This window comes from Mytilus trossulus, chromosome 10 (assembly GCF_036588685.1).
Source record: "Mytilus trossulus isolate FHL-02 chromosome 10, PNRI_Mtr1.1.1.hap1, whole genome shotgun sequence".
In the NCBI taxonomy this organism is placed as follows: domain Eukaryota; kingdom Metazoa; phylum Mollusca; class Bivalvia; order Mytilida; family Mytilidae; genus Mytilus; species Mytilus trossulus.
Window position 1 is genome coordinate 23,639,563 of NC_086382.1, and position 72,089 is coordinate 23,711,651.

General features: G+C 32.8%; 3 protein-coding genes and 2 long non-coding RNA genes across 5 annotated transcripts; 2 read left to right on the forward strand and 3 right to left on the reverse strand.

Moving 5' to 3' along the window:
• Positions 1–5,025: 5,025 nt before the first annotated feature.
• On the reverse strand, positions 5,026–8,806 carry LOC134687080 (uncharacterized). Its single transcript, XM_063547056.1, has 2 exons — positions 8,433–8,806; positions 5,026–7,181 (listed from the first exon to the last, which is right to left on the reverse strand). The coding sequence occupies exons 1-2, from the start codon at positions 8,694–8,696 to the stop codon at positions 6,582–6,584; spliced, it is 864 nt and encodes a 287-aa protein (XP_063403126.1). The 5' UTR covers positions 8,697–8,806; the 3' UTR covers positions 5,026–6,581.
• On the reverse strand, positions 8,702–57,269 carry LOC134687772 (uncharacterized). Its single transcript, XM_063548228.1, has 7 exons — positions 56,941–57,269; positions 14,511–14,692; positions 13,603–13,679; positions 12,549–12,623; positions 10,101–11,262; positions 9,255–9,259; positions 8,702–8,770 (listed from the first exon to the last, which is right to left on the reverse strand). The coding sequence occupies exons 1-7, from the start codon at positions 57,177–57,179 to the stop codon at positions 8,702–8,704; spliced, it is 1,809 nt and encodes a 602-aa protein (XP_063404298.1). The 5' UTR covers positions 57,180–57,269.
• On the reverse strand, positions 16,777–24,738 carry LOC134686092 (uncharacterized). Its single transcript, XR_010101538.1, has 4 exons — positions 24,564–24,738; positions 19,676–19,726; positions 18,100–18,187; positions 16,777–17,382 (listed from the first exon to the last, which is right to left on the reverse strand). It is a non-coding gene; the product is annotated as an uncharacterized LOC134686092 (long non-coding RNA).
• On the forward strand, positions 37,032–52,233 carry LOC134686093 (uncharacterized). Its single transcript, XR_010101539.1, has 4 exons — positions 37,032–37,289; positions 50,084–50,175; positions 50,641–50,681; positions 52,148–52,233. It is a non-coding gene; the product is annotated as an uncharacterized LOC134686093 (long non-coding RNA).
• On the forward strand, positions 52,887–54,665 carry LOC134686094 (uncharacterized). Its single transcript, XM_063545774.1, has 3 exons — positions 52,887–53,515; positions 53,698–53,785; positions 54,234–54,665. The coding sequence occupies exons 1-3, from the start codon at positions 53,345–53,347 to the stop codon at positions 54,440–54,442; spliced, it is 468 nt and encodes a 155-aa protein (XP_063401844.1). The 5' UTR covers positions 52,887–53,344; the 3' UTR covers positions 54,443–54,665.
• Positions 57,270–72,089: the final 14,820 nt, after the last annotated feature.

The window sequence follows — 72,089 nt, forward strand, 5'->3', positions numbered from 1 at the left end:
GATGACAAAAAAAAAATCATTTTTTTGTTGTTATAAACCATAAATCGATCCGTTCATTCAGATATTTGTCAATTTGCCTTGGCTCTTAAGTCCAACACTTGGGACAGGAGGAACAAATGCGTCCTGTATGAATTGTAAATAAATGCATCTTTTAAAAATAGTCGAAACAAAATTGTCTGTCCGATGGAAAGGTCGAGGCCAAAAACAGATGAACGGTGCATTATAGAAACATAGAAGCTGGTAGCAAAAGTTGACGACAAGATCTATTTTCAACTTGAGTATGGCCTTATACTATTAACCTGAAATAGATATTTTTATAACAATTCCCTTGATACGAATACATGTTGTCTTGGGCTTGTTTTGCTCTTTGGTTGGGTTGTTGTCTCTATGACAATTCAATTCTCATTCTTATCATAGATATAACTGCATGTACAAAAAAGAATGTGTGGTGTGATAGACAATCATACAAATTCTTTCCAGTGACCAACAGGCGCTAGCAAACTATAGGCCCCCGTATGGCCTACAACCATTAGCAAAATACACACTTTATAGAATGAAAGCTCCAAGAGGTCTTAGCATGTAAAAACAAACACGAAAGTTGAGCGAGAGAAAAACAATAAGGATACCGCATACAAATTAGAAAATGGTCCGCAATATTACTTAAGTAAACTCACTAAGTTGAAATGAAAGACCTGGCGAATTTTTAGCCTTTTCAATGGATGTGATGTATGTTTAAAAAATCATGGTTTGTTTAGACATTTAATTCAAGTCTTGGTTTTAAATTATTTGCAAGTAAGTTTAAAGTATTTAAAACAAATAATCACTCACAGAAAGACGTCCAATCCATCTTCAAAAGAAAGAAAAAAATGAATAGACGACCTATAACGCACAGAATATCATGTATGTGTTTGGGCCGTATGAGTATTTGGACCATACGCGTATGGTCCGGAAAATATTTTATTTGCGATCACAAAATGCACGAAGTCGTCCATTTCTATGTAAATTGGGTCGATTTGAATATTAATAAGATGAATGCGTTTCTGTTGCCAAGTGTTTTTCACAAAGTAGTAGCAGTATAGCAGAACAGTTTTACCAATACAATACCGTAAATGCAAGCAAATTTTACAAGGTTTAATCCAAATAGCTTTCTTACTATCCAATAACTTTCAAGTACGAAAAAGACAGGACAGAAGTATATTTTGTCTATATGATATGTATTTGCACAACTTTTGAAAGTGGATTATGCATTCGTTCTAAAATAAATTTTTTGACCAGATAAAAAAGTTAAAAGATGACATTATTCGACAATCGCAATTGTTAAATATCGTTGACGTCCGAAAAAGATAATTAATCAAAATATGCACTGCAATTTTTAAAGTCATTCTTTTTTCAAAACACAAATTCCTGATTAGTATTTCGAATTATTTTTGTTTAGGCGTTGAGAACCTTTGGTGACCCCACAGTTTAAATGTCTATACTAAGGACGTCATGATCTATGGGCGTTATAGACGAACGTCCACCTAATCTGTCCCAGTCAATGGGAAATTAAAGTGCACCAATCAATGTCCACAGCCACATTGTTACGAATACGATTCTATTTTCTTTTGTTTACTCTGTACGTGCATGTTTACTTTACAGTCATATTATAACGTTGATCTGTTAAATACACATCGTGGTATCAATTGTAACCGTGAGTAAAAAAAGAAAACGTATGAAAAGAAAGAGAGAGACGAAGACGGCATGGATGCAAAACCTTGTTTTCTGTGTGAGCGTGTGTGTGAGCGGCATCGGTCGAATTTCAATTATTTAGTTTTATTCTAAAGATGTACATGATGTAAGGCAAATAACCTGAATTTGTTTCACTTACAAAGTCGGAAAGTTTTAAGACCTACCCAGTGGTTGATTTAAGGGAGGGTGGTAGGGACATTCTTTTTAAGGGAACAATTTGGTTGATTATTTAGGAAATCATTTGAGCTCTTATGGCAGTCAGTGCCCCCCCCCCCCCCCCCACCCCTTTATAATTTTTTTTGGATCTGCCAATGATAACCCATGCAGGGTCGGATCACGCCATTTTCAAAAGTGGGATTCCCAACCAAGGATAAAGGGGGGATTGAAAAAAAGGAGGTTCCAACCAAAGAACACCCATCCCATCCTGGATCCGCCACTGCCATACAATTCGAACTTTTATTATATAACGTATTCATGATACCTTGACCGTATTTTTTCATGTTTCCTTATATATACAGTAATATGTTGCTGTTAACGAAAATGTTGATAACCGCACTAAGATGTTGATAACGCCTTCCGTGAATATATCAATCTTATCATGTCGAGATAAGATAAGAGATCAGATAATTTTATTAACCAATCATGGTTCCCAAAATTTCCACGAAGGATGCATTAAAGATTAGGTAGTGTAAAGTTTTGAAAACATCAAAACGTCAACCTTTTCTCTTATGCATTATTTTTTTTATCCGCGTTTAGTTATTGAATTGTTTAACATACCGACATCAATTAAATCCAGATCATAATAAAAGTATGTATTGAATTTTCAAATCGCTCGCTCGCCCCAATTGATTAAGTCAAAATCTGTAGAACAAGAAATTTAATTAGTGTAGCCGAATCAATATATAACATATGTACTTCCTTGATCTACTTGTCATACATCTAAATATACAAGATAATTGCTACCCAATTTAATTATCAACTACAATTTTGGATCATATCTTTAATAAACATTTTATTACGTAGTTGTATATACTCATGAAATAATCATATAGTTACATGTATCTTATCATTATGCCTTTTTACATATATCATAAAGTCTGGAAAATTACAGCGGCTCTTTCCTATCACTCATTACATAGAGGAAGTAGTTCAACCGAGCATTAACATATCATCAATTGATTCACCAACGATGATAATCAATACATGATATATATTACTTCCTTGATCTACTGGTCATAAATCCAAATATACAAGATATTTGACACCCATATCAATTCAAGATGATTAAATTAAATTTTTATATTTCCTTAATGCGGGGTTCACACATTGCCGATTATTGCTCCCGTTTGAGATCAGACAGCGATACGAAACGAAAAGTGAAAAAGTCGGATTACGGTCCTCAATTATCTGGAATGTCCTATCATTGTCCGATCGCAGTCGTTTAAGTTCGGAACAGATTCCTACGGGTCGGGAAGGATCCGAATAGTTCGGCGAAGCACCCCGACAGTGCGTCCCGTAACATTCGGGGAAACTCAGCAGATTTAGTATAGTCGGATTACAATCGTGCCTATGTCGTGACAGATTCTGCTGTATCGGATCACAATCCTTACAATGTTCTGTGTATTCTGGACGGTGTCCGGTTGAACGGGAATGATCTGGAGAAATTTTTCATTGCTGTTTTTCTGCCGTTTGAGTCCAGATTGCATCCAGATCTTGTCGATTGCGAACCGTTTTTGCCGAAACCGTTCTGAAACAGTCCCGTTATTAATACGAAATTCGTCAATAATACCCACGTCAGAGTCCCGACAATTACAGAATACAATACGACTGAGACCAGACAAAGCCGTTTGCAATGCGATAGAGCGGACCGTGATAGGATTAGGTTCCGACAGTACCTGCTGATCCCGATTATGCCGACAGATTTCGAACGGATAACTTCCGTCAGCGTCGGTTCACTGTCTGATCTCTGTCGGATTAAATTCGGTAGAATCGGGACGCAGTCGTAACAGGCACGGTCGAAATTTACCTGGCAAAAGATACAAATTGGATTAGAAGCGGATTGAGAACGGGATTATCGGGATAAATTCGCTTGGAAACGGTTGAATATCGACGCTTCCTGAACAATATCTGATTGTTGTCGTGATTAAATTATTTGTTTTACAAATTTTAATTAAAGTTTGAATTTCCAACCACGATTCACAGGATCTTGATCAGACTTTTGACAAATTTTAATCGGGAATGGTCCCGTCAATGACGGCAGTAAAAATCGTGAATGTGTGACCCCAGTTTAACATATAATCACCAAACCTTACATCGTTACTGACAATACTGGTGTCGGATATCTAAAGACTAAGTAAGTGCATGATGAGTGCGTCCCCTTAAAATACCAAAACAGGAAGTAAATAAAAAGCTTAGTTACAATTACAAAATTCGAAACGAAACGAAACAAATCTAATTTGATTAACATAGCATTCAGTGTTTTAATGACACCTTCCGAATTTACTTCTCTAGGCAAACCGGTCTTCTTATCTATTACCGTCAATTCCCGTCCGCCCGTCTGTTCAGGTAAAATTGTACACATGTTTACCTCTGGAAGCTTTTCGAGGGAAGCTTGGACCAAACATGCCAAAATCACAAAAATATTTGATGGTTCATAGTATGACATTGAAGGTCATCAGCAAGCAAATTAAGATCGACTTGAAAACATGGCTAAGTAGACGGATGCATTTTTTGTTTCAAATTGACCAAACTCCATTTAAACATTTTAAAAGCGTATGTGAACTTAATTTTAAAGAATTTCATAAAACACTTTAAATACACGACATGGCCTAATTCTTTATCTTGATAAGAGAGCACAAAAGAAAATACACTTATATAATATTATTGTTATTGTACATATCTCTTTTATTAAATGAATGTTGCATATGCATGAAATATTTGTCACTGAAAATTAAACATTTATCATCTATTTCTTTTTGTACTTTATAGTCGCTCTCTAAAATCTTTTCTGAAAATAATAACATTCATGTAGATAAAAATATTATTTGTTATATTAAAATTTTGTCTTTGGCAATTCACAATTTAACTATAACAACTTATTACAAAATTATTAGAAGTTTATAAGAACCTAAACTACAGCGTCTCAAACATATTACTCTTATACTTCTAGAAATCAACAACACAAAACTTTAGTCAAGTTTGATCTTTTATAATATGAAATTCTATTAACATATACATATGCATGTACACTGTATCTCTAAATCAGGTTTTATAAATGACACCAAGACAAGACTCCAGATATATTCAATACAAATATCAAGTTTACTTTAAAAGAATCAAAGCACTATACGTTTGTAAATGTATTTGGGCATGTGCACAAATTTAAAAAAAAAGTGGTAGCTAGAATATAATTATTGACCCAAAAAATGTTAACTTAATTTATACTAGCATTTCATACAGTACCTGAATTTCATTTTATTTTGTAGTTGTACCCCAGAAGGATGTTTTTTTCACAACAAATGAAATAAATGTTAATGCAAATTTGCACCCACACCCCAATTATCAAAACTTTCTATTTCTGACAGTAATTAATTTGATATCTCGTTTTTGCAATAACACCATAGCACAAAAATAGTTCCTTAAATAATGATTATTTATTTTAAACAAAACTTACTTACAGGCTTGTAGCAACACATACGCCAAAACCCAGTTAAGTACACATCCGAAATTTGACAAAAATAAAAGTATGGTAAATCAAGTAAGAATAAAGCTACTTATACATGTTAAAGTAATAAAGTAATGATTTACAGAATCAGCATGATGGTTACGTTGCTGATGCAAGCAATTAAGATGTTCGAGTCCTCAATTCGTCAGACCACAATTAAAACATATATGCAATGCCTCTTTACAACGTTTCTGAAGTTTTCAAAATAGTTGATGAAATAAAATATGACATTTAAAAGAAACCAATGCTCGACGATTCATACGCTTTGAGATTTCCCTTGTTTCCCTTGCTTGGTAAAAATTTAAAAAATAAGACTCGTTCTGAAAGTTAGTATCAAGCAAAACCCACTACTCATTAGAAATTATTTTTCTCTAAATTACTTTTTTTTTCAAATTCAATCATTTTCAAAACTTTGACTGGTTACTATGGAAATAAAGATTTCTGTGAGGTACTTTTAAGCCCAAGAAAATTGTTACAATGCAGGATTTAGCACCATTTACTCCAAACTTCTGGCTAAATGACTTCTTCCCCTGTGTTGAGTACACACCATCTTGGTATAGCTACGCCCCTGACTTATTTAAAAAAAATACATTGCCCCAAACAAATATGCAACACTGCTGCAGCATCCCCTATATTCTAATGGATTTTTCTTTTACAAAAAGTGTTTAAAAAGAACCCTGATTTTATCTAAAATTAATTAACAAATTTCATTGAAATGTTATACATTTATCTGTATGCACATCAACCTTATGTAAATAATTGTGTGACATTTCACAAACATCCTACCCATACTTTCAGTAATAGATATTGGTGATTAGACAGATAGATGAAAAATAAAGTGGAGATTAAGATGCAGAACCATAAGCATCATAAGAGAAATACATGAATAAACCACATTTTCAAAAATATTGTCTATAAATAATACTTCATCATACATTTGTTTAAAATTTAACATTCAATCAGACATAGTAATGTTTCTTATCTCTTGATTTTCAATTTCAGCTAAAACAGCTTCTAAATCCTCATCATCTACCACGTCTACAACAACTTTAGCTGCTCTTGTTTCTGTTCTTTTTCCTGCTACAGTTAGTCTTGAGAAAAATGATGTTATTTGAGATGAATCAAGGTATTAATTCACCTGAAATCTTTTTGTACCATCTGGCAACCTAGCCTGCCGAATTTTCACAGCAGCATCACTTGCTGTTACTTTTTCACCTGTTTTTTCTCCATTTTCATACATTTCTGAAAGAAAACTATTTAAGTCAGAGGAAAATCTAACAGCTTTCTTGTCCTTCTTTAAGGCCCATCCCTTTGACAAAATAGTTAGCGGACTGGACTGAATTCTAGAAGATGCTCCCTCAGAGGTTGTTCTCACATCTGTGGATACATCATTACATAATTGTATCCAACGAATCTTAATTTCATCGTATGTGGATTTCCTTTCTAACTTGAATTCATGCCTACCAAGTAACAAATGAATTTCTAGTGAATGGTGCTTCATATACATTTTAGTGCATCCTGTTATTGGGCACTTAAACATGTACGAAGATTCATTTGTTACCTCTGGATTTCCTTCACATAGAGAATCACTTGAAGCTAGATCTGCAGGTTGATTGTCATTTTGGATAGTGTTGCTGCTAGTTTTGATGTTACCACTTTTCTCTGAACCAGAAAAATCCTCCTCAATGATGATTCCTGTACTCTTTTGCTCACAGGAATATGTCTGCAACTAAAACAAATATAAATGTAATTTAATATGTAAATGAAGTTTAAATACATAAAGATTGTGTCATGGGAAACAGATTTCTTTCAGTCCAGTCAAACTAAGTTTGAACCTCAAACTAATTGCAACAGAAAATGTTTTAGTTCTAATCTACTAATATAGCATTACGTCCCAAATAAACACAAAACAAGAATGCGTCCATGGTACTCGGATGCCCCACTTGCACTATCATTTTATATGTTCAGTGGACCGTGAAATTGGGGTCAATACCTTAATTTGGCATTAAAATTAGAAGGATCATATCATAGGGAACAAGTGTACTAAGTTTCAAGTTGATTGAACTTCAACTTCACCAAAAACTACCGTGACCCAAAACTTTAACCTGAAGCCGCAAAAATAGACGAACAGACTAACGAACAAATGGACAGACGGATGCACTCACCAGAAAACATAATGCCCGCTACTATCATTGGTTGGGCATAAAAAAGTCCCATAAAACCTAACTTGAGGAAAACTCAAATTTGAATTTTAATTTCTTGGAAATTGGAAATTAACATTGAAAAGGGTGATAGCTCTGCACAAATGAGTCTTTTGTTGTAAGTTTTTGGTTGATTTTGTAAATAATGCTGAAGATTACAACTTAAAAATCTTCTGTTGCATATACTTCAAGGTTAGGGTCAAATTTAAGCTAGATTGACTGGACTCTTTGTTTGTAAATATACAGCGACAGCAAAAGTGACATCCAATCTTGAATTTAATCTGTGTTTGGTATTCTTAAAATATAAGTAAAATTATATAAGATTCATAACATATGGTAATGATGGTTGAGTCAAATTAAAGTTGAATCAGTTCATTTTTGGATATTCTTGTATGTACAGAATGGTAAGGTTAAAACCTATATATGAAGTATGAATATGTTGATACTTCACATTTGTACAATAACATGTACATGGTAACTATCAACAATTAATATTATAAATAAACTGTTGAGGTCATGATCGTTAAGACTTTTACATATTTTATATATATATATATATATATATATCAATACTATGCGGTATGGGCTTTGCTCATGGTTGAAGGCTGTACAGTAATCTATAGTTGTTAACTTCTGTGTCATTTACCACGTCTTCTTTTTTATATGGCCATGATCTGGTTTGGGTTCACTTATCTTAGACAACTGATAAATGATGATATAAACAGGTATATGAATATATGTGTCTACTTATTTTGGACATATACAAATATTAACATTACCTCTTCTTTTGATATTTTTTTTCCTGTTCCAATGTCATAGGCTTTCCAGACAGTTATGCTTCCATCTTCGTGCAGCTTCAAGTTACTAATTTGGCTGACACCCTTCCATTTATGGCTCTTTAACTCATGGTTTGACGTGTCTATTTTTGCAACAGCTAACTGACATCCTGTGACAGCCTTCCCACTGCAAATTGCAGCTCTCATGTCGTTTGCAGTTTGAATGTTGCCACCACTAGCTACATACGTCCTCATCTTGCACCTCATGTGAGCTATCTTACTATCACAATATGACTTTCCTGACTGTCTTTCACTATAATTATAACTGCTGATCCTAACACCTGAAAAATAAAAGGGTTTATATATTTTATGTCTCATATTCTTGCAGTTAAATATGAGCTTAGCATGGAATGGCATTTAGTTATTTATCAGGTGTATAAATAATTATGTGCCATGAACATCTAAATAATATCATTTCACTCAAAAATTATAACATACAAAAAATGCAATAACATTTACAATCTCCTTTTTTACTTATTTTCTTTTGAAAGTATTTACAAAAAAAGAATGTTTGCATTATTTTCTCATTTTTCCCAAAATATACTGAATAAAAATTACTTAGTTTTTGAGGTTATATAATCTTCAGCTCAACAAAGTTCAACCTTATAATCAATGAACCATGAAATAAAGATCATGTGACAGTCCTATTTTAACAATAGTTATTTAGTACAAAATGTACATTATAATATCTTTAACGCAACTACATGCACATTTATAAAATTGAAGCCAAGTAGTTCGAGATCTTATAGCTGAAGTCGTCTTTACAGAAACTGAAATGAAAATAAAGTTACGTCATTCATTCAATCCAGTAGCATTTTTATACACTGTCATATGTCCAACAAATTTATATTCATTTTGCTTTTATGCTTTTATAACTTATAATAATATATATAATATTTCAGCTTATCTCATTGTTATCTTAAAAAAAAACATATATACATCATACATGTATGTCATTGAATGTATATAAATACAAATTTGTATTGCTTGGTCATATCTTTTTTGGTACATAAACATGATAAATTAAATCAGACTGACATTTGTTTTCTCAATTGAACTGTTTTTACAAATTTATGAGAATAAATTAGTTAAATTTACCAGTATCTATGGTATCAAAAAGTCTCTTGTTTAGGTTTAGCTAGTATAACTTCTTTAGAGTCATGACAGTCAAATTGGATAAGGCTGTTTAGTTTTTGCTGATTGATGTTTACTTCATTTTGATTGTCAAGAAGATGACATGATAATCTAACTTATCAGCACAGACCACTGGAAATCACCATAATTCACAGTAAATCACTCCACACCAGTGATAGTGACCTTTTCCCCCTTGTGTGTAAATGTACTATCGATGTTACTGTAAATTCAGGAATTATTGAGTACATTTATCTTTTAGATTTTGTAATTTAAGATTAAAATTCTATTTTAATTTTTGTGATATTGAAAAAAAATCCTGTTTAATTTAAAAAAAAAATAAAAAAATCAGACTGTGATTTTAAATTATTTCAATTATAACCTGGTCACATTTTTGCAATGTAGTAAACACATTTCAGAATTACAGTAATTCATTGTAAGTCATGTGTACTTGAAACTCTTTTTTAACTTTTCACTTACCTGAAGTATTATTCACTCTGTCGATCAACATTTGCAAGACATCAGGTAGCAGGTTACATCTGTCACACACTAGATCATGAAGGTGGTCACACTCTACAGCATACTCTTTCTCCTTTGTATCACTTAATGCCCAGTTAATGCAGTGATCAGCACATCTATCATTCTTTTGTACATGGAGCTTATAGTCTGTTTTCAGGTAGATTTTACTTTTTTTTAGCTTTGACAATATTTCATCTGAATCATCTCTGTCTAATACCTCCATGTTTACCAATTCTTTTGTTAAATTAATCAAAAGGTCAAAAGCTGTGTTTCCATCTGCAGCAATATTATCAAGTCCACGTAAGTTTGTCTTTTTGGCAGCTGAACATGAAGACAATATTTTGAAAAGTGTTGAAGAAGACAGTGGAGAGAAGTCTTGCTCCTTGCAAATGGTTATATACATATTGACTAACTCAGAGTTACATGAGGTTCTTATGACTTGCGGAATAGATACAGTCTCTTGTTCTAGTTTCACTGTTCTCATTCCAAATGATGACACCTGTATAAACTGATGATCAAAAAAAAAATCCAAAGCATGTTCCAGTTTAACGGGATCCATTCTCAATCTGTGCAGTTTTTCTTTTGCATCTACACTGAAACTGCCCGGCCCATTACTATAAAACTGAAAATGCCTTCTGGCTTGATCTATACGCCATACTGTAAGTCCAGGTATCAAATTCTGCAGTTGTGTTTTTGAGTATTTATTTGCAATCATTGAGAGTAGCTGTAACTTTTCATTATTTTTATCGGAACTGTTATAAAGCTTTACAATCATTTGAGTCAGCTGACTATCTGTATCTTCATTGTTACTGACTTGTGAAGTTATATGCTTGAAAAGTTTACTGCTTTGGCCTGGTGCTATACATTCAATCAATGCATCAATACCTTGAACTGCTTTTCTTTTATACAGCCTTACTGTCCTGCTGCTTGCATCCTCTATTGGAGTTTTAAGCTGGCTTTTCAAAGGGCTGATTGATCCTTTTCCAAGTATTTGTAAAGCCTCATTTAAACTTTCAATTGATGGCTTGCTTAAGGCATCACTCCAGTTTGACACTTGAGAATCAAAATCTTCTATTGTTGATTGAGATTGATCCATATCAAATAACTCAGAATGATGATCACCCTGAAATGTAGAAAAAAAAACATGTGAACGTATGATCTACTGGAAGTTGTTGAGTGACAGTAATAGATGACTTATAATAATAATTAAGCTTAAAACTGAATCCTCGTGTTGTTGTTCATGAGAAGATGTGATGAAATTTTTTTACTTTGCTATATAGCTATCATGTGCATGAAATTATACAAGTTTTTATCATGTGCAAGAAATTATACAAGTTTTTCTTACTTTGACCCCTTTTGAGCCCCTTGTTCTTAAACTGTTTGAACTTTAAACCCAAAACCTTGTGTTGTTTCAAACCTTGATTTCAATTTCATAGAGATCCATTAACTTAAACTAAAGTTATTGTCAGGAATTTTAGTTTCTTCCGATGATGCTGATGTTGATGACGACAACGTGATACCAATATACAGCCTTAAAATTATTGACGGTGGTATAAAAACTTTCGATAATAAAGATAGTATTTCTTTATTATCTAATCTTATATGATCTGATTTAATTTCATATATTATAATTTATGGACTCTGAAATATAGCTCATTTTTTCTTAATTTAAATCAAAATTAAATGGTGCTTCTACAGACATAATAATAATGGTTATTTGGCCAAATTGTGATATTTTACAGCAGTGTTGTGATTGACAAAGAACTGTACTAGATCAAGAAATTGACAGTAATACAGCCTCTTTATGGTTTACTTTTACAAATTTGACTTGGATAGAGAATTATCTCATTGGCACTCATACCACATCTTCTTTAATATATATGTAGTTGATTTTATTTAGATTGTAGGTTGCAAATTATTTTTTTCACCTCTGATACATGTACATGCATGTACATGTAACAATTAAAAGTAATTTTTTTCTCTCATTTTTATATTTGCAAAATGATTACTTTTTTGAGAGCCTTTACTTTAGAACCTTTATGGCTAAGAAAATGTACAGCTTAAATAATTTGTGACAAATGATGATAAAGAGCACAATAAAATGGGAACCAAGAAGTTTATATTTTGACCATATATGGTTATATGTCTAAAACTATTTTGACCTCGCAAAGACCAGGAACAGACGTATTGAATATGTCAAAGGCCAAGAGTGTATTTGTTTATTTGTTTCTTTGTATTTTTTTTTTAAATTCCTTTTTATTTTGATATTTCAGGAATTGATTATATAAGCTGTTTTATTTTTTTTTATATTTTTGTCCATACTTTCAGGAGCTTGCTATTGTGTTATATGAATTGATCCTTCTTAATGGCATATATGTCATTTCTGACAGCTATTGTTCTTATGTTTACCTTCTGTGTCCTTGGTCTTAGTGAATATGAAGCTTCCTGGTCTAAACTTTCTACATCTTCTTTATCAATACAGTCCTGTAAAATAAAATTTCAAGTATTATTATGTGTATACATATTGTTTAAAGTCAAAGAGTAGAAATAAGTACGCCACCACTTATTCCAGTCTTATGTTACCCCCCCCCCCCCCCTTTTTTATTTCATAGACTGCTTGCATTTAAAGAATTCTCAATTCAGAATCAGACTTTTCTAGAAAATTGCAATCATTCATGACTATCTCAGGCTGTTACAAGAGATTTATTTAAAGACCAGGTTTAAAAAAAAACCAGATTGTATACTAGTATTGACCAGGCTTGCAAGCAGCACTTATTGGTCACATAGAGAGGAAATTAGTGTTACAAAAGGTGTTACACACTTAAATGTCTTGTTTACTTTACTAACCAAGCCAAGAAGTCTATACACAAATATTTACCAACTTCATGTACTACATTATATAGCCAAAAGACCAATAATGGCTATATTCTGACATTTTTTTGGGTGTCTAACTAAAAATTTTCATATATGTAGTACAGTACCATTCCAAATTAACTTCAGTATGGGCTTTGCTCGTTGTTGAAGGCCATACAGTTACCTGCAATTGTTAATTTCTGTGTCAGTTTGGTACCTTGTGGAGAGTTGTCTCAGTGGCAATCATGCCACATATTCTTTTTTTAATTTTTTACTATTCCATGTATTCTAGTGGCTAATGGTGTAGACTGATCATGATATGGTTGTTTGTTAAAATGTTATTCTACCAAAATCAAATAAACATAATCAATGATCAAGGTAAAGGAGGTAATGGTCAGATGATCTGTACCAGACAAAAATGCACATTTTGCAATTCCATACAAAAAATTTAATTCAACCAGTATTTTTAAATTACTATCAGACCATGAAATAAGGTTATAGTCCTCTATGCCACAACAAACAGACAAAATGAATATATTTCATTTGTATTTTGATCATATTGCAATTTAAAAAAATTGTTCAATGGTAAGACAAATGTTTATAAACTTACTGGACTGACATTTTCTAGTTCTATCTGCTCCTCATTGTACTTTCCATTTAAGATTATAAAGCATGAACTACATAAGCCTGAAATATACATGAAGGCAAACAAATTCATTAATGCATCTACATTTATATAATATGATATAGACAACTGTTGTACATGTATAACAAATTCTGCAGTTGTTTAAATTACAATTCATTTGTCCTTTGGAAACTTTTTGTAACAGTAATGCTAAACATCAACATTATACATGTGTTGTATACAATAACAACTTCTAAGAGACCCAGAAATATTCTATTTCAGCATATTGAAATTGTTATGGAATAAAATGGGAAAACTTGAACATATATTTAACCAAATCAAATAAAACGGTTTTGTTGTGTGACCTTTAAACTGCTTATCTTTGAGTCATTTGAACTCTGGTTGATACTGTGTAATGATACATGTAGTTGTCTGAATGTTAGTTATACTACACCTCCTTATATTTATTTTATAGTCAAACAGGAATGTTCTCCTGTGTTTGGGGGTTGCTTCCTAGACTCTTAGAATGTTAAAAATCCATTTCAAAATGTCATGCTTGTCAATTTAGTACAAACTAACATGATTATTACTGTAAACATGTTCTTGTCCTTATATACATGTCATATTTGCTACTGGACATCAAACCTCAAACCTCATTAACCAATTCTTTCTCATATTTATCAAAAAGACAGTAAAGTAAAGTTACATGTACAATGTACATGTATGATAAGAAGAAATCATGTATTCCAATTCAGACAAAGTACAAAGACCATGCTTAGACTAAATCACTTTAAATGTACATGCATCACCCATTTTTGCAGTCAACCATTCATAACTGGTTTGATTTATAATCAGTTTAATTTATCCAGCAATATAACTTGGATATAATTTACCTGCTCCAACAGGAATAAAGATGCCTTCTCTGATGAATAAATATCTGCTCAATTTGGTTATCACCACTTTAGTCACTTTCTTACTTCCTTTATGCTCTGGATTGGCACAAGATCTTGCAGGTTTCCATAACAACCCTAAATTGTACCTATGTACAGGGCACACCTTCAAGTCTGGTTGAAAGCTACAATATTAGATAATTTTTTTTAAAGAAAAATCAAACTTGGCTTAAACATTGAAAAACAACAACTTTACATCATTTTTTTGTACATTATGTACTGCTGTAATGACTGTTGAGGACAATTTTCATGTTCACAAAAAAATAACAACACCTAACGCATTCTATTTGAAAAAGAGAATTTCTATTTTATTCTCTTTTTTGGGTGGTTTCAAATTCGGTTAACGATGTGAATTGAAATAAACACTTGTTGTCAACAATTCTATAAGGTAATGAAAATGCTCTTACATGATTTTATCAAATTTGGGGAAATCTCCCCACTCAATGAAGAAACATAGTCTTCTTGAATTGAAAAAACGTACCAGTGGGGAAAATCCCAACATACACTACACATATAAAACCAATAACATTAGAATGGGGAAATATCCCCACATTCACATCTACAATCAAAAAAATCAGAATGCGGATATCCCCACGATAAGATTAATTATAAATTATTAAATAAGATAATTGGAAAATACAAGCTTTCATATTGCTGACCATCAAATGGGGAAATTTCCCCATAATCTCATTTTGTTCAAATCATAAAAAAATTGTTGACTATCAATTGGGGAAATTTCCCCATAATCTCATCATGTTCATATTAGATATTTTTGACTACAAGTTGGGGTAATTTCCCCATAATCTTTTCATGTTCAAATAAGTTATTGTTGAATTCAAATTGGGGAAATTTCCCCATTATTTCATAAGATTCAAATTATAAAAAAAATATGTAAAAAACTGTCATCCCAAGTCGTGAAATTTAGACAGTCTTTAGACAGTTGACTACTTTTGAAACAAATGTGTACCAATGAGAAAACTCTCCATCCAAGGCCCAATTTGTAAAAAAAAAACATTATAGGTATAAAAAAGGTCTTCAACACGGAGCCCTGGCTCCTACCGAAAAGCAATCTATAAAGGGCCCAAAATGACTAGCGTAAAACCATTAAAACAGGATGACCTAAGGTCTAATCTATATCAAAAACGAGAAACGAGAAAAGCTTATGAACCACATCAACAAACGACATCTACTGAACATCAGATTCCTGACAAAATGTTTGAATATTTTGTGGTTATCCGTATAAAGAAGGCAGAATGTTTTGAATACAGATTGCTTTTAAACTCGAGGAGCTTACTTAAAATCGTCATCATTAGGAACAAACCTCCTTAAAAGAGAGGCAAATGATACCAGAAGAAAATTCAAACTCATAAGTCGAAAATAATCGGACTACGCCATGGTTTAAAAAGAAGACTAACAGACAAACAATAGTACACAAAACACAACATAGAAAACCAAAGACTAAGCAACAAGAACCCACAAAAACATAAGGGATTGTTATATTCTTACAAAACCACAAAACCCACACAAACAAGGAATTTAAATCTATGGTTGTTTAATCAGCAGACACTACCGACCGCACTACTAAAAATCAATTCCAATCAATTTGTTATATCAAATATCGATATTTTCAAATTTCAAATAGTTTTCCTGAAGCTGTTGATGTTCAGAGTTGGTTGACCGTTATGGAATAACCGTTTCACAAATGAAATCGGATATGTTCCTAACGTCGTAACTACAATCCCCTTCCCTTTCATGACTTTGACCTACCGAATTAGACTGTTTACCGGATTTGTCATCACATAAGCAACACGACGGGTGTCGCGTGTGGAGCAGGATCTGCTTACCCTTCCGGAGCACCTGAGATCACCCCTACTTTTTGGTGGGGTTCGTGTTGTTTGTTCTTTGGTTTTCTATTTTGTGTCATGTTTACTATTGTTTTTCTGGTTTTTTTTTCATTTTTAGCCATGACGTTGTCAGTTTGTTTTGGATTTATGAGTTTGACTGTCTCTTTGGTATCTTTCGTCCCTCTTTCAGAAAATATCTATCCTGTATGTAAACGGTGGTGATGTTTTAGTGAATTTATAAAAGTAATTCTGTTAATGATGATACTCAATATTTGCCCAAAGATAAAAATGTTTGTAAGTACATCTTCATCAATTTTAATATGCTAAGATTGTGTGTACTAATGATTATAAAAAGTAATCTATAACACATTGTTACATGTTTCAATATTGCAACTATATTGAACAGCTTTATGTGCATAATATTGTAACACACTTGGAGTTTATAACTTACTCTATGCACATCTATCTGTTGTTGATGATTTTTTCATTTACATGTAGATGTTTTTTTCATCTATTTATTTTAGTCATTGATGTTGTTTCGTTGATGGTGTGATAATTACTTCTTTTTCTACATACAGTTTGTCATATTAAATTACAAGAAAAATCCGACCAAACAAGCTAATTTTGTGAATGTTTTTTTTTATCATTAAAAATCATGATAATGTCCCAATATAAATTAAATAACAAATATATAACCTTGTTCAATCTTGTATACATGTATAAATATATAGGATCATTTGACTGATGCTAAATGTCTTTTGTTCAAGGACAAGGAAATACAGCTTCGTTTTGTTGTTGATATTGTTTATCATATCCTGTTTTGAGAATATTATCAGATGAGTTGTGAGTTTCTTGTAAGTTCATATATAAACAAAACACCTTTAGCTGAATTCATCTCGATGTCTTTTTTCGTAGATTTTGTAGACTTAACACTCGTACTAAGTTGTCGTCTGCAAATACGACTTTGTAACCTGTAAAATAGAGACTATCCAATCATAGGGACAGAAAAGCAAATTAAGCATTATAAAATTAAATCAAATATATCTACATCTTTCCTTTCATACAATGTTTACGGTCTGAAAAAGAAAGTTCATGAAAAATTACACTGGAACTCCCAAAATTCGAATAAACAGAAACTGCTTTTCAGCGCTACTTTTCTTTGATTAATTTTTAAATAAGTATGACTTGTACTCCCTATATACAGAGTTATAAAGTTTATTTTTACCCTGACTTTATATGGAAATGTTGACTCCTTAGTGAGTCTTTTACTTCGAATGATATGTACATTGTTTCTGTTAGTTCGACATGTAATGTTCTGTGTTCTCTCCAGATACGCCAATGTTATCAGCCAATAAATACAAACGGTATATAAGTTAGACCGCTATTCGTTTTTCTGATTGATTTGTTTTACACTAGTAATTTTTGGTCTTGTTATAGCTTTTTGCTCAGTATGATCCAAAGCCGCAGGACCTAGCGTGACCATTAATGGTTTACTTTTATAAATTGTTACATTGATGGAGACTTGTCTCATTGGCACACATACGACATAATCCTATATCTATGAGCATGATGATATAGCCTAGGGTGCACAATGTGGCATTAAACAAAACAAAAAACTACCTGACTATCAATCAATTTATTAATTATCGTTCTTTTGTAATCTCTCTTTGATTTATATCATGGTTTACCTGATTTAGTTTTTTCTAAGACTGTTGCATTATACCATTTCTTCTCCGGTTTCCAGAAGCCCATTACTTTTTCGTTCACTGCGAAATCCTCAGAAAAAAATCAGAACATTATAATCATCTTTAGAATTTCACCTCTGTGTGAATGCTGCTTTTAATTTTATTAAAACGATATGTTTTAAACTAGATAGGATTACAAAGATGTGGTATGATTTCTAGTGATACTATCACATAGACGTAACTTTTTTTTGATGTAAGCAGCTATATTTTACTGTACAATATTCAACAACAAGCAATCATATGCCGTAGTGTAAGCTTAAAAATACGATTTAACATAATGTCAAAAAGTTAAACGTGAATATCAACGGCCGATACATAGAAATGAAATCATAGATCACAAACAGCAGTCAAAATGACCACTAAATTACTGATTTCGGACAGACATACAACATGTACAAATGTGGCACAACTTAACGTCAGGTAAAACGCAAACAAATCTTTTAATTAGGTGTGAAATCATTCCAGCAATGAAACATGGCTTGAAATACTTTTTAGGTTTTTTTTTAAGTTCACAAAAATGCAAATGTATCATGATGTTCCGGGTTTACACACCCTCCCCACAAACTGGATCCCAACCAATTTTCAAAAAAACTGAATAGTTACACAACGTACAAATCTGAACGTAAAAATAATATACACTAGAACACACCCGTGATATCGCGGGTCCGTGACTGAATTAAAGTATATAACTATGCGCAAGCCTTATTTTAGTATTAGTATTGTCATATGATAAAGTGATGCCGATTATATGATACAGTTTTCTCTGCTTTCAAATCTTTCGTTTTGAACCCGTCGAACTGGAACTCATCAATTATTGGTAATATTAATTATTTGGAAAACAAAAGGTCCTGGAATGAAGTATTTTTTAATCAACAGCATTGTCCTATATTAGTTATAAATAAAATTGAATTCTTTGATTCGCTGTTTTACGTCATGCACGCTAACAAATTAAAAACTGTACCTATACACCTTATTTTTTAGTCCAGATTTTTAGTATTCTTATTGTTATCTTAGAAAGTCTTACTGATTAAAATACTATAATAGACCTGTAACAATTTGACAATTTAGTAGTGTCAACCCTGTGATTATGACCCGTGTATATAGCATATCAATCCTGAATAAGCATATTAATCCTGAATACACGGTTTGCCGGTGCGCCTGTCAGATGCGGAACGTACAGATAAGGTAACAGGTGAATATACTATTGGTATCGGTATCGGACTTGACCCGGAACTTCTTTATTATTGAGAAAAATATTAATTACGTGGAAAACAAAAGGGCCTGGAGTGGTGTAATTTTTAATCTACACCTTTGTACTATATTAGTTATGTATAAAGTTGAATCCTTTGATTCGTTGTTTTTACGCGATGACGGCTGACAAATTAGACAACTAGAAATATGCAATTGTCGCTATGTTCTATATGTTAATAGAAAATGAAAGAAGAACTTTGTTTCTTATTAAAACTGTTCCCTGAATAGATTCATAGTTGTATAAAAATAAACAAATCACTTAACTCACCTTGTTTTCATGTGACTTTCTGTTTTTTGCCTTGCTAGGCTTGTCTTTTCCCTATAAAAGAAGATTCAAATTGTAAATAAAGGTTTTACATTTGTACACAGAATATTGTATTTGCGGTTTTAATTATATAATGAAAAACGACAAGAAACAAGAATGTGTCCAAAGTACACGGATGCCCCACTCGCACTATCCTTTACCATGTTCCATGGACCGTGAAATTGGGTAATAATCTAATTTGGCATTAAAATTAGAAAGATTATACTATAGGGAACATATGTACTAAGTTTCAAGTTAATTGGACTTCAATTTTATCAAAAACTACCTTGACCAAAAATTTTAACCTCAAACGCTGACTTTCATTTTCTATGTTTAGTGGACCCTGAAATTGGGGTCAAAAGTCTAATTTGGCTTTAAAATAAGAAAGATCATATCATAAGAAACATGTGTACTAAGTTTCAAGTTGATTGGACTTCAACTTCATCAAAAACTACCTTGACCAAAAACTTTAACCTGAAACTCCCACTTTCATTTTCTATGTTTAGTGGACGGTATAATTGGGGTCAAAAGTCTAATTTGGCTTAAAATTAAAAAGACCATATCATAAAAAACAAGTTTACTAAGTTTCAAGTTGATTAAACTTCAGCTTCATCAAAAACTACCTTGACCAAAAACTTTAACCTGACACTCCCACTTTCATTTTCTATGTTTAGTGGACCCTGAAATTGGGGTCAAAAGTCTAATTTGGTTTTAAAATTGGAAAGATCATATCATAAGCAACAAGTGTACTAAGTTTCAAGTTGATTAAACTTCAGCTTCATTAAAAACAACCTTGACCAAAAACTTTAACCTGAAACTCCAACTTTCATTTTCTATGTTCAGTGGACCGTGAAATTGGGGTCAAAAGTCTAATTTGGCTTTCAATTTAAAAGATCATATCATAAGCAACAAGTGTACTAAGTTTCAAGTTGATTGGACTCCAGCTTCATCGAAAACTACCTTGACCAAAAACTTTAACCTGAACGGACGCACAGACGGACGGACGGGAACACAGACCAGAAAACATAATGCCCCTCTACTATCGTAGGTGGGGCATAAAAATAAACATCAATGAGTATAATCAGATATAACACATTCTGTTTCAATTTGTCGATATTCTGATTTGTCAAATATGGAGAGTATGCAAGAATCTGCTCAATAAAATATAATAATAATAATTCAGTATAATAATCTAAAGCTGAATATACTATTTTTTCAAATAGGACCAGTAACATAATTATGCTATAGCCTGTGATCCTGGGCCACTGTTTAACCATAGATCGAGTTTAAACTAACGCTTCCGAAATAGAAGGCTGGATTAGGATGTCAGTGTTGCCGGAAGAAATCTCAGGCCGTGTTCACACCAAACGCCGAGTACAGTAAACATGTTTACATTTGGTTTAATGTAATGAACACTAGTTTCACATTAAATTTGTTCACATCTATACACCTTGTTTAGCTACCTGTACATAAGATTTGTTCACACTTGTACACTATATGTCATTTAAATGTAACAGTTCATTACGTAGAACCAAATTTTCGAACAACTTTTCAAGCAGGTAGGGAACGACCATTTGACTTTAAAAGGGGGGGGGGAGGATTTTCCACAGTTTGATTAAAAAAGAATCGGGTCATACAGATGATTAAAATGAACAAATATTCGGAAATCACAGTTTCCCAATACGTTATAGTGTTAAATATTAAAAAAAACTAAATATAAACTTTCGCGGGAGAAAAAATTATGACACATCCCCCCTTTTTTTAGTTAAGTGGTTGGTCCTTTAAGAAAGTCATTTTGGATGATTTGCAGTAGTTTAATGATGTCTCGATTACGCACTAAAAAGTAGGGTGCATCAGCTTGCTTACATCTACGAAGAAGAAGAATTGCGATGTTAAGGACCACTATATTTATATCTTTTCTGTGTGTTTCACATGGTATTTTTTCACCACGGAGTATTTGGAAGCGGTAGGGATTATATATATATTTTTTTTTAAATGTATTTTAACGGATCTGAGATACTACACAAACAAACAATTAACCTCACCCTTTTTCAGTAATGCTTTTATGAGTGAATCGTTGTTTGAGTAAAGACCATGCAGTGGCAAATATTTCTGTCAGTGTGTACGTCTAGTCGATTCGGGAGGACCTTTTCAAATGTATTATGTGTTCGGCAATGATGATGGGTGAGTCTTGATAAGGGTTTTATAAGCCTATGTAGAGTGTTTTTATAACAAATAAATATATTAAGTTTAGACAAATATTTCTATAAATCACTTTATTAATAAGTGTTATAAGTATCAAATTTATATGAAAATCGTTTCTTTTTTAAATATTCATGGGAAAATTAAAGTTGTGAATGTCTAGTTTAGTGTACACTTAACCTACACAAGGCCTACATCGACTATCGACTGCATGTAGCTATCGACTGCATGTAGACAAAACATGATTTAAACTACTTTTAGGTTAGACAATACTTGGTCATGTTTTATGAAGATTTAAGCCCAAGGCGAAGCCGAGGGCTTAAATCTTCATAAAACATGACCAAGTATTGTCTGACCAATTTAGAACATATTCACACTTTCGAGTGACCTTACAAAATTATCCTTTCCCATTGTTATATTCAAACCTAAATAAAAGTTCACTTTTTAGATAATGATCATTTCAATGGATGAAAGGAAATAGCACTGACATATATTGTGTAGGATAAATTGTTTTTCTTCTGCTTCAGGTAAAATTTAATACTTATATATCTTTAGATTTTTTAATTTTAAAAAGCAACACAATATAATATAATTCCACTTTTTGATATATATAAAACTCTCTGTATGAATATTTGAATTCAGACCATTCAACATTAAATTCTTACTTTTTATTGATAAATTCAAATGTATTGTGTGTCTCAGAAAACTATCCTTTGCTTTATATATCAGTAGTCTGGCATTGTGGTTTTTTGAAAGAAAAAGAAAATAATTCACTGAAATGTAAGTTATATAAATTAAATAAATACCATTTTATTTATCCTAATCAAATTTTATTTGTGTATTCGATATGAGCAAATGCATGATTTTTTGCAAAATTCAAATGTTTTTATTTTCATCTTTGCTCTTTCATCTTTAATCAGTAGGCTATTTTCCCAAGGAAAATGCCTTAGGGGATTCTACACTTCGTTAGTGCAGTTATTAAGAGTTCACTGTCACAATTAACTGACAATGAAAAATCATTCATGTATAGCATTTCATAGTGCATGGAAAACCATGTACTATGAAAATTAGAGGGCAAAAAACTGACTTTTCATTGGACGAGAAGGGGTGGGTATGTTCTAAATGTAAACATTGAGTTTTATCAATGGGAGCGTAATTATGAGTAGTTTATATGGAGTTACACTAACACAACACCGAGTTCAGGTCAATGTGAACACGGCCTCAGTACGACATACATCTTGTATATAAAAAATAATCGATTAAGGATTTTACCTAAGAAAAGGGCCAAACTTGGGCAAAATACTTTATATCGATCGAAAAAACAAGGAAATCGAGCATTGATAAAAATTCCATAATTGTTATTTGATAATTTGAATAACAGTTAACAGCACACATATTTTCAAAATACCCGTTAACAAAAGTATGAAAATACCTAATCAAGCTTGGCAAAAGAGACCCCCCCCCCCCATTTTTAATAAATAATTATCCATATTTTTACATATAGTTTGACAAGTCCTGTCTGTAATTTTGATATAATTTGGGTCCAGCCATTTTTAAAAGGGGTTCAAACCCAGGATAAAGGGTGGGTTCCAACTTTATGTTTACCTATTCAGACACATTCACCGTCAAAAAGGGGGATTCCACCACCTTAGATACGCCTTTTGTTCCAAAAGTAGTATTTTACCGTGCGCTGTAAAAACTTTTTTTAAGCTAGAAAAGAACTAGTGTGATTTTTTAATCTGAATTTATCGTCTAAAATTCAAAGAAATGCAGAGAAAAATGTTAACCAGAGTTTATAATATATTAATAAGTTCACTGACTTGGACTTTCCCGTACTATTTATAGGATATCTGATGAGGAGTTGTTTTTATTATTAATCACATATTCTTCATGTTCTTGCTGATTTGGGATTCTGAAAAAGGAAAGAATTAATTTTCTTCGATGCGACTATCCTGTCCGATAAAGGTCTATTTCTCAACTTTGGGAAAGCGTTCGAAATTTCATCCTTCCTCCGTCAAAGTTTTAACTTTGATTATATCTTATATCATCATAAATCTGTCTGCGCATATCATTACAGAAGAACCACAGTATCCGTGAAAGGCTTATAATTTAATGAATTCGATACATACGTACAATAGCATTTTCAAAAGTTCAGATTTCATTCCCTAAATTTGTTTCTTCGAGTTTTGATTTGATATTCAAAATTCCTTTTCAGTTTTTGAGAGAGTTCTTTGATTTTCTTGCCTTGTATTTTGAAAGCTTAATACTGATTGGAGTGTATCATCTGGTTTATAAATAAAGCGCGCTTTTCAAGTAGCGTAAACACATGGCAACACTGAGATTTTTAAAACTGAAATATCCTAAACTATTTTTGTGTACATATGAACAGTTTAATTATATTTTGTAACCAAAAGAAATACAGGGGCCCTGAAATATAATATGTAACAAATAGTCTTTATAGGTTTTTAAAGAACCTCTTTGATCTCCAACACGTCGGTTGTCTCGTAATATTCTTTTCGTGTGCGTGCTAAATCACACCTTAAAAAGTCTACATGACTGTGTATTATAAATCTAACGTCTCAGAAATTAAAGAAACTTAGTGTCCTTGAAAATTTTTTATGATATAAAAGAAGGTTTATTGAATTCTTACCTATTTCAGAGAACTAGCGCAAGGACAGGTGTGGTATGTCCCCAACGACGAATACAAATCTAACTTTGCTCATTTTGTGAAGAAAAGGAAACTGCCAAATGAAGATCAATGTCTGTATTTAATTTTTAACTGGACGTCTTCCTGTCAAAATTTTAAGCGCGGAATCTTGTTTACAAATAGGTTACATTAACCTTAACCTATGATGTATTACAGCTGCGAACATTGGGATGGGTGTTACGGAATTTCAACGAATGACTAAACCTTAATGAGGTCAAGAGCAACTCTACAAGATCCAAGTAAAGATAATAACAAGGTCACTTAAAAATTTCTGATTCAGCTCTTAATATTGTAAAATAAAAATGAACGGAGACTGAGTTATTATTACTAAACTAAGTTATTTGTGATGTTAATGTATCTTTAGCAATATTAACAAAACTATGTCTTATGATTAGTTATATCAAATTATGTGATAAATATCGTTGGTTTTAATGTTAACTAAATACAAGTTTTCCCATTTTTATTTTGAAACTCTTGAGATTTGTACACAGAACGTTAACTCATAATTTATATAGCACGATTTTGAAGAGGATTCCAGTTTCTAAGCTGGCTTATTCTGCAATTTTTTAATTAAAAATTCACAGCATTTCAACGCCACCTCTCTCTCCCCCCCCCCCCCCCCCCCCCCCCCCCCCCTTACAAAAAAAATCAAAGCATCTCAGGTCGTTTCCTTGGATAGGACAAAAACATAAATGTCGCTTCAGAAATTGTTCAGAAAATGTAAAATTAAGGACATTTATATATGTAACGAAATTGATCTATCATCTGAGAAAAAACTGAGTGACAGATACAATAAACATATTCACAACTTTCTTTTCACTTTAAGTGAATTAAACTTGCGCTTATTGTGTATTGTCATTATTGGGACTCTGTTCCTTGTGTTGTTTGTTGAAAATCATATCCATATCAACATCGCTAGCGATGTTTCTTTGTTTTGTGCTGTTGGGTCTGCTCAATTACTTTCACTCTCATGTACTTTGATTCACAACAACAATTCTTCTGAAGATCTGCGTTAACCTCAGAATTTACGTTGGACCTGTGTTTTTTGTTACTCTTTTTTGTCATTTCCTGAATATTTCATTTGACGGTTGGACTATATTTTGTTCAAATGACGTAAACATTTATCTTCTACATTCAAAATATTATTTGTTTTAAAGTATAGTCTATACATACCTACCTACCTTTTGTCTCTTTATCTTCTATGTCTCTGTCTGACTTTGTAGTCTGTATACAATCGTTTTTTCTTGAAATCGTATGCAAATCTTTCAGTTTTCGAAAGCTCCCTCGAATCGAGAAAAATTACGATCAGCTATCTATTCGTTTTTATACGCCCTTCTTTTAGACGGGAAGTATTATGGTATACCGTTGTCCGTCTGACTGTCCGTCTGTCCGTCCGTCGTCCACACTTCGGACAATAACTCAAAAACACTTTCACCAATTTCCATGAAACTTTAAACGTGAATTGTTCATATCTATTGACGTAAGCTCCCTTTCGTTTTTCTTTTAATTTCAGATTTTAAGTTTTGGATTAACGGGGCTTTATTCATAAAAAAGGGGGTATTTTCAAAACTTCGGACAATAACTCAAAAGGCTTTTACCAATGTCCATGAAACTTTGGTGAATTGTTTATATCTATTGATGTAAGCTCCCTTTCAATTTTTATAAATTTCAGATTTTACATTTCCGTGTTATGAATTTTTATGCTTAAAAAGGGATAATTTTCCAATTTTGGGACAATAACTAACACTTTCACAAAATTTTATGCAACTTTGATAAATTGTTTATATCTATTGACATAAGCTCCCTTTCCATTTTGATAAATTTTAGATTTTACGTTTTTTAAGTAATGATTTTTTATACTAAAAAAACGGGGATTTTATGCAACTTTGGTGAAACTTTGGTGAATATATTAATGTAACCATCCTTTTGATTTGTATTAATATCTGAATTTACATCAACTATACCAATTTCGTCAGATTTTACATGTTATGCCGTCTTATTAAAAAAAATCGAAACAACCGGACATTTAATCGGTATCCAAACAGATCCTTTGTATGATGGCTCACAGGCTCTCACTTTTCTAGTTGATCATATGAATTCATTTAAAGCATAAAAGACAAGTTAAAAGAGCAACGGGCGTATCATGCGCTAAAGCGCAGCCCTTTATTTTAATATATTGAAAATGTATGTAAAGATAAAAAATAAAGACGTGATGTTCATTTTAACTGTAACCATGAATTGTTTAATTAGGCAATATTGACATAAACAAGTGCGTACTATACTCACTTCAACGGGAGTCTAAAGCTACAACCGAATGTAGGTTATAATCTAACACGATACAGTAACCGGCTATATTCTGGTTGAATTATTTTACATTTGTGATTTCTAGCTGACTATGCGGTATGGTCGTTGTTCATTGTTGAAGGCCGTGCGGTGACCTATATTTGTTTTATTTTCTGTGTCATTGGGTCTCTTGTGAAGAGTTTTCTCAATGGCTATCGCACTACATCTTCTTTTTTATATGTATACTCGTTACGTCAAGTTTTGATTGATACAGGCAAATAATTTTGTTACACGAGTCAGTCTGAGGTATGACCACAATTTTTTTTTCTCACATTAATTGAGGGTGCCAGCATTTCCTATTTTTATTCAAAATATCGCATCAGAAACAAAATGCCAGCCTTTCCTATTTTTATTCAAAATATCGCATCAGAAACAAAATTGTTTCTGATGCGATATTTTGAATAAAAATAGGAAATGCTGGCACAAAATTGTTTCTGATGCGATATTTTGAATAAAAATAGGAAATGCTGGCACCCTCAATTAATGTGAGAAAAAAAATTTGTGGTCATTGATTTCCAATATTGCAGTTATTCATATACTAAAGCAGTCCCTTTCGAACTAAAATGATAACTGAATTGCTGTGCAGCTATATAGATTTACATAATAAAAAGCAAATATGGTAAGTTTTGGTTGATGTAGTCAAAAGATTTTATTACACGACTCAGTCTGAAGTATACAAACTACTGATATTTGTTTGTGATTCAATATTTTGAATAAAACAAGGACATGCTCATTGGAGGATCAAGGGAAGGGGGTCCAGGGGTTGGAACCCCACTTTTTTTTTAAACATAAATGCATATGAATGGGAGCATATAGTTGGACCCCAGCCTGATCTAGCTGCCCCTGCATGCTGGCACTATAAATTGATGTGAAAAATTATATTTTTTTTTCCAAAACTGCTGTTACTTGTATATTACAGTCCCTCTAGACCTAAAATTAAAACTGAAGTACTGTGCAGCTATATAGATTTGCAGAAAGAAAAAGCAAATAAAGGCAATTTAGATTGATGCGGTCAAAAGATTTTTGCTAAACAGGTCCTCCGAGGTATGAAAACTACTCGTAAACAGATATTATATTGGTTATTGAGGTCTGATAATTTTGTTATGTGATAATTAGCCATCCTGACTCCCGGAATAACAAATGTAAAACAATTCAAATAATAATGCCCCCCCCCTAATACTAACGGCCTAATTTATGTATAAAAATTGAGAGAAAAACAAAAATTTATGTAACACATCGATCAACAAAAGAAAACAACACTGAATTACATGCTCCTGACTTGGAACAGGCACATACATGCAGAATATGGCGGGGTTAACAATTTAAACATGTTCTCTAAGGCAGCAACCATTTGATTTTCTGGGGGGGAGGGTGTGCTATGTTTTTTTTCTGTACTAACTTTTTTTTCGCTTCAATCTATTTTTTTAGCGACTGGAAACAACCTGTTTTTCCAAAAAAAACATAGACCCCCCCCACCCCCAGCGAAAATCCAATGGTTGCTGCCTTAGTCTTGCCGATTATAAATCTGAAATAAAAACGGCAAAATAGCTAAACTCTATATAATTTAAATCGCTGTTTTACCCAACCCTTTATGTTAAGGCAAAGAAATTTATAAATCACAGTGTATGTAAAGTGCGGATCCTAAAATATCATTTTAACTGTATATGCCATAAATGTCTAATGTAGAATGATAAATAAACAGACGAACTTTTTTTATTTTTTGAAGAAAATGAAGAAAAAAAGTTAAAATGTATATGTTCAGAAATACATAATACTAAAAAAACAAAGTAAGATATGCGAGCGGGGTTTTATCGCGCCTAAAGCCATCCAGCTGTGAAATATATACCAAAATAGGTGAATATTTAGGACATTTCACGAACAGATCGTGCAGGTGCTTTACAAATAACATGTAAGATGTTGTTGCAGTAAAAAATATTCATTTTAATACAATTATTAAAGTTATGTAACGTAGAACATGTTTTGTCATTCAGTTTCTTCATATTTAACTAAATTCCACTATGATGATTTCGTAATGCTAGTCATGTTTACTGTCGAATAATGATACTATTCTTTCATTTTCACTGTGGAGCGAATCATTATTATTGTATATGCGGTGCATTTTCACTGTATATTTTTTTTTTTATCTATTACAGCTCATTTCTTTCAGCATGTAGAGCAAGACTTAAGTTGATTTACTTGCATTATTTTATTGAATAATCATTATGATAACACCCAATTTAATTCAAATTTTAAAAATACAGGTTAAACTATGCCTATTAATATTGTTTAAAAATGTCAATCTTATTTACAAAGTTTGTATAAACAATTTTACAAACAAAGCAAGCAAGCCAACCAAAGTTTTGCTTTACATGCATTAGGAAATTAGCTGTAAAGCCTTAATTTAGCCGACTTGCTCAAACAATAGATTAAGTAAGAGAAAGATTTGATAAAATTTAACTTACGGAGGAAAGTTTGGTTTTAAAACACTCTAATAAATTCATTAGAAATAACATTTATTTCAAATGTATTCCATTTAGTTTCTTATAAAGCGTATAGGGATCTTTATCCTTATTTTTGTTCTCCATTTCACCACTAATTACGTACATCTTGATATATATTGCACCTTTGTTTTCCCGTTTAAAAGGTTTTACACTGGAGCCCTTTATAACTTTCTGTTCGGTGTGAGCCAAGACTCCATGTTGAAGACCGTGTTTTGACGTATAATGGTCTACTTTTATAAATTGTGACTCGGATGGAGAGTTGTCTCATTGTCACATACGACATCTATATATCATGGCTCAAAAACGAAACGAGACGAGATAAAAAGGGGGGGGGGGAATCCACGCTACTTTTTTAATATAGTTATAATGGGCTTAATACGAGTCAAAATAGAGTAAAATAGTGGGTCGCATTTGGGTAAAAGCGTCACGCCGGATTGCCGATTTTTTGCAAGCGTGACAGGTGAAATTCAAATGATTGTGTAGTGAAAAACGGGAAATGAAGTCTAGCGGGACACGGATAATTACAAAAAATTAGAACTGCATAGTATAAGCGGGATACGAGAATCTGCAAAAACAGTAAGCGGGATCCGGGATCAGAACCCCCCAATGAGACCCCAGAATAAGATATTTTTGTATATAATTCATCCTATTGTTACAGTCATGCCTTCAATAACAAATGTATCCGATGCATGCATTTTTTTTATATTTTTGGTCCCTTTTTCAATTTTGTGGGGTCCAAATTTATAGACAAAAGTCCTTTAATATAGATATTTGGAATTCGTTGACATGCTGAATCTAACCTTGATATAGTTTGGGGATTTTTGCCTAGTTGCTGAAATAGCCCACATAGAGTTCCAAAGGGTCTAAAATCAACAAAAATGAATTGTAGCATGCATTTTGTGTACAATAACCCAAATGTGCATGGTTTTACCTCTTCTGTAGTATCCATTCGCGGATCTAGAATTTTCATAAGTAGGGGCCCACTGACTGCCTAAGAGGGCCCGCTGCTGTCACGCTCCAGTGATTCCCTATATAGGTTAAAATCAAGGAGAAACGTAATCTGAAGAATACAATATGACATTTTGAGAATCGCTTTTGTAATAAGTTTGAAAAGCTATATATTTGATGAAGAATGAATGAGGAGTTTGTATTTCAATTTGAAAATACATGTATCATAAATCCTAAAGTCATCAACTGAGGGTTTTTTTCATTTGTTGCAAGTGCATTTATCACATAATTCTACAATAAAAATTCCTCGCATCTTTGAAAATTCTACATTAATAATGACTGCACTAACAGTGATAATTCATCGCATCTATAGTTAAAATGGATCGCTTTCAATAATCGATATGCTATATTATGATGCTTTTATAACACTTATTTGACCTTAATGCTATGTTTGTATATTATAAAGACATATCACAATGAAAATATGTTAAAACTTAACTTAAAATCCTTTAACTTGATATTTTCAAAACGTAAACAAATACAGTTTTCCCATGATCCTTTATTCTACAATAGACATACCCGCATATAACAGTAAAAATGAACTAGCTGGATTCGCACTTTATATACACTGAATCAACTCTAGCCGTAGAATTTATAAATCAATTTTAGCCACAGAATTTATAAATCGATTTTAGCCGTAGAATTTATAAATCAATTCTGGTCGTAGAATTTATAAAAATCAATTTTAGCCGTAGAATTTTTAAATCAATTTTAGCCTTAGAATTTATAAACCAATTATGGCCGTAGAATTTATAAAAATCAATTCTAGCCGTAGAATTAGTTTAAACATGTTTATTTATAGTGGATTGGGAAACAAGTTTTGCAACTTATATTAATCCTTTTCCACTTTGCGGGTGCGAGTGCTGCCTTGTAGCGGTATTAGCCTACTCTTTTTCGAAATCTACAAGGGTGTCTTTAACGTGCAAGAGATATGGCCCTCTCTTAACACGGGTCAGCCATTTATCGTCCCCGTCCGACGGACTATCGTCGTTTCCTCAAGACCATACTCGCGAATGGTGTCAAGGGAGAGCCAAAAATTGAGTTCCTGAAATTTTCATCCCAAACGGGAATCGAACCAGGAACCTTTGCCTTAGTAGTCCGATGCACTAACCACTACACCACGGCTCTTTAGAATTAGAAATCAATTATAACCGTAGAACTGTTCTAGAAGAAGAACTGACCAAATATTTGGTCAGTTCTAGTTAGAACTGTCTAAAACTGTTCTAGGGTAGAACTGTCAGGATCACTTCTAGGTAGAACTGTCAGGATCAGTTCTAGGTAGAACTGTCAGGATCAGTTCTAGGTAGAACTGTTCAAATCAGTTCTAGCTAGAACAGTTCTTACCTAGAACTGACTAAAAGGTGTCAGGCTGACAGTTCTACGTACTGTTATAGAACAGTTCTCCTGACAGATTTAATGAGAGGTTAGAAGTGATCCCCACTGTACTTTGACTACTGCAGTAAATGCATATACAATATATATTTTGATAAATAGTGAAAGAGGGAAATAACAATGCGATAGAGTTATCAAAAAAGAATATATTTTCCCTCGACATCTCAAACGATCAGATATTATATGTTTTTTGTAGTTTTGTATAAAATCGTTTAAAAAATTCTGACACTAAGCAACGGACCACAACCTGTATATTTGTCCAGAGACATATATACACACAATACTATATATAATAGAGTTGTCGTAGACTTGTCACTGGCTCAGGCGTAGCTTATAATATAATTATCATTTATGTGGCTGCATCCTACATTAATATGTAAGATCCTCTACGATAGATAATTCAGCTGATTTTTGATATCCCATATTCATGCCTTGTATATAGTATACATGTATTTCCCATGCCTCAGGTAGATATGAAGATTTGTTCAACAAAGAATATTCATATTTCACGAGGGCTCATGTTTTTTGTTACGACTCTAGATAAAAAAAGACGAGAAAAGGTATCACTCGGCAACCAAAAGCTTGAATTTTGTCGAGCATATATATATATAGTGATCGAGTGGTCTAGCATGTAGGGTATAGTGCAAGGCGATTTGGTACCACGGTATCTCTTAAGCATGTCAGTTCGAATCCCAGCTAGGGGAGAATAAAAATTTGCATTCGCTTTTCAGGTCCAACATTGTTGGGGTGTTATTTAGACGAATTATAATTCTATAATGGACCTGCAATATATAATGGATTTGATATAATAATTTTCCCTGACACTTTTACTATGCATATATTGGTCTTTCTTAACCTTCTCCTATCATTCGGTGAAACCCATGCTTAGATCGTGCTGATCTAATATTTTTGGAAAAGGAGAGGTTGGGTTGTAAAGCCAACATTGGAAGTGATACTTGTAAAAAAAGTCTATGCATTAATGCATTTGTTACTTTCGAAGCTCAATAAGGGATAACCCGGTCCCCTGCTCCCTTAATTCGACGTTAGTGCTTAAAAGGAAAGACCTGTAGAGAAATGCTAACGCTTTTAAATTTAAATTAAAAAAAGGGTATATACCAATTAACGCTAGGACTATTATACTAACAAAAAAACACTAGTGTAAAACCATTCAAAGCGAAAAACCAACGGTCTAACTATATAAAAAACGAGAAAAGAGAAACACTATAGAACCACATAAACAGACGACAACCATTGCATTCCTTACAGTACGGTTTCGGTTTTCTTCGTTGTTGAGGGTTCTTTGCATAATGAACTTCAATTGCTGACTTTCTCATAGGCAATCACATCCCATCTTTATTTTTTTATATTAATGTTAAAAAAAACATTAATTAAAATCTACAAAACATGACAAATACATATAGTTTTGTGCACTGTACAAAATATATTCGTAATACAGATATAGGAGAGGTATCTTTTTGGAAATGTTTTATCTATATCACTTTCTGTTTTTAAACAGTTAAAATGAGGAATGGTTATCGATACATCTGATCTTTGATATTGTTATAATTGGTGTGGTCGTAAACTAGTTCAGATTAAAATTACAGTGACTTGATTCATTGAAAGTTCGTCCTTGAGTAATTAACCCAGCCTGTTTCACTTGATAAAAATCATAAATAATGAAAACAAATGTGTTTTATTTTAAGCGATGCTATACTTTTCCGCCAATTCGCATTTTATATGCACCAAAATAATCTTTCTTTGCGACACAACCCAAATTTCATTTGCGCCGAAATAAAACGTTTCAAAGTTGGTACTGGTGAAACTGCTCTGAAAAATTTCTGGAGCCCCATGTGTTAATGGCGCTCGTATTGATAATGCATGATTGTTGTTTGCTTAACGTTCACTTGCAAATAGTTCATGAATGTCCAGGATGAACACAAAGTACCAATACTACAGGTTGGTTTTGGAAGGAGGCCGTCCGGATTAATATCGCGGAAGTTTGGACTGGCAGTCTGGCACTGGATAAAATAAAGTATATTGGATAAGGACAAAGGTGTTGCCTTGCAACAGGCGATTTACGGACTCTCGTAGAGTTTTTGAGAAGGTTAGTAAAATGTAGAGAGACTGTTGCTCTCTCAACATGAGACATTGCATCTTATATTCGCATTCTGACTGGACGTGGTATCGTTTACATCCCACACAGCTCAACAGGTGTATAACACTTCGGAGAGGGTTTTACCTCCGGTCGGAATAGTGACCATAACTATTCCCCAGTCAGCCTTTGGGGTCACAAGTACATACTAGTAATGCGCTTGGGTAAATCATGTTTGCAAGTCCAGCATCTACTTAAACTATGACAATGGTGTAAAGCACAAGATGAATCTCGTCATGAAAACCTGAAAATGCATGAAATACTTGTCACTGGATGAAATACATATAACAATCAAGCAATCTCTACTACATTTTGTAAATCAGCTCAACCAGTACATACGGGGTTTTTGTTTAGGGGGTTTCTATATGCACGTATCTATTTACTTTGAAATTTTTAAAGCGGTTATAATAGAGTGTTCCGCGTATACCCGAATCCCAAACGATAATCACAAGTTAATTGTTTGCATAATATTCTTTCTGCTCTTGGTCTACATGTAGCTCTATATTTATGACGCCTATAAGGGTAACGAGAGGAAAACGACTTGCGGTATCTTTTTTTTTAAATAAAAAAAATTCTGGGTGAAATCTAATTTCACACTTCATTAACTGAAGCCAATAAATTATTATGTTCAGCATCATCCTGTGGTCCTATAAAAACTACTGCGGGTGTGGTCTGTAAATGACACGAAGATTGCTGTCGATTGCCGCTATCGCTGTAAGCATTTTAGGCCACTCTCTTCGTAGTTGTCACCAATATTCTATTGTCAAATAAAAGGTATTTAGTGCATAAGATTTCACAAAGAATCGATAGGATATATAGAATAATAGATAGTTTCGTTTTTGATACTGACTATATCATGTGGAATATCTAGACGAGCCCGTTAGGGATGATTTAGCAGATGAAGCCATCTGGTCAATTCCTGCATGATCCAGTAGACAGGTCGACTGACCAATCCAACCTGAATCAACCTATAGTAATTGCTGGTCCGTTAAAATTAAATGACGATGTTTTAGTGAACGACAGTGGGTCGTAATATAGTCAGTTCGTAAGAAGAGCGTGATGATGATGGCATGAGCGTACTATACTCGTACTATAAGCTTGAACAGCGTGGTATGAACGTGGAACAGTCGAAGTAGAAGCGTGGTTGAGTCGCAATGAGAACATGATGGTCGTAGTAAGGTCGTAACATAGTCGCTGCGAAATCGTAGCGCAGTCACTTCGACAATAATCGTGCTTTTGCTACGCTCTTGTTACGTTAGTACAGTTATTTTATGATCTTACTACGACCTAACTACACTCTCCCTATCATTTCTACCGCGACCTGATCTCGCCACGACCGCATCACGATTGTTTGGAACATGTTCAAAGTTGGTCCTCGCTCATCACGATCAAAAAGACTTCATTGATCATTCATGATCACCACAAACATATACCACGACTTAACTTTGATCTACACGATTGCACTACAATCGTCAAAATTTGAATTTGAGATCTGACAAAGTGCGATCGTGACCAAGTGTGACGGGGGTATAAACCACACACTCTCTTCTCATGCATAATACAAATTTAACAATTCTATACGTATATGTAAAACTTTTTATGCGGTTTTGTCACGATTTCAGTTCAAACTATTACAGGCACTCAGAGTGTATATATAGGAGGATATATTAATCAATATTTTTCCAGACACCAATGAAAACTATCAAACCCAACTTTACTTTCAATCTCAGGGGGGGGGGGGGGGGGGGGGTCACTTCTTACTATGTATTGAGTGGTAGGGATGATCCCCTGGAATAGTTCACTTTTTCATGCTCCATCGGGATGATATATAAAAAGGGTGAGAAATTAAATTCAGATTAAATATATCAATAGGTGGATATTTTTACTTGCTTGATTATATCAAAGTATTTGAAATTAATCAGATGTCCTTATTTTTTGGTGATGCGGTTAAACCACAGTCGTGAATGCATCAACTATTTGTCAAACAATTTAAAGTCTATTAAGACCTATCATATGTAGTATTTCCGCTAAATTGAATGCTAGATACAGATGCTATAAATCTCATCATTTTGACATTTGCACCTAATTAACATTCAACGGTTTGTTTACATGAAACATGATAACAATTATTTTAAGAAATTCCATAGTGTCAGCTATGAGATGGAACGGCAATGTAACTTTTGATCAGTTTTTCAAACATAAAACTTAGTAAAAGTGTTTCTCTCTGAAGTGTTACTATACTTATCTGACCAAACATCTTTAATTTATTGTCTTTTGAAATTAAAATTTCTTTTTTAATGAAAGATATAAAAGGGGCAAATAGAGGAAAGTGTTTAAGATGTGACGAATTTATTAAATTAACTGTGATAATTGCAAGTGCGTTGCTTCTAAACAAGAACGTGAAGATAAATGGGACCCAAAACAAATTATAAAATACTAAATGTACCAGAAGATGAAAATATTCAAATATCTCAATAGTTTTTTTTTGTTCGTTGACAAGGTATATAGTTTTAATAAACAAAATATATAAAAAGGGTGGGGTACTTGATGTATCAGCTGCTCATCCCTATCAAAAAAGCTTGAAGCCCCCCCCCCCCTTCCCGAGCTTTCAATATAGACTGTCTTTCAATTGTTTTCCATTCTGTTGATGTTATTAATAAAACCACTTTCAAAAGTTGAGGTTACATTACATAAATCCTTGCGGTTTAAAGTGAAAACCGTTAATACCATGATATTATGAATTTACGTTTACAATATACATTTTTACTTTCAACATTAACATATTGAAACGTATACTATTTCGAAAATAAGGACCACCGTATGTTCATAATGGTTATATCCAGTGGGTTATACATGTACACATGCTGGTTCTTTTCTTTTTCTTATCATATTTTATTGCTAGAGATATTAATTGGGTGTTATATCCTTCTAATGTTACCTCTTTGGTTGACCCAAGACTCGGAAGGAAGTATTATATTGAATACACCATGTACACCGTATGGTTATCATGTTTATTCTTACGTCTACAAAGTCAGTGTAGTAGAACTTTTGCGGTACAATAATAGTTTGGAATTATTGTGTAGCCAGTGGCGGATTATGACGCGTGTTTTGTAATACATACAGTACTGTAAAGTGAAACGAGGTCATTTTGTTGTGTACTTTGGTCAACGGAAGAGAAAGATGGAGTCCCTTAGAAAAGGAAAAGGAGACTGATGGGATTTCGTTTTAAAGGAACTAGAGTCTGAAGCTAACCTGATACCTACGAGAGTTCTGGTAAGGTATACTTTTTAATTCACAGAAAATATGAAGAGAAAAAAAAACAAATTGTGTTGATATTTAAAATATGATTTAATATGATTATGAAAAACCGAGGTTTGCCCAAGTTCAATTAGAATATGAGAATGTCATTATGACATTTTTTTTTATACAGCCGTAATGGATCTATGTGATCACTTCGGATTTTGAGATTTTGCAGAATTATATCATAATACTCAAGTGGGCAATACTAGTCGATTGAAATTTTCATATTTATATTTACAGACAACACTCTTAACTTTTAGTGATCTTTAGTAAAACATTGGTTGATGGGCAAATTTATTTTAACTGTAAAATTAATTAAAACTTTGGCATGATTCATTGTCATATGTTAGTTGTATGACCATGGTTTTATTTACCATAATTTAGATAAAGAAGATAGAAAATAACATTGTTACGAATTTGTAGTTTAAGAAGGTTATAATAGTTCTACAGTTTTATATTTTCCGATATCTCTATTACTTTCCCATATCATCCGTTTATCGTTGAAAACTGTATTTAAAATCATCCCTTTATCCTTGGTTGCTATCAGACGCTTTACCTGTACAGTTGTTACTAGGGTGCTCTCTTCGAGGTCCGCGTTAGAAGTATAAATAGTGGGTAGCTATTCAGTTTAAATCGTCATTTGTACCGAAGACAGCAGACAGTTAACATCGGATAGGTTGGAAAGAAAGTAGTGAATAGCAGGCAGACGGTTTAGTTTAAGTAAAGTGAAGTGCTTGGAACCTGCGGAAAGAATATAGAAAGGGCTGAGACTGTTGGTTCGGTACAGATTGTCCAAACAGTGCTGGTGCTAAGGTTTTGCGTCTCACATCTCTCACTATTGCAGTGAGTGTTTGCTGACATACCATGCCTTAGTGCTGCCCTGTTGTTCAGACAGTTATAGACATGTTTATTAAATAAAGTTTTATACCTTTTAGGTTTCAGCCTAGTTTGATACATTTCGGTTTCAGTCCGTTTGATACATTTAGGTTTCAGACCAGATTCCAAACATTTAGGTTTCAGACAATAGTTCCAAACCGTCTGACCCGTTTCAAACATCTAGGTTTCAGACAGGTTCCAAACATTTAGGTTTCAGACAATAGTTCCAAACCGTCTGACCAGGTTCAAACATTTAGGTTCCAGACAGGTTCCAAACATTTAGGTTTCAGACAATAGTTCCAAACAGTTGGTTTTAAACAGTATCGGACAGAAAGGGTTTTAAACAGTTTTAATTCAACAAGTTCGGGTTAGGTTGATAGGTGTTGAAAATCGTTGTATGTAGTTAAGTATTTGTTTCATATTTGATAGAGATGGTGTAACTTTTTATTGACTTTAGAACTTTTGAATTGCTTTTCAAGTCCCAGGAAACTGGTACGAACCCGAGGATAAAAATATCTAAACGTCCCCGCCCGGTTACACGTTACAACATGAATAATGACTTACGTACTTCTTACGGGTAGGAATATGCAACTGATAAGACCATTTGAAAATTAAACACATATGACAAAACAGTACTTGAGAACTATAATATCCCTTGACCACGAATAAAGTGTCTGAAGTCTATTTAACATTAAAAAGGGATATTTATTATTAAACTTTACACAACGACAATTTTCTCTCAATAACGAAGCGTTTTATTTCAAAAACACCATTTGCATAAGTTTTCAATTTATCTACTGTAACATATTAATGCAGACCCAATGCAGAACAATTCGATATCAAGTCGACGACATAGGTATCTATCAAGAAAAAAAGCATCTACAGAAAAACATTTTTTTTATGTTTTTTGACCGATGAATGTACAGCCGATCAACATTACCATCATGATTACGCTATTACACTGAGAGCATCAATATCAGGCGAGACACATGGTTCCGTGGACTTTTTCAAGTCAGGAGCCTGTAATTCAGTGGTTGTCGTTTGTTTATGTGTTACTTATTTGTTTTTCGTTCATTTCATTTAAATAAAAAAGGCCGTAAGTTTTCTCGTTTGAATTGTTTTACGTTGTCTTATCGGTGTATTTTATAGCCGACTATGCAGTATGGACTTTGCTCATTGTTAAAGGCCGTACGGTGACCTATAGTTGTTAATGTTTGTGTCATTTTCAAATTGGTCTTTTGTGGATAGTTGTCTCATTGTCAATTATACCACATCTTCTCTTTTTATATACGGAGTGTTGAAGGCTGTACGGTTGCCTTTTTATGATTTCTTACATCCACTGCATTTAAACTCTGGTGGATAGTCATGATAGTTGTAATGTAAAGGCATTAGCTATTTGTCAAACTAATCAATTTCTATTATTCTAACGTAGTATTTCCAATGATACTAGTCATAGATGCTATACATGTACATCCGATTATTTTGACATTTGCACCTAATTACCATATCCAAAGGTTTGTATACATGAAACATTATAACATTGATCAGTGGCAGATCCAGAAATGTTCACAAGAGGGGACCCACTGACTGCCTAAGAGGGGGTCCGCTCTGGTCCTGATTCGGTGATTTCCTGTATCATAATCAACCAAATATAGCATCAGTAGTCGTTTATAAAGCTCACCAGACCTCATGTTTTGTCTGTTATTGTGTATATATATGCCGACCCTAATAAAATTTACTTACATTATCTTATCGGGGCCTTTTATAGCTGACTATGCGGTATGGGCGTTGCTCATTGTTGAAGGCCGTACGGTTACCTATAGTTAGTTTAAACAATATTTATTCAGATAAATTCATCATGATACGATATAATACAAATATATTCAGGATTCAGAAACAAGCAATTTGCTTTTACAAATCTGTCTCCTTTACAAAAATAATACACTTATTGAACAGTACATAAAATAAATAACTGGCATGCTCTGTAATAAATATATGAATATGAAAAAGGTGAAAGAAGAAAAAAATAAATTATTGAGAAAAAAATAAAAAATAAATAAAAATAAACATTAATTATTGTACTGTATACAGTGTGAAATGCTTTGGTTCCTAATGAGTGACGAAGCATTAACATCAAGGGTTAAAACGTTTACTTTTAATAATATATTTCTGCACCAAACTAAATAAAAGACTATTTTGCTCATCTGAGAGTACCGTTGATCCAAAAAGCAAAGTTGTTGTGTTAACTTGGACAGGAAGAACTGAAACAGAATCTAATAGTTCTTGTCTTAAATTAGTATATAAAGGGCAAGATAACAGGAAGTGAGAATTTGTTTCTACATCACCACAACGACAATTTGGAGAGTCTACTAAGTTACGAAGGAAAAGGTGAGAATTCAATGAACTTGAATCCATTCTTAAGCGAGCATGAAGAATTTGACCAAAACGATGTCCTATATAATAATACGCTGGGATCTTACTATTTTGGGTACTAATTTGTTTTTTGAATAATGATAGAGATTCACATTTTCTTATGTTTAAGTTAAGAGTGTTCCATAGTTTTGTTGTTGCAGGGATGAAATATTCAGAATATAAACGGGTCCGTGTGTTGACTTGTGAAATATTATTTCTCTGTCTTGTATAATGATCATGCCTACTGCCTACTGAATCAGGTAATAAGTCTCTTAAATACTCTGGAGTTTTATTATTCAAAATTTTGTGATACTGAGTTAGTCTGTGATTGCGTCGTCTTTCAGATAATTTTTCCCATCGAGTTTCAACATATAAATTGTTTATACTGGTAAGTTTAGTACCCCCCGTGACGATACGCGCTGCGTCAAGCTGAATACTTTCAAGTTTAGCAATCAAATTCTGATTTTGAGAGTCCCAAACGACATCGGCATATTCAAGAATTGGGCGAACAAATGATATATAAATTTTTTCAAGTGTAAATCTATCAAGGACATTTTTCATTTTTCTCATAATATTTATTCTTTTGTAAGATTTAGAAACTATATATTCAATATGATCGTTCCAGGATCCGTTATTAGAAAAGAGGACACCTAGATGTTTGTGTTTACTTACTGTTTGTAACTCTTGGGTGTTCATATTTAATGGAGGATGAAAGGGTCTATTTATTTTTTTTGAAATTATCATACTTTCAGTTTTTTGGGCATTAAAATTCACAAGCCATTTTTTGGACCAATTATAAATCTTATCTAGATCATCATTTAAAATTTTAGCTGTTTCTGTTGGATTGTCAACCATAATATATAATGATGTGTCATCTGCGAATAGCTTAATTTGAGCTTGGATATCTTCTACAATATCGTTTATAAATATCAAAAATAGGAGAGGGCCTAGAATGGACCCTTGTGGGACGCCTGCATTTACAGGTAACCATCCAGAACTTGAACCGTTAATAACCACCCGCTGGACTCTATTTGTAAGATAATTTTCAAACCACCTTAGTAAAGAACCCGATATACCCGCTTGTTGAAGTTTAAATAGCAGTCCCTTATGCCAGACTCGATCAAATGCTTTACTTATATCACAGAATACTACCCTTATTTCTTTACCGCTATCTAAAGCCTTCCCAAAATCATTCGAAATGTTAATTAATTGATTAACCGCTGAATCCCTCCGTGTAAAGCCCGACTGATTTTTCGTTAAAATATTATTGCGCATAAAGTGATTGTAAACATGTTTGTATACACATCGTTCCATACACTTTGATATTACACTCAACAAGGAAATAGGTCTATAGTTTTTAGCGTCATTCGGTTTACTATTTTTATAAACTGGGGTAACATTTGCTCTTTTCCATTGATCTGGAAAAGTAGACGTACTTAACGATAAGTTAAATAGTTTACATAGTGGATACTTTAAAACAGAAGATGCTTCTTTTAACAATTTGGGACTTCTGAGGTCAGGGCCAGAAGCTTTTGTGGGATTAACAATTTTCAATATATCTTCAACTTCAGTAACAGTAAGTTCTATATAACTAATATCATCACTAATATTGTGAAGTTCTTCAGGTAACACAGCACTTGAATCATCAATATTTGACTGGGAAGAAAAAAATCGATTAAATTCATTTGCCTTTTCGATTTCATCAAATATTAAGTTGTTATTAACCATTAAAGGAGGTATACTTGCGTCGTTCGTTTTTATTCCGGATATTTGTTTAACCGTTTTCCACCAGTTAGTAGTGGACGGGTTACTGTTCATGATTTTTTTAATTAAATTGTTGTTATAATCATCCTTCGATTTTCTTATTAAACTAGTAACTTCATTTCGTATTTTCTTAAATTTTGACCACTCCGATGGGTTATTATATTTTTTAGCCTTTCTGTGGATTCTATTTTTTTTCCTTATCTTTTTTTTAACATCATTTGTTAACCATGGAGGTTCATTTTTACGAACAGTAATTATTTTATTAGGAATACATTTTTCAGCAGCTTCTATGATAGTTTTTGTTATTTCGGTTGTAAATTGTTCAACGTTATTTAAGTTAATTACGGAATCCCAATTTTTTTCAGATAAAATGTTACGATATCTGTCATAGTCTCCTCGATCATATAGCCAAATTTTACGCTTAAAAGTTGTTTGACGACATTTTGGAAAGTTCAAAAGACTAATTATAGGACAGTGAAAACGTATTTGTTCTAATAAAGGTGGCCCGACTCCACAGTAAGTTATTATGTGAGCATCGTTTGTTATAAAAAGATCTAACAATGATGACGACGATTCAGTAAAATGAGTAGGCTCATCTATTTATAGGTTAGACAATACTTGGTCATGTTTTATGAAGATTTAAGCCCAAGGCGAAGCCGAGGGCTTAAATCTTCATAAAACATGACCAAGTATTGTCTGACCAATTTAGAACATATTCACACTTTCGAGTGACCTTACAAAATTATCCTTTCCCATTGTTATATTCAAACCTAAATAAAAGTTCACTTTTTAGATAATGATCATTTCAATGGATGAAAGGAAATAGCACTGACATATATTGTGTAGGATAAATTGTTTTTCTTCTGCTTCAGGTAAAATTTAATACTTATATATCTTTAGATTTTTTAATTTTAAAAAGCAACACAATATAATATAATTCCACTTTTTGATATATATAAAACTCTCTGTATGAATATTTGAATTCAGACCATTCAACATTAAATTCTTACTTTTTATTGATAAATTCAAATGTATTGTGTGTCTCAGAAAACTATCCTTTGCTTTATATATCAGAAGTCTGGCATTGTGGTTTTTTGAAAGAAAAAGAAAATAATTCACTGAAATGTAAGTTATATAAATTAAATAAATATCATTTTATTTATCCTAATCAAATTTTATTTGTGTATTCGATATGAGCAAATGCATGATTTTTTGCAAAATTCAAATGTTTTTATTTTCATCTTTGCTCTTTCATCTTTAATCAGTAGGCTATTTTCCCAAGGAAAATGCCTTAGGGGATTCTACACTTCGTTAGTGCAGTTATTAAGAGTTCACTGTCACAATTAACTGACAATGAAAAATCATTCATGTATAGCATTTCATAGTGCATGGAAAACCATGTACTATGAAAATTAGAGGGCAAAAAACTGACTTTTCATTGGACGAGAAGGGGTGGGTATGTTCTAACATTTGAGTAAGACTAAATTGGCTTAACAAAGGTGTAATTTTTGAATTAACAGGAGCTAGTTGGTTATCGTTAAAATCGCCTGTGGCCATTATGTAATTAATAGTATTATCATTAGACGCCATATCAAGAGAATATTCAATTTTTTCCCAGATATCTGATCCACTATTAGGAGGTACATAAAAGGTCCCGAGCAAAGCCTTTTTATCTTTAAATTTAAATTCTAACCATATTGCTTCCAAGCTTTCGCTTTCGAGGTCAATTCGACGTTGAACATGTATATCATTTTTTACATAAACAATTATCCCCCCTCCAACCTTGTGTGGACCTCTGTCACGACGGAAGGGGTGCTGGTAATTTAGGATTTCAATTGATTCGTCGGTATGATTTTTGTTTAACCATGTTTCACTAAACGCTAAAATGTCGAAATCAGAATATTCAGCTTGAATCAGATCTATTTTCGGGGCTAGGCTTTGTACATTTAAGTGAAGAATTGAGACTGATTTTGAAAAAAGTTCACCGAAATCCGACATGTGAATTGAGTTAATTGAACTTTGAGAAGAATCGATATCGTCACTTGGACCTGGATTTACCTCTATTCCTGCTAGGATAAGCAAAATTTGAATAACAAATAGTAAAAATAAAATAATAAATAGTCTAAGATTAACATTTACACTTGTTGTTTTTTGTACATTTGAGTCTACATGTTTCATCTCTGAAGGTATTAGGCATACGCCTAGTTGATGCGACAACGTGAAAATTAAAATTGATAACAACAGTGCCTGTGAGACACTTTTACAAGTGAGAAATAAGTTGATACAGATAAAATCAATATAATTTAGTCTTTGTTTGATGTTTTTGCCTGGTGAATATTGGCCAACTCTCATACGATATAACTCGATTCCAACCCCCATTAGTTATGTTACATCTGGCTGAAACTGGTCAAACTGAGAGCGGCCATATACAAAGTTTAATAAACCATAGCATTTCATCTGTTTTGTGAAAAAAGTGAAAGTGAAAAATATGAAAAAAATGTTGGAACTAAAATTGAATAACAATGTGTTGTATGTCTGAAGCAAAAGAAAAAGTATGCACATGTGCATGGATTTAACAAGTAGTTTGGAGGAATGAGTATATACACATGTGTAAATGATTGGTGAATGGTACAACTTTATCTATACGTAGTAATTCAGTACAACTGTTAATACCAGCCGTGTCAGATCATCTCGATTTAATTTGATTGCCTAATTGATTATTTGATCGCTGAATTGACAAGGTATGTCTATACAATTTAAAATTTGTAGAAAGCATACACGTTTTAAGCAGTGCAATTCACTATGCATGCTGTTAAGGTTTGCGAGTATAAGATAAAATTTACAAATTGGAATTAAGATCTTTTTGTTTAAAGCAGTTTTATTAGTTTGAAGTTAGCCATGAAAATTTCCTTACCATGGAATTTAACATCATGTAAAAACAACCGTTAGTTTTACCATTTTCACGCATGAGTAATTAATTTTACTATGAGAGGTTGTGTTTTGAAAATCAATACGTTAGAATTTGTCACGTGACAAATCAGCGATCAAGGTAAGTATTCCCGTGTAATTTACAGGAATGCGGATGAATCACAAATTAGATGTATTATGTACAAGAATTGTGTAGCATATAATTGTAGTAAAATTAAAAAAAAAAATACATAAACAAGAGAAACAAACAAAAAAAAGAGAAGCAAAAGTCAATTGCAGACTATATGACATCACTATATTTAGTCAGAATACAGTTGTTTTTGCGAGATTCTGAAACAAGACTGTCAATAGTCTAAAAAAATGTAGTAATATATACACAAAAAAACCAAATAAACATATTGTCAATATATATATATATATATATGCAGTTTTATTCAAAGTTAAATCATGACATTTTGACACTCGTGTTTTCAGCTGATGTATTTGAGGATGCTCTCTCTGCTAATTCCTTCGCTTGTGCTTCCGCATATGTTATGAGTTGTGGTGGTGTGTACTCGCGTCTGTTTAGTTTGTTGTTGTAGTCTAGCCTATCAAGGAAGTCCATGGAACCAGGACAGCAGTATATCGATACAAAACGTAGGAACGCTGGCATTGTGTTGACAACATGGACTTGCATTTGATTGTCCTTTACATAAATTTTCCCATCAACTGTCCACGTGTCTCTTAGATGACGCTCAATACTGAGCTGTCTGGCTTTGTATGCAATGGCGTTCCTCGGCTTGGTCAGGTCCTCATTAATTCTGACATACTTGTATTGTGTTTTACCTTTTAGAAATTTTCTGCATCTAAGGATCCTCTTTTTAACATTATGATCCTTAATCTTGACAATTATTTGTCTAGGAGGCTGAAACTTGTTGCTAACTCGACCGTCTTCCTTGCCTTCCCTTGTGCGTGGTTTACCAATTCTATGAGATCGAACGATGTCTTCGGGTGTTAGATTTTCATCGATGGTTTGGATAAGTTCTTTCACTTACTCGTTTGTTTGAAGGGAAGATTCATCTATTCCACCGTCTGGAATGCCGTTGATACGGATTAGGTCCCGTCGACTATAGTTGTTAATGTTTGTGTCATTTTGGTCTTTTGTGGATAGTTGTCTCATTGGCAATCATACCACATCTTCTTTTTTATATTAGTACTTACTTTTTACTTACTTTTCTTAATCTTACGTATATATGGGTTATATTTAGTTATTAAAGATTATTTAAACTAAGGGAATATTTTTTTAGTTTTTGTTTCGATTTGTTTTGTTGTAATAATTCACTACGTCAGTTGATAGAAAGCATCACTATAAATACTTTCATATATTTAGACGTTTGATACGGCGCTTTTTGTCCGCAATTTGCCCTTTGTCCGCTTTTTCTATTTGTCCGACACTTTTGCTTTTTGTCCGTTTCGCTTTTTGTTCGATAATTTTGCTTTTTGTCCATTTTGCTTTTTGTCCGATAATTTTGCTTTTTGTACGACACTTTTGCTTTTTGTCCGTTTTGCCTTTTTAGCTCACCTGGACCAGAGGGTTAAGTGAGCTTTTCTCATAGCTTGGCATCCGTCGTCGTCGTTAACTTTCAGAAAATCTTAAACTTATGGCTAAATTAAAGAAATATGGCCGCAATCATCCTTAGGGTATCTAGTTTCAAAAAAGTATCCGATTATACCTCTCCCAATAACCAAGATGACCGTCATGTCTAAAAATATAACATTGTGGTAAAATGTAGGTTTTAGCTTATATCTTTGAAACTAAAGCATTTAGAGCCTGGGATAAAAATATGAATCATGTCAAAATCTATCGGTCCGCGCTTTTTCAGTTACATTAGACAATGCGTTTTGTGGTTGCTTCCCCTGATATTTTAATTTAAAGGGAAATTAGCGTTTTTTAACATTAAAATTGATTGGAGTTTTATTTTAAAGTCGTTATAACGAGTAAGCTTATACCGGTATCACACATCAGCGTATAGTTCCGACGTACACAGTGAGTGGTAAAAAATCATGTACGCTGCCAATACGCTAGAAGTTTTGGAAGCAATCAACTTATCAATCATATCTGTAACGTGTGCACAACGAGATTTAAGCGTGTATTGGGCGTACAAGAAGCGTACCTAAGCCTTTTTCGGGCGTTACAGAAACGTATGGCTGCGTATGCCTGGTGTTTGTCTAACGTAGATGGAACACACGCTACGAAGGAAAAGTGTTTCCAGAACGTATTTCAGATGCGTCCCGGTCGTATTTTAAACGTTCTATTATGGGGTGTTTGTTACAAACACATCCGCATACGTTTTAGTTAAAGTCGAACGTTCTCGAAGCGTATATACAACGTGCCCTAAACGTGTATCAAACTTATAGCGTATAGCGTATGTAACGTGTGTGCAGCGGTTTCTTAACTCGTTGAGATGATAGTTGATACGAAATCTACTTTTTGCAACGTTTTTCATGATCTATTTAAATATTGATAGCATTTTTGAATGAAGAAATCACTTACCATCACTATATATTTGTTAATTTTGACTTCACTTTATTACAAGACCAACTTTTAAAAAAACGCATAAGATGTCCGTAACTTAAAAGTAAAAAATGATCAGACTTTCCGTAACTTTGTTTTCAGATGTGGGTAACTTTTTTTTCAAAATTGTAAGATTAACAATTTCAACACTTAATAGACAATAAACACTATCAAACCCCTTAATTATAACATAAATTCATACAATGACGATATGCTTCAAACTAAACAAGAGAAAAAAGCAAACCGGAGTGTCATGGATTTTCCGTTTTTTTTTAATTATTCCCCGGATAAAACGGGATCTGACGGTACGGCGAAATTAATCTAACATTCTTCTAGCTTTATAGATTGTTCACAGTTGAGTCCTTGGCCTGTGTAGCCGCGGAAAAATAATAAATTCTTTCCTTTAAATAATTTCTGAATTGTTAGCCAAAAAAAGTATGGTCTCTTCACTATATCTAGTGTGATGTGTTGTTGATTGTGAGAAATAAGAAGAAATTTGAAAAAAATAGGCAGGGCAGAGGTTTTGAGTAAAAAAAAAGGCAGGAAGAGACACTTGCAAAAAAAAGTCAGAATGGCAATTTATGTTAAAAAAGTCAGGATAAACTAAAAAAAAAAAAAAAAGCAGGACCAGATAGAGTGAAAAATAAAAAGGCAGGACAGAGATTACAACTAAAAAAAAATGCAGGCCAACATTTTTCATCCTAGTCTCCCCCCTAAAAATCATATGGTAGCTCCCTAATGTAATTTCTACAGTTGGAAATGCTGAGATTTATAACCTGCATGTCATGATTTATTCTCTGAAACTTAAGCAGTTAACCCTCTATGAAGCCAGAAGAATGTTTTCTAGCATTCCGATATATTTTCTTTTACCTACTGATGTTTAGTTACATAATGACGTGTTAATTTTGCCGTACAATTTTCTACATAAGAAAATGCCTGTACCAAGACAAGAAAATGGCAGTTGTTATCCACTCGCGCGATCGGTTGAGCTTTGGATTTTTCCATTTGATAAGTGACTTTCCTTTTTGAATTTTTTTCAAGGTTCAGCATTTTTGTAATTTTACTTTTTAAGGCCTGTACCAAGGCAGGAATATTACCGTTATTTTCCGTTCGTTTGGTGTGTTAAATTGAGCTTTTAGCTTTTCAATTCCATAAAGGATTTCCCGTGATTTGTCATTTATCATTTCTTTAAAATAATTACATCCACGAATAAAGATTCTCTGAAAGTTACTGACATCATGCTAAAGTTACGGACATCCCTAGTGGTATAAGGAAAAAAGTTACGGACAAGTTGTTTTGGAGTTACGGACATCATAAGTGTTTCATGGCAAACCGTGCTGTAATCGTTTATTTTGTTTTACATTGCAGAGTTTCCCTAAAAGACTTATATAACTTTTTAATTACTGAACATTTCTTTTATATTCATGGTATTGTTATTATATAGGAGCAAACTTCCTAACCATCTTGGGCTGTGGGTAACCTAAGTTACTTACGGACGTTTAAGCACAGTGATTAAAGGGGGCTCGCAGGTCTAAATCATTTTTTTTAGATATAGGGTTTCGCATTTTTTTCTTTAAATGAACATTATTTTATACTTAATACAAAAAAAAAATGGGATCACTGTTCATTTACGCTCACATTCTGACTTCGAAATAAGCAAACACTTTTGTAAAGGTACTTTTTCTGTTGAACTATTAGGAGAAATAGAGGTACTATCGAAATAAAAAAAGAACTTGATCACAGAAATTGCGCAAATTTTACAATAGTGTAGTTAAAGTACAGCTTAATTGAAAATTATGATAAAAAATATAGGTCACCGATGAGTTGAAAAGATATTTCAATTTTTAAAAAGGTGTTTTGCACCAAAAGGAGATAATTTGGAGCCTTTTCAATAGTATATACATTTTAAAAGTCATCATTGGCCAACACGAATTGGTTGTTTAGATTGATTGTTATACCATATGATTAAATAACAACTAATAAACTAAGGTAATAAATAAAATATGAAATGAAAAATAAATGTAAGGAAACAGTCTGTAGGAAGACATGTCGCTCTACCCGGACACATTATTTTGACTTCGAGCCAACTACTCATTGATCTTACCCATTAATACCTTTTTTGATACACACGTGATTTTGTGAAAAGCTTATATAAACATTATTTAAACAATCAAACCTTGGCCAATATTACTTATTCTGTACGCACATATAACATTGTGAACGTATATTTCAGAGCAGAGAAAAAGTACTACTACAGAAAAAGAGATCTTGCTAAAGCTCACCCGACGCGGTATTTAAGTTTGATTATAAATGGCATGGACCAGTGTAAGTATGCAACATCTTGTACAATATTACCTAGCCTGACTTATATTTCGTTCCATAAAGATAAATATACATGTATTGGAATTTGTAGTATTCCTTCAAAAACGAGAATGTGTCCAAAGTACACGGATGCCCCACTCGCACTATCATTTTCCATGTTCAATGGACCGTGAAATTGGTATAAAAAAATATAATTTGGCATTACAATTAGAAAGATCATACCATACGGAACATGTGTTCTAAGATTCAAGTTGATTGGACTTCAACTTCCTCAAAAACTACCTTGACCAAAACCTTAATCTCAAGCGGGACGAACGAACAGACGGACGAACGGACGCACAGACCAGAAAACATAATGCCCCTCTACTATCGTAGGTGGGGCATAAAAAGTGTTCGTGTGTAAAATAAAACAGTCAAGATCTGTCCAGTCTGTTGGTTGATTGCTTATAAGTAAATTTATTTTTTCAGCAAAGACCAACTTGCCACATTTTGTAGGGAGAACAGCCAAGGTAAATATAAGATAAACAGTAGCGTATCTTAGACAAAATATAAAAAAAAGAAGATGTGGTATGATTGCCAATGAGACAACTATCCACAAAAGACCAAAATGACACAAACATTAACAACTATAGACATTTTAATTTGTTTTTGGAAAGTTGCATTTTGTCGCATATATTATAAAATAAGATTGTTATGATTACCAGTAAAACACCTCTCCACCAAAGCCCAAATACCGTAAAGGTTAGGAAAGACATGTCAGATACAGCGTTTCAATAATGAGCAAAACCGTATCACATAACAAGCAATAAAAGGTTCCAAATGTGAAACAATGCAATCGAGAAAACAAGAGTCATAATGTACAAATCGGGGGAAAATTATATACAAAAACAAATGACAACCATTGAATTGTAGGCGCTTGACTTGCAATAGACACATGATAATTTCTGAGGGTTTACACATGATTGTGCGCGCAATATATTACCGCTAATCAGTATTGCAACTACCGCTAACCAGTGTTACAACAGTACAACACAACACGAACTAGTATACAAAAATGTACATCAACATAACAAAAAATATATAGCTGGCTTCTGACTTGGGGCAGGCACATACATAATCTTTGGAAGTGCTTGAAATTCCCATAACCTCTGACAGTAGTGTTACAACACTACAACACATCACAAGAACAAGAACAATCTAGAGAGATCAGTCGATAAGGGCTTCATTCATCAGATAACTACAGAGCATAATCATTGATTGATTGGTTGCAGGTTTCTAAACGTCATGTCAGTGGCAAATATTTCATGCATTTCCAAAAAAGAACAAGTTAACAACAAAGACAACAGGTAGGCCTTGAAATAGAGGCCATACAGGATGAAGGTCGGGGAAATTTGGTCTGCCACAGGAAAATACGGGTATATTGGATAGGGACAGAAATTTTACACGAGGCATCGGATTGACGTCCCCATTCCGAAGGGACGTGGCTTCAAACGTATACATCCCGCACAGCCAAAAGGACAAATAATATTTTATATGTGTTTACATGTATACGTATGTGTTTAAGTCGACTTCTGTGGGTGTCTGGGACATTCTTAATACAATGTATCTTGATATTCAAAAAGCAACATGGATTTCAACCAATATTTTGTCTTTTCATAATACCGAAGATTAATTCAGTTATGTTACAAATATAGCATATACCATACCACATCAAGAAAGGGGGAAACATTGCAACTACGATGACAAAACAACTAAAAGCAACACGGTAAGGGAGGAATAACACATATTGGTGTGTATGTTCATTGGACATACTGTACTTGGCTGCTCAGTATTATATATACAAGCGCTACTTGCAATTATTTTAGTCAGCTACAGCTATTAAGTGGACAACAAACTCCTGTTTTGACACATCAAGTAATGAATGAGCAAGATAAATAAAATAACATGTTTAAAGTTTGAATTATAATTTTTGCAGGGTGGAACGTTGCCTCCAGTATTGTATATTCAAGCCGACAACTGCTGGCGGGAAAATAATATTAAATCGTTTTGCGAGTTACTGGTGCACATGAAAGTATTACAAGAGGTAGACATTTGATATCTTATAGCCCACAGTAATCATACTACTGTTAAATAATAGAATTCCTATCTAAAAAATTCAAGAAAAACAATCATGACAATGAACACACATATTTTTTTCTACTGAATTGAGCGGTGATTCCTCCTACCATTTTTATAAGGGTTGTATCATTATGTATTAACATGAATAACTGTATCCAAATGAACATGATGAATAAGATATAATAAACCGAGAAAATATACCGACGGAGAATCATAATGAAAAGTCAATTGGAATAAATCATCTCAATATTCAACAGTAAAAAAACTATGACAAACCATTACCTAAAAATATAAAGTAACTGCAGTACCACCGGAAAACTCGGTTAACAGCTCCTCGAGGGACACCCGTCGTATGTTCAGACCAACTGAATTCATGATATTTATCAAGTGTAATATATATCTACTCCACATACATCCACTATCATGACTGTCGGAATATTGCGTCAGAGAAATGTCAAAACAATAAGCAAAAGAACGAACAAGAATCGTTATGCGGACAGTTTAAAGTGCAAATCAATATAAAATTTGATAGAATTTATTTTTGAAAATATTTTTTTTTTGCAGATTCACCTTTCTTTTCTGTATGTTGGACACACACATGAGGATATTGACGCCGGTTTCAGCAAAAAAAGCAGATTCCCTCCGTCGAAATGACACAGAAACAATTCCTGAGCTTTTGGATCTATTACCAAATCCAAGCAATTTAATTTGGCAATACGACATTAGGAACTGGTTTGAACCATTTATTGCTGATGTACGGAAACATACCAAGCCATTACATTATAAATTTACAATTGCTGAAGTATCTAATAAGATTAAACTGTGTTACAAATCCAAACATGCTGGGCCTTGGAAGATTTCAACAAGTGGAATGTTCATGTTTAACGAGAAAGGTGAAGTATAATTGCCAAAGGGTGTACCAAAAGTCTCCACGCCAGTTTTTTACAAAATATCTATCGAAAAAAATGAAAGTGGAATTAATGACTGGAAATGTCTCTTCACGGATCAAATAGAACATCACCAATTTAATTGGTGGAAGAGTCGGGTTAACTACATGAAGAAATTAAGAGATGATAATCAATTTCTGAAAAGTGAAATCATACAAAAGGCAGTTTGGTACTTTGATAAATTACCGAAAATTAGAGTGACACCAGACTGTTCGGATGATAACAACCCACCAAAGGAAATAGAGGACATGGTAAATCAAGAGCTTATAGAAGACGAGGTACGAACTAAATTATCATCATCGATACTGACCTCGTCCACAAAGTCCCCTTTCTCCGCTGTCAATTTAAAGTCTTCAGTTGACACACAAATTATATTCCGATTCCAATGTTTTTATTTTATTTCGTACTTTCTTACCTTATATACTAGTAGAACATTAGTATTTTTCAATCATCATGATAGATACAGATTACCCAGAAAAGAAAAAGAAAACAAACTGAACAAGACAAAACCAGACCTGAATTGAAAAAGCAGAAGAAAGGCAAAAAAGGTACGCTATTGTACAGTTCTTGTTACAGTGTCATTTGGAATGTTGGAGGAACAATGACGACTATGTTCGATGCCGTTACCGGTGGCAATCATTACCACTGTTTGCCATCACAAAAAAAACGAACATATTTTAGTTTGTTTGAATATTCAAAATATTCATAGGAGGAGTTGGCATATGATATATTGATTAGAATTCTTTTAGTTCAACTGATTTCAAAGTATTTTTTAATAAGTTAAGTCAAACGCGTTGTCTTTGCTTGCTTATTTTACTGAGAAAAATATTTAAGAAAATATTTTTCATTTGAGCAAAACATCTGGACGTTTTATTAGCAAACTCAACTTGAAATCGTAATTGACTACTTTATAATGTTTATTTGTTTTTCTTTGATCATCAATCAACAACATTTAAGGTCGAAATCAATTGTTGTTTTGTTTTTTTGTATTTTCAGGAAATACGAAGAACATGACTACTAGACGCACCATATATAATAGCTCATATGTATATGGCTATATATGTCAAAAGAAACAGACATTTTATTTTATCGCTATTTTGTGCATGTTTCCTTTGATCTTTTTTGTGATAATTTTCATATCATGTTTCTCGCTTGAGATGGAAAAAGTATTGCTAGAAACTAAGGAGGCCACGTGGCGTTGCTAATGAAATTGACATTGAAATTGACAACATCGTCATAGGTAAAATAGCGATAAACAGATTATCATTGGTCATCTCAACTCGATTGCTTTCCTCACTTTCGCTGTTCCAGCTCAAGCGAGAAAATCAATCTCGTTGAGATAATCAACGATAATCTATAACTATAATACAGGAACTAATAGAACTCATTTTCTTTTTTTGATTTGATTTGTTTTATACATGAGTTATCATATTTGTTGTGGCTATTTTACCTAGAAGTTGAACAACATATGGTTTCAACAGCAACAGTACAATAATTATGTTGTATTCAAAATATTGTGCATGCTTTAATATGTAATTTTCAAGAATTTAAATTTTCTGTTTGTGCTGTACTGACATTAAACAGTTTGTAATTATGTTTTCTTTTGAAAAAAAACATTGATTTCTATCTCGTTTACTTTCCTTTAATTTGATGAATACACGAATACGTGGTAGCGTGATCACCCCGAGTGTGAGAGGTCGTAGGTTGGAACCCGGCTGGATGAAAACAGAGACTTTAGAAATTGTATATGTTGCTTCTCCGCTTTGCACGCAGCATGAAGGAGTTTGATCAAAGGATTGATTGGCTCGAAGTGATAATGCTATGTCCGTTTCGGTGGACTGTTATCTTATGAACAACGTGACGGTTGTCACATGTGAAGCAGTAGTTTTTTCCCTTTCGGAGTTGCCGAGATCACCCCTGCCTTTTTGTGGGATTCGTGTTGCTTGTAGGTTTTAATTTCTTTGACGTTTCTTCTTCACTATTGCTTGTCTTTTCTTTTGTAGCCATGGCGTTAGTTTAGCTTAGATTTATGAGTTTGAATGTCCCTCTAGTATCTTTTACTGTTACATTAACTGGTTCTTGTCCTGAATATGCATATTTATTTCCCGCATATATAAGCCAACATAATCACCGAGATTCATCTTTTATTTCGTATTTGAATGTTTCAAAGTCATTTAAAGTCTTGTACATGTACATTTATTTAGCTAGTGTTAATTATGACGTCAAATCTAAGGCCCGCTATCTAAATTTGCAAAATGATTCAAAGCAGTATTTTCACTAGCTTGACTTGTTTGCAATAAAAAAGAAAACTCAGTCGAAAAGTGCATTGAGAATCACACTGCTTTTCCAAGCTTCACCTGATAAATGTTCGTCATTTTTATATTCAAGATTGGCGTTTTTAGACGGAAAGTAAATCTTTGCAAAATGCTGTAGAAATTGATAAATACACATAATAGGGACATTTCCCCATTCCGTGTACCAATTACACAGCCTGTTTTAAAGATTATTTTCATGTGGGGAAATTTCCCCAATATTGTTTAGTGTTCACGTATGTGTTGTCTTCCTGTATGGATGTTTTCACACTAATTGTAATTTAATGGGGAAATTTCCCCATTTCGTATTCTTTTATCACCATATTGAAAGTCATATTTAATTTGGGGATATTTCCCCACTTTATTCATGATGTTAATTTCAGTTACTAACACACACTTCTTAAACTTATAATTATATTTGAAGAAAAGTGGGGATATTTCCCCAGTCTGAAGATCTTTTTTTCTGGAGATATTTCCCCAGTCTAAAGGTCTTTTTATTCCGGGGATATTTCCCCATTTTCATTTTTTTTTAAATCCATTATGATCATAGATGAGGAATAATTTCAATGTTTACATTTTAATGTATGTTATAGCAAGGACTTTCATCATTCTTTGTTGCTGCATGAATATAAAGTTAACATCAGGTGTAATTCTGGATACATTTTTACTAATTTTTAGCAACTGAATCGCCTTGCCTTCTTCAAATAAAGATGTTTTTTTACAATAAACGTTGACAATCTTTTTGCTTACCGAATTTGAAACCACACTAAAAAGAGAATAAAATAGATATTCTCTTTTTCAAATAGAACGCGTTTCCTGTAGTATGATTATCAACCTCATTATGCATGTCTGCATATGCATGGTAAAAATCATTTACCTTTGTTCATGTGTTCCTGGTCACTAGGCATGCAAATGTAAACATTCTTCCAAATTTGCTTTAGACTCAAAAATATAAATCTCATTCTGTCTATCAAGAATAGTTATTATCCCTACATCCAGGGCCATATTTTACATACAAGTAGATGAAAACAAAATTGTTCGGCATATTTTAAATTTGTTAAAAATGGATGCTACTGTAGTTATAAATATATACATGTATATCATGTTTCCTATCTTTTCTGAGTATTCATGCTTATCAATATATCAGCTGCTAATTATTTATGTTCTAAATTTGAACCATTCTAAGCCAACATTTGTTTACTATTCATACATGTAACACAGCCTGTAACAGGTATCACTATAAGCATAAACAAAAGTATACTATCTATAAAAAAGGGGGGTGGGAATTTTTTTTAAGAAGTTCAAAAAATCTTAAGAGCTTTAACTGAAAGGAGATAGTATTAAACATCAATTATAACGTTTTTTTAAAGTGAGAATAATAATTTTCTTACCTGAAAAGTCCACATCTGTATGATATGAGGTGTCCTTCACTTGATACATCTGCCTCCCATTTCGATTGGTGGCCACTTGGCAACTTGCAAGACTTTAAATGATTTGAAATGTTTTTGGTACATTCAGAAAGTTTCACATATTCTTTTTCTCTGGCAAATGTAGCAGAAAACCCACACTCCCCCCCAGTAAACTTCTGCAATGGACAATGTGTCGTCTGTTTGTCAACATTGGCAGCCATTGAAACATCGCCCTCTATGTAAACATTCTTCTAAGGGAGGTAATTGGGATAATTCCACTGATGATTAATTCAATATTCTGAGGTCTTATATTTCATATTTCACGATCATTATCATTACTTTTTTTTCTTTAAACTTAAAAAAATATTGTTTTTCTTATATATACAGATTATAACTTTCTTATTAACAGTTGCAAAAAAAAATTGGAAATGAACAAAGTGGGTCACATTACTATGCATGTATAGTACTCTGAAATGGACAGTAATGGGAAATTTAGACCAAAAATTTTCACAAACCTTATTTTTACGAAATTTTTTTTTTTTTGTATTTCTAAAAATAATAAAGGAAGTCAATTCCCAAAAATAAAGAACTTTGGAAATTTTTACTTTACCACCCTTTGTTATACGACTGCATGGTCCTTAGGAAGAACTATACTTAAATTGTGAATTGCCAAATTTTAATATAACAGACCAAACTAAAGTGAAAATTATTCAATTTTTACAATTTGAGTTAAAGTATTTTGAAGTTTCAATTTTTATTTTATTTCTAAAATTTCTCCTTATGTAAGTTACATTATTTTTGGAATGTTAATTTTTGATAAAGAAGAATGACATACAACTTTAATATTTATATTACGTAATTAAGATGGATAACAAAGAGACATGTAAGCGCTAAATTATTGACTTTGGATTATGTACCTTACATGTAAATTAAGGCTTTTGTTAAACAACCTTTTCCTTTTACTCATGTGTGAAATTGTTAATAACACCTGTCACACATGACTTGATTATTGACCAACCAGTGAAAATAGGTTGTGGTCAAGGGAGCTTTACAAGGTAATTTTTGATTGGTGAAAACAGGAGAAAGTTAAGAAATCAGTGATCATGTGACCACGCCCGCATGGAAACAATTTATGTTTTCAACGGTCACTTTGATTACTGATTTCAAGAAATAAACATCTATATTTACTAGAACTTTCTCTTGTTTTACACCAGGTAAGTTGAATTATATTTTTTGTATTTTTGTTATTCAAATTAGAAAGTTTAAATTACTTTATATTTTTGGGTAAAGCTAACTAAAGTTAAAATTCATTTTCTGATATTCACTTAAATTAATTGTATATATTTTGTATATATTTTATTTGTTTCCATTGAGATTAATTATTTTTTGTGTTGGTTACGCTTAGGACGCGATGCTTTATTTATGTAAACAATTGAGAAACGTTTCAAGAATTTATTTAATTGAAATCTATTCTATGTTTAGAAACATTTAGTTAATTTTATAATAGTTATTTTTAAAAGTTTATTTAAAGTCCGGAAATATTTCATATTGTATCCGTATTAACTTTTAAGTATTATAATGTCCAGGGGAGAATTCTGTAAGTTGTGTTTTTATATTTTGTAATAGATTGCATATTAAGTTCATAAACTAGGTTTTGGAAAGCGACACTTGTCCGCAAGATTTTAGTTTGTTAACAAAATTGTTTGAACGTTTGAATTGACTTTAGAACTTATATTTAAATTGAATTTAGTTAATTTTATTGTATAACACACATACACGGAACTCGTGACAGAAGTACATATTTGTTGCTAAGCAACATGGTTATATTTTATATTTTAATATTTTGCAATAAGAGTAATTACTGTTTAAGAATTATGCAAAGTTATTTTACATACAAATTTATTCAGAATAAATTGTATTTGGTATTAGATTTTATGCGTTTAAATATGAAGATAGTATGGCAATGATTTTATTAATTTTATAAGTTTATTGTTTCCATAGCAACAAATTATTTTACAAAACATTTGAAATTAAGTATCCTTTTTAGTGAAATGATTCGGTTTATTTAACATATTGTATTATGCATTAACCTGTACGTAAAGTTTTGTAAAGCTGTTTCACTTGATAAAATAGAGTTTGGGCAAGTTTTGTTTAATTAGTTAAAATTTGCATAGAGTTATGTCCCTTAATTTAGTTCATTTGTGAAATTCTAAATTTATTATCAAGTGAGACTTGCTATTTTATTGTGTAAAATCTGTAGCACTTTGATTACTGATTTCAAGAAATAAACATCTATATTTACTAGAACTTTCTCTTGTTTTACACCAGGTGCTAAAAGTCATCAGACGCAGCACAGAAAGTCAGTACGACATTTTTAACACATTTTACATGACATAGCTAATTACGTATATATACATGGTTTGTGTCTTTTTTTTTGGATCAATGTTTTCGTACAAAAAAATGTGTATGCTTCACGCAAAAGAAATGATACTTGTGTATAATAGTCAATAATTATAACCCAGTCAACAGACTATCATTGGGCCAACATTGGCAAATGGTCGGCCCGTTGGTCGACCGTTGGTGTTGGCTTCACAACATTGGCCCAACGTTGGTAAATTGTCGGTCCGTTGGTCGCAAGTTTATGTTGGCTGCACAACATTGACCCAACGTTGGCAAATCGTCGGTACATTGGTCGCAAGTTTATGTTGGCTTCACAACATTGGCCCAACGTTGGCAAAAAGCGGTCCGTTGGTCGCAAATTTATGTTGGCTTCACAACATTGGTCAAACGTTGGCAAATTGTCGGTACATTGGTCGCACGTTGGTGTTGGCTGCACAGCATTGGCCCAACGTTGGTTCTGTTGTTGTTAATTCATATTATTATCTCATGTTGGTTATAAATAATCGGGCAACTGTTGGCATTATGTTAGTAGCAACATAGGGCCGATATGAAATTTGGTTAATAGAATTGATTATATGATATTTTACGCTTTATTTCTCTTGGGAGGCGGAAAATTTCGATTGCAGCAGGCTTAATGAAAAGTTAATGTTATACCGAAAGTGTTTATCAACTGAAATTACATTTACAACTCTATGTTGGGCCAATAAGGGCTAACGTTGATCTTATATTATACTCTATATATACACGGCTGGTAATCTACACACGCAGAACATTTGGTTCTGCAATGAAAACCGTGAGAGGATTTTCCGGTTGTGCTTGAGTGGAGCAATTGTCACCGCTTCAAAGGGTATAGACATTTCTAAATCGTAATTTTCTTATTCGACTGATCAAAATATTGAAAATCGGAGAATGCTATGCTGTTGTGAATACTTTAACGAAGATATACATGTATCATTTACTGTTGTACGTGTAGTTGAACTCCTATAAAATCAGTTGCCCCACGAAATTTTGCCTAAAAAAGTGACATTTAAATTTTGAAATGGTTCTAATTACAGACCATACAGTTCAAATTTACTTTTTATTCGGTCAATGGGTATGAATGTCGATTTGGGCAGCGTGTACGCTGTCCCGTGTTGATCGACATCTTAATAAATCTAAAAACCTCATATTTTTATTATGTCATGCGTGAGGGCATCGGTTCTGATTGAAGACATCGTGAATGCGTGAGGGGACATGCAATCATAATATTATTTCTAACTATGAGTCTTTGAAAGTTGCCTTAATGTGGTCAGATTGTTCATGAAAAAACACATTTGTGTGCATAAACAAAATTAATGAAATAGAATTTTGAAATACATTGTGGGGAGATATGTTTTACGAACAATAAAAGGAAAAAATATGTCAACGATTTGTTTCTAGCTACAAATAAAAATAAATATTTGTTTAAATATTTTGATTTATACAATACAACACAAAGTTTTCTGTATATGAATAAACAGTCTAACCAATAAATTGCAAATATGTTTCCAATAAAGTCAAATTCATAAATTGATTAAGAAAAACAAATTCGGACTACAAATTAAAACTGAGGAAAGCACATCAAATATAAGAGGAAAATTACGACACAACAGAGACACAAGTTAACATTTAACTTTAACACACACAGTTGGCACAGGACATTTTAAGAAAAAATGGTGGGATGAACCCCGGTTTTGAGGCATGCCAAACCTCCTGCTTCTAGGGCAATGGTTAATATATCATTTAAAGTCAACATTACATGACAGGACTACAATACAAATAAATGAGAGAACATATATGACAAGAGAAACACGCCAATTATAGCTAACAAAAGGTACCAGGTTAAAAAAATACTTATACATCAGACGCGTCTTTCGTCCACACAAGGCTTACCAGTGTAGCTCAGATGAAAAAATTTCGAAAGCCAAGACAAGTACACTGAGAGACATAAGCTCCAACAAGTTGTGCCTAATACGCCTTGGGTTTCTGCCTGGAATAAGAACATAGTTTTTTTTCGAATAATTCATAATTTTGCAACCAGTGAAGTTTTATAAAATGACTATATAATAGATATACATGATAAAATCGAAGTGGTGACTAACTATACAATAAAAATTGATACATAAAACAATCTAAACCAGCACATAAAAATTCACAGCCGAGTTACTCAGTTAGCCATACCATCAACGCACAAAGTGACGTCACATGAATTTCTTAAACAATATTCCTAAAATAGGATAGACAAAATTCAGGATTAGATTTGCAATACTGAAATAACAATGAAAATTACAACATTAATTAATAATCAAATTGTGGTAGTAAACTATACCGATTATTTGCCCAAATCCACGAATAATTTGAATGAAATATATTGGTTAGACTTTTATTCATAAAAAGAAAACTTAATTTATTGTTATTTCAAAATTCTATCACATAATTTTTATTTATGTCCAGTAAGACCCCTTTTTGGCCCCAAAATATAGCAGTTTTACAAAATTGTTAAAATGTAAACTTATAGTTATTTATTGGATAGAAGCATGCTTCTAATACATAAATATGGGCTGTTTTTGACAATGCAATGCAAATATATCGGGTAGTAGCACCATTAAGTAATGCTAAATTACTGAAATCTCCACAATTCTAGCATTTTAGTTAAATTTTTGACGGTTTCCGTGTAAAACGAAAGTGGCCGCATTAGTGTTTATCCTTAATATTGAAATCTAAGTTGTATTTGATGATAATACATAACATATATAAAGGTTGTGGATGAACACGGATGCGGCCACTTTCATTTTTCACAAAAAACATCTGAAAAGTGACCTTTTTCGGCATATTTGGTAGTTTTTCATATTTGAGCTTAAATCGGATCGTTTCTTATGACTAAATCAGTTTAAATCTTTCACATAAACTAATTGAAACAACTGAAATAGACACTTAAGTGTTTAAGAAGTGGTCAAAATTTTTCAAAAGATGAACCTGAAATGTAAGGCCAAAACTGGTCCTTACCGGACCTACTCCCTTGTTTTTTCATAAACAATCTAACCATATCAAGGCAACTTTCAACGACTGATAGCTTATATATAAAGATATAATTCCAAGTCCCCTCACGCATTCACGATATCCTCAATCAGAACCGATCCCCACACGCATGACAAAATGAAAATATGAAGTTTTTAGATTTATAAGATGTCTATCAACACCGGACGGCTTCCATGCCGCCCAAAAACGACATTCATACCCATTGACCGATAAAAAAAAGTAATTTTGAACTTGTAGGTCTGTTAATAGACCCATTTCAAAATCTAAATATCACTTTTTTCGGCAAATTCTCGTGGGGCAACTGATTTTGTAGGAGTTCAACTACACATACAACAGTAAATGATATATGTATCTCTTCGTTAAAGTATTCACAACAGCATAGCATTCTCCGATTTTCAATATTTTGATCAGTCGAATAAGAAAATTACGATTTAGAAATGTCTATACCCTTTGAAGCGGTGACAATTGTTCCACTCAAGCACAACCGGAAAATCCTCTCACGGTTTTCATTGCAGAACCAAATGTTCTGCGTGTGTAGATTACCAGCCGTGTATAAGTCAGGTAAAATTTATACTAGAATATCATTACTGTAATAAAAAAATGCATATCGTAAACATAGATTGCCTGGTTAAAAATTAAAATTTATTGCAATCATTATTTATAATTACTTTATTCATTAAACTTTGTGAAACATAATAATAGCAATTATATGCAGAGTGATATTTGATACAGCCAGTCTGTTAATCAAGCCCATTCTGATAAGGTTGACCATATGTTCGACAAATTTCAAAGATAGTTGCTATGGTAATTAAGTTTATAGGAAATCTGAATGTAATGGGATGGTCACTTTTGTGATTATTTCCTGTTGTGTATCTGTAAGAAAGCAGTGATACGAAGAAAACAAAAAGAGAAAATCATGTCATCTGAGATTCAAAGAGAAAGAAAGTAACATGTAAGTTGTAATTTTAAAAAATCTGATATATATATACGATTCAGAATGACAAATACAATATGACTTTTTAATCTGAGGGATGTTGTTAAAAATCAAAACATATATTAATTTCTATCATTTTATAATGCTGATCTTGAAGTTTAAATGTTTCGGGCGAAATATTTTCTAGATTTTAAATCATTTCAATCTTATTAATTATCATGAAATATTTGCCACTGAACATTAGTATCTTCAAACAAATTACCAATAGTACCTTATTCCGTAATGTTTAAAAAATGTGGTATAATGATTTCTACTTCATTAAAATATAAATGAATTTGTTAGTTTTATTGTTTTATTGTGAAACCTGATCATATACACACTTGAAAAAAAACATAGCTGTAAAGAGTCTTCGGATAAGGATATAGATGATGCAGCTAAAGATTGGCTGCGATTAAGCCTTGACAGAGAAGGTGGCAAGAAACAGAGAAGGAAAAACAGAATAACATATATAAATAATAATGACACTGTTGAAGTTCAAATTGAGGAGGACACTCCTCGTGGTGACAACAAATGATATCAAATTTAAAATAAATAAAGTTTCATCTTCTGAATTATTTAATTTTTATTCTTGATCTGGAACCAATACAACTAAAATTACATCTCCGAAAAAACTATTTGTATGATCGCCTAACCATAAGCCATACGTCATTTGTTCTGTTAAAGGAATAAATGAAATTGATATGAAAAAAGAAGATGTGGTATGATTGCTAATGAGACAACTCTTTACAAGACATCAAATGACACAGAGTTTATCTGGTCGATCCATCAAACATTGCCAAAGAAATATCTTAGCGTCACACAATAAATAAAATTAAAGAGGAAAAGTTCAAGAAAAAAACAAGGACAGTAACAATAATGGGTAATACAAAAATACAGAATTGTTACCTTAAACTTTGGCAGTTTCGAACACATAAAAAAATCAAATGTGCTCCGGAGTATTTATCACATCCAGCTCCTCATGCAGCATCCATTGTAATTTTGTTGATACAATAGACCAACGTATTGCCAACACAAAAATGAGAAATATCTACCTTGGACCAACATAGTGCCAACATAAGAAAAGATATTTCTACGTTGGTCCAACGTTGTGCCAACATGGATTTCGTTTTTCATACAATGGGCCAACGTTGGCCCTATGTATTGCATATAACCGTATAACGTTGGGCCAACATGAAGCCATCATGTTGGGCCAACGTAGGCCCACTTTGCACTTATACGTTGGGCCAACGTTAAAATACAACGATGGGCCAATGCAATGATATACGTTGTGCCAATGTTGGGCCAACATACTCATGTTGTCTGGGAATACCATTTTTTTCATCTTCTATCGAATACAATGATTACTTTTTTAGTATGGCACCCTTAACAGACTTGATATATTGTTAGCTAGATTGTTAGTCTACCTTTTTTTCGTCTTTTTATTAATTATCTTCCACTTCGTTTGTCCTACTCATATCTCGAAATTGTATGTACCAATTTTAATAAAACTATAACTGAATGTCAACCATCAAGTCTCACCCCAAGGGTGACTGGCCGGGGTATAGAAATATGGTCACTTGGTCTTCTCCCGACCGGCAGTAAAACGCTTGCCGAAGTGGGGCGTCCGTTTGGCTGTGCGGGATGTATCAAGTTCGCAGTCACGTCCGTGCAGATTGGGAACGTTAAATCCGATGCCTCGTGTAAAGAGAGTGCCATGCTCTTTGCACGTTAAAAACCCTTGCAACAACTCTTTGAGGGGTCCGTAGGTGGCCTGTTGCAAGGCACAATTTCTGTCCCTATCCAATATACCCTCATTTTTCAATGGCAGTCCAAATTTCCCCGACCATCATCCCAGATGGCCTCTATTGTATCAACCTACCTATTGTATTTATTATGAACTTGTTATCGTCCTGAATATGCATGAAATATTTGCCACTGGACGTTAAGTAACCAACAATCAATCAATCAATCAACCATCAAGTCAGATTTGCAAAATGAGCATAACATTATCAAGTTCAAAGGTAACTGATAAAATGTGATCAAAAATAAAAGTTTTAAATCTTTCATTATAAGAGCTATGGCCATGTTTTCTCTGACTGTTTATAACGGTTTTATACTAAATCCATTGGATGTTGAATGTGTACTGATTGATATTTAGTCTTAGATGCACGTTTTTTATTTTAATTTTTATTAGTTGTTAGTGGCTTTGAACTAGCTGCCTTTAACTGCCAGTACTCTCAGATATGTACTAAGTGTCTTTTTGTTGTTGAGATGTACAAGTACCCGTCCACGTTCACTCAGTGTATTTGTATTTTTATCTATCTGATGAGTTAAGACTTTTTCAATTGATTTTTATAAATCGTTCTCAAGTTGTACTGTTACACCACCTTCCCAGGTAAGGGGAAGGGTTAGAATCCCGCTAACATGTTTAACTCCGCAACATTCTGTGTGTATGTGCCTGTTCCAAGTCAGGAACCTGTAATTCAGTGGTTGTCGTTTGTTTATGTGTTACATATTTGTTTTCTTTAATTTTTTGTACATAAATAAGGCTGTTATTTTTCTCGTTGGATTGTTTTACATTCAATTTGTTATTTCGGGGCATTATATAGATTACTATGATGTATGGGTTTTACTCATTGTTGAAGGCCGTACGGTGACCTATAATAGTTATTAATTTCTGTGTCATTTGGTCTCTTGTGGATAGTTGTCTGTCTCATTGGCACATGACACGTACATCTTCTTTATTTTATATTCTATACTAACTAGAAAAAACTTTATAAAAATGTTCTTGGTATGCCTAGAAGTGTAGACAGTATTTAGAAATTCCAAAATGACCGCCGTTGTCAGCGAAAAAAAAGGGGGGGGGACATATATTAAAAGTGCATTTTCTTAATGTTTATTACATCACATTCAATGAAATCATTTGAATATGTAACATGACAAATGTCAATATGTACAATAAATGGCAAGCAGTAGTGGAATTTATTTGCTATTTTTTAATATTAGTTATTTTATTTACTAGGAAAAAAAGTCTGACGAACAAATTTTACTCCAGGACTTACTTACTGTTACAAAAATATCGAAATATCAAAATGCTCCAAACTTTCTGAAAACTAACAAAAATGTTTCTGGTACGTCAATAGTTTTCAAAAAGCTCCGAACTTAAAGCAACTTAACAAAACTGATGATTGATTATTTTGTTTTAATGCGCTGTATGACTTTTCTATATTCAAAATGGCAATCGTTACCCGGTCAATTGAGGGATAAAGGTGTCATCAGCTATTGTAAGCAATTGCAAATCTAGTTGTTATTATTCTCGTAAAATTAAGTGTCTTATAATGATCCAATGTATTTTATCAACATTCGGGACAAAGAAAGGGATCGAGTAAACCTGGAAGCTATATTTTCTGAATGTTGTAGTTTCAATATTAAAGTGGAATCGACATTATAAAAATTGATCTAACATTTTAACTCACTAGCCCGATGTCCATTTTTAGCTTTTCTGGCATGAAAAAGTAAAATCACAAAAATACTGAACTTAAAGGAAAATCAATTCGGAAAGTCCATAATCACATGGCAAAATCAAATAACAAAACACATCAAAAACGAATGGACAAGAACTGTCATATTCCTGACTTGGTACAAGCATTTTCAAATGTAGAAAATGGTGGATTGAACCTGGTTTTATAGCGCTAACCCTCTCACTTTGATGACAGTCTCATCAAATTCCGTTATATTTACAATGATGCGTGAACTAAACAGACACAATAAATAAAATAGTCAAAATATGGGCACAGCAGTCATCATAGTGTAGCAATTTTAAAAGGAACAACTTAACATAACACAAACACATCTATCTACAAACACATTCATTGATTTGCGTGTCTGACGTCAGAAAATTATATACGTCTCATATATTTGTCGTTCAATGTACATACAAATAATTTTAAAATTTCACATGGGCAATGTTAGCATATACAAAATTTAGTCCTGGTATCTATGATTAGTTTATATACAGAAAAGCCATGTAAACGTTCTATGTAAAATAGAAAGGAACATAAGTTAGGACTATAATTGCCTATAGTTATGGCGAAACCTTACGAGTGTGCTCATACATGTACATAAATAGAAATACAAAAACGAATTCAGAAGATAAAATTGACACGAAGAACAAACAAGTTATGTAACACAGTAGGCAATCACAATCATTAGTCGTAAAATAACAGACACATTTGTAGCCATATGAAAATAGACAAATAACTAACCGAAATACTTAACCAAGTAAACTAAGATTAAGCAACACCTACATGAGTTAGTACATACAATCTAACTCTCTTTCATCTTGTAACAGTATTCAAACATTTGACTTTTCTACTCTTTACACAAGTATTCCACATTCCAAAAAAAATTGAAAGAGTTGGTATTGCTTTGCTTCATAAAAAAAAGAATGGGCAACGTAGATACAGTTTAATTTAGATTTATGAGTTTGACTGTCCCTTTGGTATCTTTCGTCCCTCTTCTACACCCACCATCATCGAATGTTGATAAATGATAACTTTTATAGTTAATGAATAACCATTTTTGGTTTTTTTTCCAAATTAACATGGAACATACCTTTGATTTTTCAAATCTTCATCGTTGGAGCAACCAAATTTTAAAGTAAAACATTAATGCCTGATTCTTATATCTAGAATATTAATAATATGCATGGGATTTTTCACACTTAGCAAATGACAATCTTAAAATTATGGTGGCCTCATAAGGATATCCACAGTAACATTTCTCTGGCAGACTCTCAATTTATTGATCATTTTAAAATTTTTGCAAGATAATGTATCTAATCTTCTTTTCATATTTCTTGTTCATCTTGCTTCTCTGAGTGCTTACATTTGAGCAAATATGCATGTACATTTAAAAAAGTAAGGATAATACTGAAACTAGAATGTAATCTCATATATATATTCATATTGACATACTAATATAAGAAAAACGTTCAGACTATTTACGTAACGTTTCGATGATTTTAAAGGGTATCTCTAATACCTTCATCTGCTTCTTTTTACACAAAATAAATAAAACGGTTTAATCTTTTTCGGAGGAACCGTATATGATTTTGTTACCATAATGTTATAATTCGAACTAAACAGATAGTCTAAGTCATGTGGGTGTTTACATGATAGCTTGAGAAACACCGCAGAAATATCCTTAAATCTGAATAGATGTAGTTCGATGTGTATTGAGTTGAAGTCGAAATTAAATTTCGAGCTAATTAATCATAATAAGTTAGGTTAGTTATAATTCACGTCGGTATCGTATGATTCACCGACATTGTCTTTTTATATTTGAATCAGTTCATTCATATTCTTCATGTGTAAGATATGATAAAAGACAACCACTGAAGTTTTGGGCATTTCAGACTAAGATAAACATTTATCCTTCTTAACATTGTATGGACTTCGGCGCATGTTGTTCGACATTAATGGTATATCTGATAATTCCACGGATTTTTTTCTAATTGGCGTCACCACAATGCGTTCCCTTTTCCTCACCACTGAATGATACTTACCTACGACCTTGTACTCACTGAGAAACCAAATATGCAGAACAAAATGTGCTTATATGTACCCTTACAGGAATAACTGAGGTCATCTCATTCCCGTTTTTGGTTAGGTCGTGGAGCCTTTAGTCTTTATATATATATTTATATCTGAAATATCAGATTCACAGATGACTACGGATGTGTTCCGACTTTTGAAACCACTATCTCGTCCTCCTTTTCCCGAATGTAACTTACCGAAAAAGACTAATCACAGAATATTTGTATTTGTATGAGTCACACGACGGGTGGGACATGTATAGAGGGATCTGCTTACCTTTTCCGGAGCACTAAGATCACCCCCGGTGTTTATTGGGTTCGTGTTTTGTTTTCTTTTGTTTTCTTTTTTCACCATTGCGTATTCAGGTTTTTTTTTAACTTATAAGTTTGAATGTCCCTTTCGCCTGTTTTTAATATTTCTCTGTAGGGATTTGTAACTAAACCACCAAGTTGCCAAATTCCATGAGCATTTCCAAAAATAAAGAACATCCTTAGTGATTAAGTTATTTAATATCTTAAATTAATTTTTTAATTTTTTTAATTTTTTTTTTGAGAATTTGTTTTTGGTACATGTTATAGTTAAAAGAATGCATACAAGGTAATTGCCTTAGAGAAACTTTTTTTTGTAAATTTCCATTTAAATTAAGTAACATGTACACGGAGTAAACGGTTTTTTTTCTTTTGGAGAAATCATTTATTATCTATAAGTTGAAGGTAAATATTTTAGCGCTTACAGTGCGGTATGCCATTGATGTGTTTACATATTTATAATATTTCTGAATAAATTTGAAGGACAAAGTTTCTACATAGAAAGCTCAGCCTCCAAAACACTTTTTCATGTAAATGCAAACCTCAGTGGTGGACCAGAGTTATGACCTAGGTTATAATTGCTTTCTTTGATACATCTACTTGACATACATTTTTTATTGCTACATGTATGTAGATGTTTTCGACTTGTTTTTCATGAATGAACTTGTTAAGGCATAGACGAGACATAGACAATTGGATATTTAGTCCCAGTGTTTTTAACAAAGTTTACCCTTAATGGTCATAAACAGAACAGCATAATCCTCAAACACGTGTACTACAGGTACCGAAGACAAAAAATATCACTGTTATCAAACCAAACACCAAAATCATATTAATATAGTGATTGACTGTATGCTTTCGTCATGTTTGTCTAATGATTAATATGGCAAATTTGTCATTAGACTTGTTTGACTTTATCCTTAAGGCCCTTTTTTGTTTTTGTTTTGCTAGAAGATAAATTGAGGGGAAACAATGTCAAAGGTGTTTTTTGTTGGTTTTTTTTTTGTCGTATTTTTGTATTTGGCGACATAAGGATTAAGTTTTCCATTATATTATCAACAATACTAGTAGACCAGATGAGTAACTTGTGTCATAATAGAGAAAACAACACAAGCGACATAAGTATCTACTTTATACGTTAAATGTTACTTAACAATGGTATTTGTACGTAGGAAGCGTCAACTTCATGTTATTTATACCTTCCAAGCGTCATTTCAACATACATTATACATATGAAAGTGAAAATTATTAATTTGGATTGTCTTTCTTTTCCCAAATCATTTTTAGACCGTTAAACAGGTGAAAACGTATGTATTAATCACTGACTTTGCATACGTAAGATGGTATGTCGGTGATTGTTTTTACAGATTTATATTTTTTTGACAGTAGGCAAAAAAATACGATTTTTATAGACAAAATGAAATATATCAGTATCTTTTTATTTAAGTTGACATATTTGATACCTTTTTTTCCAAATGGATTTATTTAAGTTTTTGGTGAAGACGGCATTTGTATCTTTACAGTTATTATGTTATACTGTGCAATGTCATTTATCAACCGATGAACATTTTTTTTAGATTACTAGAAGATCTTTGTAGAGCCCCCTGTCATCAATTCCAATTTTTTAAATGCGTCGGAGCGTATTCTACAGGAAATCGAACACACTTTGAAGTTTATGGAAGGAAATAAATCAAGATTTTAAAATTATAAGGAGTCAAAACAGATAAAAGGAAATGTAGCTGATGTCTGCAAAGTTTTTTTATTTCTTTTTTGCTTTCTGAAAGTTTATCTTCTTTTATGCAGAAAGAGCAAGCGCCATTTCAACATATGAAAAGTAGATTTGAAGAAATTTCAGTCATACACTGGTACACACGATTTCATATTACTTTCATTTTTTTTATAGTCTGAGTAAAGCCGTTTTCAATTAATATTTATAGTGCGTCTTTTCTGTTTGTAATGTTAATATACTGCTGTATCAGGTTAAGGGTGAAGGTAGGCGCCTGTTAAAACGTTCAAATCCGCTGCATATATTATATGCACCTGTCCTCAGTCAGGAATTTAAGTCAGGAACAGTGCTTGTCGTTTGGGTTGGTATGTTTGATAAATGTTTCTCGTTTTGTAAAATTGATTAGACCGTTGGTTTTCCTGTTTGAACTGTGATACAATGGTCATTTTGGGGCCCTGTATAGCTTGCTCTTATGCTCATTGTATTCTGCTGTTGCTTAGGGATAGTTATGATGTTGCTGTTGCAGTTTTTAAGAATCAAATAAAGGAAATCACATTCAAACTCATTGCATGATTTTTTTTCTATATTTATATGTTTCATGAATTTAAAGAAAAGTCCCCTCTGTTCGTTCTTCCCTCAAGCAACAGCAAAAGCAGCATGACTACTTAGGAAGTAAAACGAGAACGACAAAAGTTGCAGGAGCATTGAAAACAATTTATTAAAAAAATCTTAATATGAGTATTTTAAGCAGCAACAACAACAACACTCTAATCTAAAGTAGCGGCAGCAGCAAAACACACACAAGAAGGTAGTGAGCACAAGATCTGTAGAGGAAGTAAAAGCATTACATGGAAACACCTTGTATATGACTCAACATGAAGCAACAGCAGCAGAGACAATACTTTAAAATGTGAAATGAGCATTACTTCACTAGGCCGATATTTAATAACACAACTTGAAAACGTCAACGAAAGCACCCAAATTAGAATTTTATTTTTTAAAACTATCAATATAAATAAAAAGATGTGGTGTGAGTGCCAATGAGACAATTTTACATCCTAGTCAAGTCC

Excerpts from the sequence above, each read along its gene's own strand:
- LOC134687772 (XM_063548228.1), bottom strand. The coding sequence starts at position 57,179 with ATGGCTGCCAATGTTGACAAACAGACGACACATTGTCCATTGCAGAAG. Across the intron at positions 14,693-56,940 it reads TACAGATGTGGACTTTTCAG|CTTTCAACCAGACTTGAAGG; the intron begins GTAAGAAAATTA and ends CTAATATTGTAG. Across the intron at positions 12,624-13,602 it reads AACTAGAAAATGTCAGTCCA|GACTGTATTGATAAAGAAGA; the intron begins GTAAGTTTATAA and ends TTTATTTTACAG.
- LOC134687080 (XM_063547056.1), bottom strand. The coding sequence starts at position 8,696 with ATGAGGTGCAAGATGAGGACGTATGTAGCTAGTGGTGGCAACATTCAA. Across the intron at positions 7,182-8,432 it reads AAAAAATATCAAAAGAAGAG|TTGCAGACATATTCCTGTGA; the intron begins GTAATGTTAATA and ends TATTTGTTTTAG.
- LOC134686094 (XM_063545774.1), top strand. The coding sequence starts at position 53,345 with ATGAAGAAATTAAGAGATGATAATCAATTTCTGAAAAGTGAAATCATA. Across the intron at positions 53,516-53,697 it reads AAGAGCTTATAGAAGACGAG|ATACAGATTACCCAGAAAAG; the intron begins GTACGAACTAAA and ends TCATCATGATAG. Across the intron at positions 53,786-54,233 it reads GCAGAAGAAAGGCAAAAAAG|GAAATACGAAGAACATGACT; the intron begins GTACGCTATTGT and ends TTGTATTTTCAG.